The 72089-nt window shown below is 43.3% G+C and overlaps 1 protein-coding gene across 1 annotated transcript; it reads right to left on the bottom strand.

Moving 5' to 3' along the window:
- Positions 1-17725: 17725 nt before the first annotated feature.
- Positions 17726-43743, bottom strand: Lpl (lipoprotein lipase). The gene is made up of 10 exons (XM_050126917.1): positions 43443-43743; positions 34148-34308; positions 30438-30617; positions 29983-30094; positions 28805-29038; positions 27732-27974; positions 24973-25093; positions 23232-23414; positions 21775-21876; positions 17726-19813 (listed from the first exon to the last, which is right to left on the bottom strand). Coding segments are annotated over exons 1-10 (1422 nt in total). The 5' UTR covers positions 43528-43743; the 3' UTR covers positions 17726-19812.
- Between the last annotated feature and the right edge of the window lie 28346 nt (positions 43744-72089).

A 72089-nucleotide genomic window follows, 5' to 3' on the forward strand; every position in this document is an offset into this window, starting at 1 on the left:
ACAATTAAGAGCACTTTATATTTGCTCTTCTGTTTCTATTTTTGCTGTATGATTTTCTTCTTATTTGTTTGGAAATTGTTTTTTATGTACTGATTTTAGAGGTCTATGTTTCTTTTTTAATTTTTGATGTGGGTAAAAGTTTATATAGTATTTATACTTAATGGTCACATTTTTCATTTGGTATTTCTGATAAAATTTTAAAGAATGTGACTTTAAAAACACTTCAAGAAAATGGTTTTGGGTTTTATCAATTTTGTTGACAATCTGCTGTGGAAAGACGAGCCCAGCTATTGAACTTGACAGATAAATTGTGTCTGTTCATGTTAATTCTTCTCACAAAATATACCATATAACAGAAATGTTTCTTCTATCATGGTTGTAATAAAAATAAATAAATATAAAATAAAATAAAAAATCCCACCAAGACTCTCACTACATTTTCTCAAGTATGGATGAAACACTAAGGGCAAAGGAGTCCCATGGCCTCATCTGTTCGCTATAGTGTTACAACACACCCTTGGATTTGAAATCATTTAAGATAATTGATTCCACATCTCAGATAAAATGTTCTACATCATTGGTGTTTTAGTCATCCTGAAGACCTCTGAGAGTTTAATTTTTAATTCCCTAGTCCTTATTTGGATTACAAAGTGCTGAGTCTACAATGTCATATAAATACTGCAGAGAGCCTTTATCTGAGCTGCAGGATGCCTTTCCTCAGTGTGTGACACAGCCTCACATGATGTTAGGATGTGCAGAAGCTACAACAGTTTTTTAAAAAAATTATTAAGACATTGAAATAATACAATAGAAATGCCTCTCTTCCTTCTTTCTAACTTCTGTTTTCCATTGTTTTATCTTTTTTAACCCCAGTTCAGCAACCCACTTTTTCCAAATGGCTTTTCTGAGGGGAGACACAATATCTCAGTTCCTGTTTTTTCCTTCCTTTTTTTAGAACATATAGCAGAAATGCTTCCTAATGCTAATAATACTCATGGTTGCTACATTCTTGAGAAATTCACTCTAATGAATCAAGCAATGTATTTTTAAAACATATTACATTTCTTGTTCCCAGGAAGAATAAGTACACAGGTCAGTTTCAATTGCTCCCACTATGTGTAGAACATTGTGAAGTGAAAATTTCATTTCTGTATGTTGGTCAGAGTTCAAAAAGTACTTATCGTGATAGTCATTGTTCTTTTATATACTGGTTCATTGAACAGATAGTATTAAAAATGTAAACACATGTATTTTTATTTACTCTTTGAGACTATTTAAGATGTTTTATTTATGTATGTGTTCTTGGAGCACATGGGAGTTGCAGCAGGTGACATCAAGTATTCAGATGTCAACCTACCAAAGGAATGATTCTCTGATGGGAAAAATCCTTTCCAGGCAGGGCCTAGGGGATCATCGACTCTGGAAACTGTTGCTCTCTTTAATTACTATCTGTAGTTTTACATTTGCTAAAGCAACTATGGTGTCTTACAAATACCTGCACTGTAGTATGTAATTCCATATGTTATGTATGTGCAATCCCATGATTGTATTTCAATATATGGGCACATATATCTGTGGGTGGTCAGGAAGATGACTTTTCATTAAGATGTACTATTTTGATATATAGAAAATATACTAGGATATGCTTCATAACTAGATCTACTGCCCCATGGGTACTATAGGGACACTTGAAAGCCTACTTTGTTCCTATTATTCCAGCTACATGTAATTAGCTCATTTTTACCACAGAGCAAGTTCAAACTAGATTGAATCTTCTTTAAATGGATCATAGGTTAAAAACTTTGCAGATATGCACAAGATGAGAGTTGCAGATGTAAAACCAAGGTTATTAAAACAAAGCAACCTAAAAAATCATGCCAATTCTTTGCTTGCCAAGTCTGGCTGATAAAGACCTATGTCTTGCAGCTTGTCTCACTGGGCACCATGCCCTCAGCCTCTGGTCACAGTCTTACACCAGAAACCTGGAAACCTTGTGTTACCATGGTAAACAGCTCTGTCCTTATCACTTACCCAAAGAATGTGCTGTGACCAATGATATGTAATTCTTGTAACTTTCTTTCTTATTGCCTCAAGCCTCCTGTAGAAATATATTTAAGCTAGGTGAACAAAGAATCAAGAGAAAATTGAAACAAAGGAGAACTAGAAAGATTTAGAACAATAATGTGTGTGTGTGTTTGTGTGTGTGTGTGTGCATGCATGCCCATGTGCACACCATGGTACACTTGTAGATGTCAGAGGACAACATGTGGGAGTTAGTTGTCTCCTGCTACAATGAAGGTTCTAAGATTGGCAGCAAGTGCCTTTACCATCAAGTCGTCTTGCTGGCCTAAGTCTTTTTTTAAAAAAATAGTAAGTAGATGAGTGACAGAGTCACTGCCATAAAGGTGACTTGCTGCTCACCTGAGAAAGCGGGACAAAGACAAACATCCATCTCTGAAAGCAGAGTGGTGGCAACAAATAAAGGAATGAACAAAATGTGTGCCCTGGCAATGCTGAAGCATGCATGGGCAGACTATATATGGCGGTTCTGTTGAACTTAACCATACTGGGTTTCATGGTCTAAGTTGATCAAGAGGACTAATCAGATCTCTTCCTCAAGAGGGCACCAGATCTCATTACAGATGGTTGAGAGCCACCTTGTAGTTGCTGGGAATTGAACTCAGGAGCTTTGGAAGAGCTCTTAACTGCTGAGCCATTTCTCCAGCCGCCAACAACACCTGGCTGAAATAACAACGCAGTTTTATTCGTTTAGTTTTCTGGGAGCCTTCAGCATTTTAAAGTCTTTCATTAGTAATTTACATGAGGCCTAGGTCAGCAATTAAGTCTTGTTTTGGCATGTGTGGCGTTGTGTAAATTAACAAAAGACACCACTCTGGGCAGCTGAAGGCATTGCTGAAAGACATTTCCTTCTGAGTACATGACGCATGTGAAGACCTGCACTAGGCCAGCTCTCCTAGACTTCCCTGTGTCGGTGCAAAGCTGCAGGAGGTACTGAGACACTACCACCCTACGGCCACCTGATACAGAGGGTATCTGGTAACTATCTGTCAACTGGAGTTGATCCTGCTCTTCACTCAAGGTGCCCACTACCAATGGGTAGCCCATGTTCCAGAAGTGTAAAGGATTACTGACTGATTCTTCACTCAGGCCAGTGAATCTTACAAATGCCCGTTAGAGAAGAGATGTCTTAGTGGATGTAGCTGTCATGCAGCTGTAAGGACCGAGCTTGGATTTCCCAGCATTTATAGCGAAGTCAGTCAGGAATGGTGACATTTGACAGGCAAGAATCCCTGCCTCAATAAATACAGAACTTTGGGGAAGACATCTGATGTCAACTTTGGGTGCACACACACACATACACAAACACACCACACTCACTTTCACCTTCAAATGCAAATATGTATATATTACATATACACATTCATATGTATATACGTGCAAAAGAATAAAAACCTTTCTGTTAGTCATCTTTCTATCACAAAGGGCTCTAGAAAATCAGTATCCAGAGGAAAAGCTTTGTTTTGGGTCATGGCTTGATAAGGCTTAGTCCACACTCTTGCCTCTGCTGTTTCTGGGCTTGAGGTGAGGCAGTGTGGTCCATGGCAGGAAGTATATGATGAAACAGCATGGTATCTGGAGAGCTAAACAAGAACTTGTGTTTTTAACAAAATTCCTTTCCCTAAATATAATAAGCCATGAATCTATAATCGAATTAATTCATTCATGAGGCCAGAGAAGCTCTCAAAGCCCTCATCTCTGAGCATTGCTGCACTGTGAACAGTTCCAGGACAGTCAGGACTGTTACACAGAGAACCGTCTTTAAAAAAAGAGGGCCTTACTTTTCATTTTCTTCATGTGATGTACGTATAAGTACATGTCACATGAGTTTGGGTTCCTATAGAGACCAAAAGAGTATGTCAGATGGAGTAGTGGACTGTTCTGAGATACCCCACATGGGTTTTGAGAACCGAACTTGAGTCCTCTGAAAGGGCAGGAAGCAGTCTGAATCACTGAGCTGTCTCGTTAGTCCTCCAAAGCATGGGTATTTAAACCAGTAAGGATGATGACAGAACCAGAGCTGGACAGAGAGCAAGCAAGTTGCTAAAATGATATCAGAGAGAAAACACAATTGTAAAAACCTGCAGCAAGGAAAAATAGGAGCAGTGTTAGTTTGCTTCCTCTTGTTGTAACAAACAACCACCACCAAAAGCAACTTGGGAAAGAAAGGGTTTCCTCAGTTTACACATCGCAATTACAGCCCATCATTGAGGGAAGTCAGGATAGCAACCTACAGGCAGTTTCAGAAGCAGAGGCCATGGAGTAATGGAGCTTCTGACTTGCTCCCCATCACTTGCCCAGCCTGCCTTTTTATACAGCCCAAGACTATCTGCCTGGGGGCATCACAGCACACCATCAACTGGGCTCTTCCCATCAATCTCTAAGAAGAAAACACCCCACAGCTTGCACATAGGCCAATCTGACAGAGGTAATTCCTCAGAATTTTGAAGGCCTTTGTGGTCTCCTCTTCACAGACATGTCAAGGTTTGCATGACAAAAACTAAGCAGCCCCTTCACTGACATAAACTTTATTGAAGGGAGAAGGAAAAGCCTTGTGCTTTGAAGTGGCAAAATGGAATGAAAAAGGCCACTCTAAGGCCAAACAACATGATGAGAAATAACGAGCTTGTGGGAGAATTTCAGGAAAAAAGTGTGCTCAGGAAGTGGCCAAGTCTCAGAGCAAGAAGGCCAAGCTTGTGTTCAGACAAGAGGCTGAAGGGGGGTAGTGGTTGCTTTGGCTAAGGACAAACAAAATTTCAGAGAGAGAGCTGTGGAAGGATGAGGGGGTTGAAGGGTATACAGTGCTGCCTGATTAGGTAGCACACAAATTCTTTAGAAGACGGAGGTGGTTTGGGACTTACAGTCTCCTGATGAGCACCGTGGGATTAAAGTGTGATAATTTCTTAGACAAAATGCTGCATCAAAGCCACAAGCGTTAGGCGTCATATTTTCTCTGGGGGAGAGAAAGACTGTGAGTCCCCTTTTCTGTTTTGGAGACTTGGGCTCCAGGAGCTGGGGGATCTCTATAAGAAATAAATTCATCTCTATTATTTCTGGGCATAAATATTGTATAACTGTCTTCCTCTTGGTTTTGAGTCTAGTATATTATTGAGCTATAACTGACCCATAGCGAACTACATCTCTAACTTGTACATTTTTCTCTAACTTTTCAAAGAAACTGCTTTTCTCATCTGTGCGTGTGTATTTATGCGTGTTGTTGTTTGACACAATTTCTGAGATTTGAATAAATGTCCACTCATCCTGAATAGAAACCCACTACAGATCAAAGTAAGAATACCACCAAATTCCAACTTGCAAGACCAATGAATTTTATTGGAGTTATTTAAAGAAGTGCAGAGGAAAGGTTATAGGATTGAAAAGAACTCAAAGACGGTCACATGACCAAAGCCTATCCCAGCATGGGTGACAGTACACAAAAGCCAGAGACCTGGAGTGCTCTGCCCAATTTGCAGGCAGATCAACATGTTGGAGACTGTCCTTTCCAGATAGCCCAGTTGATCTGAACGTCTTCAAGGCAGTTTGGGTCTCACCTTTTTGCAAAAATCTTGACTGATCTGCTTCTTGGGAGTGTCTAGGCTGGTCTGAAACTTTTCTAGGCAGCGTCTCAGCAACTCAGGTTGTCTGGGAGTAGCTCTTAGCATTTTTGCCCTTTATATATGCTATATCTGGGAAGGGAGAGGCCTAATGAATTTGGTCAGTTTCAGGGATTTCCTGAAGCAACTGAGTTGTTACTTCCTACACATAACTAGTGTCCAGAAGAATGGAATATTTCACTTTCCTTAAGAGGGTTTTGTTGCTTCACCTCCCTTTTAATATGCTGTCTTAGCAAGCTTCGCTCCATACTGGGGAGTTTTATCCCTGAGGCAATTGCTACACAATAGTGTTACACACGTGTACGTGTGGTGCATTCTGTGTGTGTGTGTGTGTGTAAGGGTCTGCACACGTGCTCAGAGGAGGGTGTCAGGTGTCCTCCTCCAATCTATGCCTAGTTCTCCATTGAACCTTACCCCTTGAAGGTCAGCTCTCCTTCTAAGCCTGGAACTCAAATTTATTGGCTAGGCTGGCAGCCAGTAAACCCAGTGATCCCCCATTTCGAACCTTATAGCACTGGAGCGACAGGCGCACAGTGCCACACCCAGCTCTTTATGTGGGTCACGGGGACTTGAAGCAGGTCTTCAAGGCTGTGCAGCTCTCTCAACCGCTGAGTCCTGTCCCGAACCTCAGCTTTTACAGCCGAGTAAGCAGGTGATGGTGAAACCCTCAGTTCAGTCAAGATCATGAACATTTCCACAACTTTATGAGTCTTTCCTGCTTCTGTTTCTTTTTTCAATTCGTCCTCAGCCAGTCGCTAACCTGTGTCCTGCTCTATGGGTTAATTTGCAGTTACCAGAACTCTAAATACACAGGGGGACACAGTGTGTACTCTCTGTTTGGTTTCTTTTACACAGTGTGACTATTTGGAGGTGTGTTGGTGCTGTTGAGTGTTAACAAACCATTCCATTATATTTCAGAGTAATACAGACCAGTGTGTTTACATCATTGTTGAGTGATATGAGCTTATGTTGGGTCTGTAGCTGTTCCGGATACAGGTGCTCTGACCATTCACACAGCTTATGTGGGTACAAGCTCTCATTTCTCTTCACTAATGTTTGATACATGGGAATGGAGGACTCTACGGTTTGTAGGTGTTATATTAAACTCTTTGTGTGTTGTTCCACATCTTTGTCTCCAATAAGCGAGCATCCAGGTACTCAGCATTGTCATTAAGCTATTCCATGATCTATGGATCTCATTTGGGCTTCTTTAAAAACACATTAACAAGATGGACATGGTTAGATCAGGCATAGTGTGCTGTGAATTATTTTTAATTTGTGTTATTTGTATATTGTTTTTTCCCACTTTTCTGTTTTTTGAATTGTGTATATTTCATTCCTTCATTTTATCTTCCAGAACATTATTTGCTTTCTAAACTGTCTTTCACTTAAACTTTTTATCACAGTCTTTGCTCTAACAGTGCCAGACACTTTCTCCTGCTGCATAACGCCCCTTCGGTCATGGAAGGCTTCCATTTGTCTCCTCTTCTCTGGTTCACTGTTGGCTTTTATTCTGTTTCTCTCTCTCTCTCTCTCTCTCTCTCTCTCTCTCTCTCTCTCTCTCTCTCTCTCTCTCTTTCTCTTTTCCCGGGCTTTTGGGATGACTATTGTAGGCAGAGGTTCCAGTCGCCATCAGCCAAGTTTTCACTTCAACCTTCTCTTGAATTCTTTGCTTTGCACTTGTGATTCTTTTCAGTGACTTTGCCTTTCAGGAGCCGACAAGCCCCTTTCCCACCTTCCCTTTAGGCAGTCAACACGCCCCTTTCCCACCATGCCAACAAGCCACTCTTCCTGGAAAAGGATTTGGCAAAACTCTTTCAACTGTCAGATAGTTAAACTATTTACATCTGGATTTCAATTAGATATTTAATAATGAGAAAGATAATTATGCTTCTCTAACATAACATTTTACACTTGTGGCTAGTCAAAATGTCAGCCTGGTAAAAGTGTCCTTTGTCATGTGAGCACATTGCTGTACGATTTTGAAAATAGTATAGTTAATCTCTGAAACAATCAGAATCTGAGGTACAAAGATTTGACAGTCATTGGAGTGTGAACAGACTTTCTGTCACTGTGACAACGAGGACACTCTACACAGGCTTCGTGACTCAAATGGCCCAGGGAGGCCTCAGTGCAGCCTTGCGAGAAGACATTCCACCCTTGTGACCCATCAGCCAGGGCCCTGTGTGTAGCTATCACAGCACAGGAACAAGGAGGCTTTCTCTGCACAGCGATGAACTCAATGCCCATTCAGCTACCGCCTTTGACTAGTCTGTGTTCAAGTTCGCACCTACAGCTTGACCTGATTTCTCCTGTTTTGTTTGAGCTTTGAAGGTCAAAGTCAGGGTTAGTAGGAATCTTGGGAACAAGAAATAATGTATCAGTAAATGCTCAGACCCGAAAAGTCCCTTACACTGAAGTCACGTTGGGTTAGGGCTTCCTCTGTGTTCATTGCCATTCTCCTACCCCAGAACCAAGCAACATGGCCGTCTAGAATTCAAAGCCAGCATAGATATCAATAGCATTTCTCTTCTTAATTAAAAGAGTGTGTGTGTGATTGTGTGTGTGTGTGTGTGTGTGTGTGTGAGAGAGAGAGAGAGAGAGAGAGAGAGAGAGAGTCTGTGTGTGTGAGTCTGTGTTCACGTAGGACTCTGTGTCCCTGCCTATGAATTCATGTGCACTTCTGCTGTATGCATATGAAGTCAGGGGACAACTCTGGGTGTCAGTTTTCACTTTCATCCTCCAGGCTAGCTGGCCTGAGAGCTTCTAGGTATTCTCCATCTTACTGTACGAATGCTGGGACTTGGTACCCAAACAGGTCCTTATGCATGCCTCAGAGGCATTTTGTCTTGGAACCAGCACCCCAGCTCCTCATGGGTAGCATTTCTAGCAGCCTTCATGCTGTCTCACTTGTTTGCATGTCTGTGTGCCCCCTGTCCCCTTTTTGGCCATCTGACTCATAATATGACAATGTAGATTGTTACATTTCTCAATAGAACATCCCTCTTACCCACATATGTTCAGACAAATCCTGCATCTTCCACATGGTGAGGATTCAGGTCATGAAAGGAGTTTTCCAAAACAAATGAGAATCCGAAGAGAATCAACTTTTCATCTGAATCAATATAGGATTTTGTTTTTCAGCTCTATTTGTTAATTCTATTGTCAACGACCGTTCTTTCAGCTCTTGGTAGTTTCTTCCCCTCCCTCCCAACAATTCTCCTGTGCCCTTAGAAGAAAAAGCCAGCGTTTGCTTCTGTTTTCATCTCTGAAGGCTGTGTTGTGCATGAAGATGTAAGTCTCTTCTCTTTATCAGGAAGGATGCTGTTCTCCATAGTACTCAACAGGCTCCTTCCTAGGCTTATAGTAGTCTGAGGTCTGTGTTTCTTCCTCATGATAAAGAGGTTGATAGATTCATTCATCATAGATTAAAATGGAGTCCAGGGGAGCTCTACTGAGATGTCCCCAAGTTCAACACTAATGCAAGTATGTAAAGCTGTTTTGGCCACACCTCTGTTTTCCTGCCTATCTCTTTGCTTGTTTTGACAAGTTCCAAAAAGCAAAAGTCACACAGCTTGCATTTCAAGCTTGGGCATATAGCCTCTTCTATGGTGCTTTCTAGAAATAACTTTTATTCATAAATCTATGTTTGTGGGGCTTTCCCCTCAGCCTATTATCTCTTCTTATCTCTAATAAGAAGATTCTAAGAAAATCAAGCAGAGGAATTTTATTTCCTTAGATGTACTCTGCTGTGGGAAACATTTGCAAAGCCAAGTTCAACTATGTCTGGCCAGAATGAATTAGTATCCTAAAGCAGCCACATGAAGTTTGCATAGGGGCAGCGAGGACAGCCCATCACTGCCAATGCATTTTTTCTACCCAGCCTGCAGGTTTAGTGCTGATGAGATAAAAGTCCTCCTGAAGTGTGGGACATAAATAATTTGTAGGATGGGGCGGTTAATGAACAAAATAGATGCCTTGTCTAAAATTTTAGTGACTTAGTCATTGTTAAATGTCTTAAGAACTCAGGAGAGACTTTTTAAGACCATGCCCAGATTTAAGGCAAGAAGGAAGCAAAATCTGACAGGACTCGGGCGCAGCACTGTTGGAAAGCGTGTGCTTGATATGACCTTGGGGAAAGTCTGCATATGGTGTCACATACTTAGAATCTCAGTTTAGAGGATAAAAGACAGGAGGAACATGAGTTTGAGGACAGACAGCTTGGTAGAGCCCAAAACAAGAATACAAATTTAAAACACAAAATGAGCATTGTGATACTGTTGGACCCTAGAGTCCAATCACCGAGGAGGAGTCGCCCCAAGAGACTATCTCTCACACCAGAGTTGATGTAAAAGCATGAGGATTTTACTAATTCTCTTGTGACAGGGTCTTTCGGCATGTGAAAAATCAGAAAGACCCCGAATAGCTGGTACACACTACTTTTAAAGCAAAAAGCCACAGAAACAAGGGGAGAGTCTAGGGGTTGTTCTTTAACTATTATGATTGGCTTACTCAAAGGGCAATTACCAATAATTGGCTGGAGAGTGGTTGCCAGATCAGATGATGTAAGGAAACATCTGAGGGCCACTTTGCCCCTTTCCCAGGGACTGAGTCAAAACATCTGTGGGCATCTGTGGGTTATCTTGTCCCAATTCCAGGAATAGAGCTTTATTTGGAGAACGCTCACAGGACTCAGGGAGATGGAAAGTTCCCAACATCTCAGTACGTGCATATGTAGCTGTTAGGTCCTTGGTTCTCAGGGAGGGGGAGCACTACTGCTGAGAGGCCTCAAAATTGGCCTCAGAGTTGTCAGAAATGGCTTTAGAGTTATTTTAGAGTTCTACAATACCAGCAGTGGTGGCACACGCCTTTAATCCCAGCACTTTGGAGGCAGAAGCAGATGGATCTCTATGAATTCAAGGCCAGTCTGATCTACAGAGTGAGGTCCAGTACAGCCAGGGCTACACAGAGAAACCCTGTCTGAATGCCCCCCTCTCAAAAAAGAGCATTATGGAGGTGGCAGGTGTTTGTCTAGCATGTAGAAGGTCTCAAGTCTGAACAATAGCACCAAGGGGAAAATACAAAGTAAGGAATAAAGTGGAAAATAATATACTGCCAACAACACTTAAGGTCAGGGAGGTATAGTTATGGAATCAAACAGTAAAGGCTTCTGCGTCCTGGAAGGATCACTGGGCTAGAAACTGGTGCAGGACTCAGTCTCCTCCTTCAGAGTTTGTCTGGGAGCACAGAGGCCATCCTGTGGATTATGTGCTAATGAGCATCGCAAAGGAAACCCATCTGCCATGCAGAGAGCTTGAAGGCAATCTCTTTTCTCTGCTTCCTTCCTTGTACCACATCCTCCAGGCTTCTAGGGAGAGAGTTCAGTTGTCTTCCTCTAGAATGTCCCAGTGCTGAGTTACCTAGGCTAAATGAGACAGCTTATTTATCATACCAGTGTAATGACTGACCACGGGGAGGCATTCAGTAAGCTTGGCTACCCTAGCCCTGAGATGCAATACCAGGCAGCTTTTCTGTCCCTTCACCTAGAACTTGTTCGTTCCAGGAAGACTCCACCTTAAAGATTCCACTCTTTAGCCCCTGTGCCAAAGGACACTTGACTACAAGTCCTCAATGCTAGAAAACAAAACAAAAACAAACTGCTCACCAACTTGCAATTGTGCTACTGGAAGGGCAGGGGAAGGAGGCCAGCTAATAGTCATGGAATTCCCAAATCACAGAAATTTCATGAGATTCTGTGTGTGGAACCAATTTTCTGGAGGGGAATGCTATGGGAAAAAGGATTGTAATTCAGTTGGCTATTTTTAGCTCCAGATCTCATTTAAGAATGGTGTCATTGCACACAAACTCTACTACCAAAAACAGTAAGAATAACCAGAGTAAACAACCACTGGTCATTAATATCACTTAATATTAATGGTCTCAATTCACCTATAAAAAGGCACAGGCTAAGGGATTGGATACGAAAACAGGATCCAACATTCTGCTGTTTGCAAGAAACACATCTCATCCACAAAGACAGGCATCTACTCAGAGTAAAAGGTTGGGAAAAGGTCTTTCAAGCAAATGGTCCTAACAAAAAAGCAGGTGTGGCCATACTAATTTCCAACAAAACTGACTTCAAACTAAAATCAATCAGAAGAGATCGAGATGGACACTTTATACTCATAACAGGAACAATTCATCAGGATGACATCTCAATCCTGAATATCTATGCCCCTAATATAAAAGCACCCACTTATGTAAAAGAAATATTTCTAAAACTCAAGGCAGACATAAAACCACACACACTAATAGTAGGAGACTTCAACACACCTCTCTCTCCAATGGACAGGTCAATCAGACAGAAACCTAATAGAGAATTAAGAGAATTATTGGAGGTAATGAAGCAAATGGACTTAACAGACATCTACAGAACACTCCACCCAAATAGGAAAGAATATACCTTCTTCTCTGCAGCTCATGGAACCTTCTCAAAAATTGACCATATACTCGGAAACAAAGGAAACCTCCACAGATACAAAAGAATATCAGTGTCCACCTGTGTCTTATCAGATCACCACGGATTAAAGTTAGATGGCAACAACTATGCTACCCCCAGAAAGCCGACAAACTCATGGAAACTGAACAGTCAACTACTGAACCACACCTGGGTCAAGGAAGAAATTAAGAAAGAAATTAAAGTCTTCCTTGAATTTAATGAAAATAAAGAGACAACATACTCAAACCTATGGGACACGATGAAAGCAGTGCTAAGAGGAAAGTTCATAGCACTAAGTGCCCACTTAAAGAAAACAGAGAAAGCATACATTGGGGACTTAATGGCACACCTGAAAGCTTTAGAAAAAAAAGAAGCAGAGGTGCCCAGAAGGAGTAGAAGACTGGAAATAATCAAACTGAGGGCAGAAATCAACAAAATAGAAACACAGAAAACAGTCCAAAGAATCAATGAAACAAAAAGTTGGTTCTTGGAGAAAATCAACAAGATCGACAAACCCCTATCCAAACTAACTAAACAACAGAGAGAGAACACGCAAATAAATAAAATCAGAAATGAAAGGGGGGACATAACCACAGACACAGAGGAAATCCAGAGAATCATTAGATCTTACTATAAAAGCCTGTATGCCACAAAACTGGAAAATGCAAAAGAAATGGACATTTTTTTAGATAAGTACCATATACCAAAGCTAAACCAAGACCAGGTGAATGATCTAAATAGACCTGTTAGTCGCGAAGAACTAGAAACTGTTATCAAAAATCTCCCTTCCAAAAAAAGCCCAGGACCAGATGGGTTCAACGCAGAATTCTACCAGAACTTCCAAGAAGAGCTAATACCTATACTCCTTAACGTATTTCACAATATAGAAACAGAAAAGTCATTGCCAAATTCCTTTTATGAAGCTACAGTTACCCTGATACCAAAACCACACAAAGACCCAACCAAGAAAGAGAATTACAGGCCTATCTCACTCATGAATATCGACGCAAAAATTCTCAATAAAATACTGGCAAACCGAATTCAAGAACACATCAGAAAAATTATCCATTATGATCAAGTAGGCTTCATCCCAGAGATGCAGGGCTGGTTCAACATACGCAAATCTATCAATGTAATCCACCATATAAATAGACTGAAAGAAAAAAACCATATGATCATTTCATTAGATGCGGAAAAAGCATTCGACAAAATTCAACACCCCTTTATGATAAAGGTCTTGGAGAGAATAGGGATACAAGGGTCATACCTAAATATAATAAAAGCTATCTACAGCAAACCGACAGCTAACATTAAATTAAATGGAGAAAAACTCAAAGCCATCCCACTAAAATCAGGAACAAGACAAGGATGTCCACTCTCTCCATACCTCTTCAATATAGTGCTTGAAGTTCTAGCAATAGCAATAAGACAACATAAGGGGATCAAGGGGATTCGTATTGGAAAGGAAGAAGTTAAGCTTTCGTTATTTGCAGATGACATGATAGTATACATAAGCGACCCCAAAAATTCTACCAAAGAACTCCTACAGCTGATAAACACCTTTAGTAGCGTGGCTGGATACAAGATCAACTCCAAAAAATCAGTTGCCTTCCTATACACTAAGGATAAGGAAACAGAGAGGGAAATCACAGAAGCATCACCTTTCACGATAGCCACAAAGAGCATAAAATATCTTGGGGTAACCCTGACCAAGGAAGTGAAAGATCTATTTGACAAGAACTTCAAGTCTTTGAAGAAAGAAATAGAAGAGGACACCAGAAAATGGAAGGATCTCCCTTGCTCTTGGATTGGGAGGATCAACATAGTAAAAATGGCAATTCTACCAAAAGCAATCTATAGATTCAATGCAATCCCCATCAAAATCCCATCAAAATTCTTCACAGATCTGGAGAAGACAATAATCAACTTTATATGGAAAAACAAAAAACCCAGGATAGCCAAAACAATCTTATACAATAAAGGAACGTCTGGAGGCATTACCATCCCTGACTTCAAACTCTATTACAGAGCTACAGTATTGAAAACAGCTTGGTATTGGCATAAAAACAGAGAAGTCGACCAATGGAATCGAATAGAAGACCCTGACTTTAACCCACAAACATATGAACACCTGATTTTCGATAAAGGAGCTAAAAGTATACAATGGAAAAAAGAGAGCATCTTCAACAAATTGTGCTGGCAAAACTGGATGTCAATCTGTAGAAGAATGAAAATAGACCCATATCTATCACCATGCACAAAACTCAAGTCCAAGTGGGTGAAAGACCTCAATATCAGTCCAAACACACTGAACCTGATTGAAGAGAAAGTGGGAAGTACTCTACAACACGTGGGCACAGGAGACCACTTCCTACGTATAACCCCAGCAGCACAGACAGTAAGGGCCTCATTGAATAAATGGGACCTCCTGAGACTGAGAAGCTTCTGTAAAGCAAAGGACACTGTCGCTAAGACAGAAAGGCAACCCACTGACTGGGAGAAGATCTTCACCAACCCCACAACTGACAAAGGTCTGATCTCCAAAATATATAAAGAACTCAAGAAACTAGACCGTAAAAGGCTAATCAACCCAATTATAAAATGGGGCACTGAGTTGAACAGAGATCTCTCAACAGAAGAAGTTCAAATGGCCAAAAGACACCTAAGGTCATGCTCAACTTCCTTAGCGATCAGGGAAATGCAAATCAAGACAACTTTAAGATACCATCTTACACCTGTCAGAATGGCAAAAATCAAAAACACCAATGATAGCCTTTGCTGGAGAGGTTGTGGAGAAAGGGGTACACTCATCCATTGCTGGTGGGAATGCAAACTTGTGCAACCACTCTGGAAAGCAGTGTGGAGGTTTCTCAGGAAATTTGGGATCAACCTACCCATGGACCCAGCAATACCACTCTTGGGAATATACCCAAGAGAGGCCTTATCACACAACAAAAGTATATGCTCTACTATGTTTATAGCAGCATTGTTTGTAATAGCCAGAACCTGGAAACAACCTAGATGCCCTTCAATTGAAGAATGGATGAAGAAAGTATGGAATATATACATATTAGAGTACTACTCAGCAGTAAAAAACAAGGACTTCTTGAAGTTTGCAGGCAAATGGATGGAAATAGAAAACACCATCCTGAGTGAGGTAAGCCAGACCCAAAAAGAGGAACATGGGATGTACTCACTCATATTTGGTTTCTAGCCATAAATAAAGGACATTGAGCCTATAATTCGGGTTCTTAGAGAAGCTAAATAAGAAGGAGAACCCAAAGAAAATCATATAGGCTTCCTCCTGAATATTAACCTTCATCAGGCGATGAAAGGAGACAGAGACAGAGACCCACAATGGAGCACCGGACTGAAATCTCAAGGTCCAAATCAGAAGCAGAAGGAGAGAGAGCACAAGCAAGGAACTCAGGACCGCGAGGGGTGCACCCATACACTGAGACAAGGGGGATGTTCTATCGGGAACTCACCAAGGCCAACTGGCCTGGGTCTGAAAAAGCCCGGGTTAAAACCGGTCTAGCTGAACATAGTGGACAATGAGGACTACTGAGACTTCAAGAACAATGGCAATGGGTTTTTGATCCTACTGTACCTATTGGTTTCGTGGGAGCCTAGGCAGTTTCGTGGATGCTCACTTTACTAGACCTGGATGGAGGTGGGTGGCCCTTGGACTTCCCACAGGGCAGGGAACCCTGACTGCTCTTTGGGCTGACGAGGGAGGGGGATTTGATTTGGGGAAGGGGAGGGAAAGGGGAGGCGGCGGTGGGGAAGAGACAGAAATCTTTAATAAATAAACAAATAAAAAAAAAGAATGGTGTCATTGCTAGGCAGTGGTGGTGCATGCCTTTGATCCTAGCACTCAGGAGGCAGAGGAGTTCGAGGTCAGCCTGGTCTACAAAAGCTAATGCCAGGACAGGCTCCAAAGCCATAAACAATCCTATCCTGTGAAAAGTGTAGTAAAAACAACATTATGGTGATGTTCCATTGAGTAGCAATTCCCATAGAATTCAACATAGAACATTCCATCCTGGAGGGAAACTTGATATGGCTCAAGAATCTAAAGGCTTCTTAAGATTCAGGAAGTACAATCTCACAAGACTCAAGAGCACCCTGAAACTTAGCAGACTTGCAAGGCCTCTTCCTCTTAAAGCTACTATAAGTAGTAAGGACTGGCAAGGAAAGAGACCCTTCAATCTGAGAAGCTGTCTGTAAGTCATTCAGAGTCCTAGGGCTGCAGCTTTGATGAGGGATTATCTTTCCTGGAGTGGATTTTCAGTGATGTAGCTGCCTGTGAGCCATCCAAGCTCCAGTAAGCAAGCCCTCACCTACACTCCTGCACGGAACTGCACTAAACTCATTGGTTTAAGTTGGCTTTGTAGTTCACGGCTTTGGTCTGTGTTTAACTCCTATCTGGAACAGGCACACATTTGCCCACACCTTCTCAACAGAAGTCTATATATCACAACATGGGCTCTTCTGCTACTATCTACGCCCACCTCCTTGAGAATATCTCACTTTACTCTGTAATACATACAATATAGAACATATTCTATATGAACAAGAAAAGGAAGCGAGGAAAAGAAAGTGATGAAAATCAAACCCATGATGCTGACAGTTATTGCTTTTCAGAATACCAATGAAAGGCATAGAGATAAGTGTAATCTTCAAAGCATAACCTTCCCTGTTGCTTTTGAAATATGGACTTGTAAGTGTATAACTTACAAGGAATAAATTAACCAGATAAAGTGAATTATATATCTTATGTCGGCATAAAAATCTAGCCTCCAAACTGTCAGGTGAAAACATTTATTCCCAGTCTCTGTGTGCTAAGAATCAGGGAGCACTGGGCAGCATCAGGATCCCACCTGAGGTTGTAACTAAGCTGTTGGTCACCAGCTTCTGCCTAGGAAGCCTGACTGGTTGTGAAGAGCAATCTCACTCAGAGAGAGTTCGAAGATGCAGGTGCTTCCTTGTGGTCTTCTCTAGAGTGCTCCAGGACAGTCAACATGAAAGAGGGACCCCAGTGGAAGCCGGAGTTCTAAAACCCAGGTCACTCAGATCTTTAAGGCAGAGGCTATGCAGGTGTGTTAATACCAAGTGTCAGCAGCACTGGAGCAACTCTGGAAACTGATTCCTGCCCTGTCCGCACTGTTCTGTGTGTCTGCATGCATGCTTGGTCCACAGACGGCGAGTGCTGTCTAGAGCAGTGTGGGACTAACAGGGAGATCGGCGATGTGAGGAACTTCTTGGCATCCACAGTGTAGCCATAACTTACTGGGAAGTCTGGGCATGTGCGCTGTTGTAGAGGAGAGGAGCTGAGATAGATTGGATTCATTTGATTTTAGTAGATGACCGGCACACATCTAATGAGAAACTTGCATCATTTCTGTGCCTTAGCAAGTACTGTGGTTACTCAGTCGAAATTTCTTTACTGATTCTGCCCTAAAAAAAAAAAATAAATCTAATTGGCCTGGACTCTAGAAAGGCTAAAATGATACAAAATGAGGACTTAGTATCAAGATACAATGTTGTCAAGTTTATTAAAAGCAGATTCCATTTCTTCACAGAGCTGAGTTTCTTTTCCTCTTTTAGAAGCCTGATTCATTGTACTATTGCAGCAGAGTAAGTTAGCTCAGTGAGACAGCCCATCACTGATGGAGACGGACACAGTTAGCACCACAACTCTACACTGCAGGTACCCACAAGCTTTCCAGTGTTTACAAGCTCTCTTACACACCCACACACATATTTACAGCTAATAAATAAAATTTAAAGCCAAAGCATCGAGTTATATATGAATGTGTATATACACACGTACGCATATATTGTCTTTAGAAGCCAGAATGTTCAGTACTATGTACAGGTTGGCTGGATCTTTTAAATTTGTGAGCCCTTGATCCAAACCCAAATGTACAGAGTCAATGAGTTAGTAATAAAGGGGATGCCAGTGACAACTTGTACATCATTTTATTGTTACAATGCCTCCAAGCCTGATGAAATCAGTCACTTTTGTCCTATATTACATAGGTACAACCATCCTTCCTCTAGCAAGCGCTAACATTCCAACTTATCTGGAACTACTTCTCTGACGTTTTCCAGTACATCCCACGACTCTCTCCTTTGCAAATTACACTGAATGACCACTACATTTGTGGGGCTTTGCATGTGGGTAGGTGTTCAGACACCCACAGGTTCACAATTGTGTTCCCAGAAACAGCCTCTGGCATGGGACTCCTTTATCACTTTATACTAAAATACAGTAAAAACCTTCTGAAAATAAGAGATCTAGTTCATAAATAATTGTTTACTCACTCTTGATTCTGTGGCTACTGCAGGTAACAACTCCCTTCTTTGTACACAACAATTTATAAGCATTGATAAGCATACTTCCTAGTCATTTCACCTTTTATGTAGTAAAATGGTCCTGATCTAAAGTCTGTACTTTGCATGATGCAGAATTTGAACTTAATCCCATCTAAACTAGAAATGAACGTGATATGTTCGAGGTGTGGCGGAGGCATGGCTTAGGAGAGTCCCAGACTAAATGCTAACTATTGGCTATTGAATGTGTTCAAGTTGACGAAGACAAATAGGAAGAATTCTGATAATAAAATTATGGTATCAAGCCAGTGGCTCATGCTAACAATCCCAGACCTCAGGAAGCTAAGTTAGGTGGATCATTGCAAGTTCAAGGCAAGTCTGAACAACATAGCTGAGTTCTAGGTCAGGGCAGGCTACAGAGTGGGACAAATGAGACTTTTCCTCAAAAAAGCAAAAAAATAAAAGTAAAATCAGAGTAGGCATTATTTTCTTTCAGTTCAATTTATGTGTCACCTGGATTATAAACTCATTTTCAACATCTACCCAGAGAACATTGTTAAAATATAAGACAAACTTTTGAAAAATGGAGGGGTTAAGCCATAAAAATTTAAGTCTATTAAGAATTACTCAATCTAATTCTGTGTTTCTGTTGACTTGCACTTTGTCATGGTGAGACCAAGGCTCAGGACTTTGTGAGCTCTGGCCTCCACTTGTTTTTACTAAGTCACACATTGTTCATTAGGTTTTTTGGGGAGGAAGCCGGTGTGCTTCATCCCAATGGTAAAAGAACTAGTTACAAAGGACAGGTGTTTCAACTGCTAAAGAAATAGATTTGACTCATGCCACAAAAATATTATCTATATTAGACTTGGAGAAAACTCTGGAAAGGGTCTCAGTGTAAAGCCCCAGAATTCTATCAAAATAAGAAGCCCTCACTAATTTTTGACCATGACCAAACGTCATACAAAGGAGTCTTATTTATTGGGAACAAATGATTCCTTCTTAAGGGACAGAAGACGCCATGCTTCTCCTATCTGCTGTCCTCTGATGCTGGCAGACATGCTATCGGCCTCGAGACTCCTCACCTTGTATTAGTCATGTTTTACTATTTGAGCCTGTCTTCTAATTTAACTAACAAGATCGAGATGGAATTAATACTCAGGAAAACCCACGTTCAAACACCCAAACAAGGGGATCTTTTTCTTTTTTATAAAATTTACTTTGTTTACTTCAGTCTTCAAAGAACTCATGTGCTTTCTTCTCTTGCTGGTCTGTCCAGTTTCTGTGGAAAAAACAGAAGAAAGGCAATTTGTCATCTGCTTTGCCGCTTACAAACCTTTGGTCCACCCCACCACCGTCATGATGAAGAAGTTTCCAAGTAACACTCAGAGCAAAGTTTGTGAGCGGGAGATGAGGAATCTGGGGAAGCAGGGTGCCCGGAGCAGAGGGCACACTTGATGCATTTAAAGGTCGGCTCCTGTTTGAGCATCACCTTCAGAAGACTGTCACGTGTGGCTGAAGTCACAAAGCTTTCCTTGGACACCAAACATAATGAGAAGCTTGTCATTCTTCTCTTGGAATGCGAGCCTTCTGAAGAGTCAACAGGGGGTGGGGGACTGCGATCCTGTGCGGTGAAACCCTGAAGGCTACTGTTGGTCTCATTCATAATGCCCTCCTAAATATAAAGTGCATTGCACGAAATGGCTGCCTATGTATTTGTTGTTTGGGAAGCCTATGAGCTGACCAAAGATGTGTCATTAGACCTTCTTCGGTAGTTTCTTATAAATAGTTGGATCAGAATGTTTCATAAACAGTTGAGGGTATTTTATGGGGATTGGGTTTATATTTATAAGTGGGGATTTTGTTTTTATTTCACATATCTACTTATAAAGTTGCAGATTTCGGGGGGAAGGTAGGTGAGTATAAGTGCATTCATGCACATAGCTAAATTTTCCACTGGAGTCCCCATTTTTAGAGAGAAGGCAAGTGTGAAGGTCTGCGATCTGTAAGTGGCAAAGCACTTACGGCATGGTGGAAATTTCTGCCCTTAGTTGAGAGTCATTTTGCCAGCTTAATACTGGCAGCTATTCCCCTTGGCATTCAGATCCACATGGTCTCATTTTTCATTCATTGTCATAATTCTATGTTTGTGATATGAAAGCATACAGATGTCACATATGTATAGTGGGAAAGAATATAAGTCAAATTGTTAATCACATGTCAAATGTTACCGATAAGGCCTTATTGGTTGTACTTTATTGATGTCTGTTTTTCCTCATTTATCTATAGTGTGAACATATATAATTTATATGTAAGTAGACATTTTAAAGGAGGTGTTCCACATGGGTCCTTTAATATTCTTTTCCTGAAGAGGCAATTTTTACTTGGAGCCTTTGTCTATAATAATCTAGGAATCAGGATAAAGAAAAGCGAGTGCTTTTCCTCTGTCCCAGTGCCTCTGTGGCCAGCCTTTGTTGTTGCTTCCATGGCACTGCTTTGTGGCCCTATCTAATATTCTTCCTTTAATAAGCGGAACCCATTCGCACTTGGAGTCTGGCGGGGGTGTGAGGGGCGGGGTGAAAACAGCATATCCCGGGAACTTGGGAGAGGAGATGGAAGATCACATGCTCGGTCTCCACTTAGCACTGACGTGTTGGAAAGATTCTGCAGCAGCTGCCATGTGGATTAGCCCGAGAGGTCATAGAGGACAAGCCAGCAGTTGTTTTGAGATGGGAGAATGGTTTCCTGTATGCTGATTAAACTTTCTCTCCATCTTTGAGGTTTTGATATAGTTTAGCTCTCCCCTGTGATCCTATGTTCTGGAGTCTGTGGCAATGGGAGAGAGAATGTCACTAATGTGGCTACAGCTGATATGAGACACTCTCACCCCTGGATATATCGCAGGAGGAGTTGAACCCACTGTCACACGCTCCCTACTTCAGACAGCATCTACACAGCTAACAGACTTGCAGCAGTGAGACATGGAGAAGTGAAGACTTCTGGGTAATTCAAGAGGTGACATAAGATTTATCTTGTATACCTGGGATGAAGGTCAGCAAGGTAAGAAAGAAAAAAAGAATATTAAGGAGTTAAAAGAAATAAATAAAGCAAGTGACCCTAAGATAAAAAAGAAGGGCTAAGAGAGACCCCTAAAGACAGGGACCACAAGAACTTCCGGGCAAAGAGCTGGGCAGAGGCCACTTGGAGAGAAGGCTGAGAGAGCTGGGGGGTCAAGATGCTCACCAGCCAGACTTCTTCAGAGACTTGTCATGGCACTTCACAAACACCGCGGAGTCCTTTCCCTTCTGCAGCTGCGACACCTTCTCCCTCGCACAGAAGATGACCCTGTGGAAGAAAGAAGACAGAGCATGGAACAATTAGAACAATAAGAACAACCGCTCAAAATGGGTGACTGGTCAGGATCATTTAACTCTTTCATGATCCCATTAACTGTGGTGACATTTCTGAGAGTTAAGGGTGACACAGGGGTCATATCTCACTCAGGAGGTCTGACCGGGAGAGGAGTCACGGAAGCACCCCTGAGCATTGCGTCAGAGAATTAGGACGCAGTCTTCAGCTGCTTTGGGAACAAAGGCTCTGCAGAATTTTTCGTCTGTAGCGTGTCTTAACAGTTTTTGTAAACAACAACAACAAAAAGAAGAAATACCTTCTCAATTTTACTTTAAAGAGTTGCTTCTATCAATGGTATGCTTGCAAAATCCCTGAACATGTTTGTGAGGATTTCAATTGTATGGCAGCCTTTATGCAAATTATTTTATAGATATGTGTGGGGTGGACTGAGAATCCCGTTTCTTAAAGAGTTACTTTTAGCCCTTTGATGATACCATCTCTGAGATTTTTCCCCATGTTTTGTAACTATTTTGCCAGAAAATAGTGCTGGACGAATACTAAGATTGCCTGCTTCTGATCCCAGCTGTCATTCCAAATAACTTTGGTCAGCTCAGGGTTTACACGTTCCCTACTTGAAATACAGAAATGTTGCAGGCTAAACAACCCCAACCTGAAAAATTCCCAAATGTTCCAGAATCTGAGTTTTTGAATATTAAGCGGGACATTGCACACCTGACCTCATGTGGCACACTGGGGTCAGAACGCACAGCCACTGAAGATGTACAAACTACCTGCAGATTGTGTGCAAGACCAACGTGAAACACAAGTTGGCCCCCTCTCCAAGATATCTCATTATCTATAGGCAACTATTCCAAGATCTGAAAATAAAAACAACGCAAGTGCAGACCCTTCCAGTCCCAAGCATGGTCGATGCTCAGCCTGTCCTTCTTCCTCTGTGTGGCCATAAAAGACTGTTCCGGAAACATTTCTGGAATAATTAACTAGGTCCCACAGGACTGAAGCCGTTTCCTAAAGTTCCACCTGCGTGCTGAAGGCTCTGGGAAGGTTTCTTAATGACAGGTGGTTGTGCAACGTGTTCAGGGAAGCATCTCGCTCAACCACAGGGGGCTGGGCAGTGTGTGTGTGTGTGGGCATCCCACTCAATCACGGGGGGGGGCCTTGGCAGTGTGTGCGGGAAAGCATCCCACTCAATCACGGGGGGCTGGGCAATGTGTGAGGGGAAGCGTCCCACTCAATCACGGGGGCGGGGCTGGGCAGTGTGTGAGGGGAAGCGTCCCCTCAATCACGGGGGGCTGGGCAGTGTGTGAGGGAAGCGTCCCCTCAATTACTTTTTCTGCGTCTCCCCTGCTTTCACTCGGATCCGCTCGACCACAAAGCTGGGGCTGCTCCACCAGTCCTGCCAGCTGAAGTAGGAATCGCTCTTCCACTTCAGCTTCATCAGCAGCAGTTCTCCGATGTCCACCTCCGTATAAATCAAGAAGGAGTAGGTTTTATTGGTGGCGACCTCAGGCCTGAGTGAGAATTTCATAAGTTTGGTTACTTTCAAAAATCAGCCTTTTCTCCTCCCTAGATGTTATTGGCTTCATTGTCTGGGTGCTAGTTTAAAAATGGGGAACATGCCCAAGATGAATGTCAGCAGCATTTGGCCGATCGTAAGATCCCACACCGCTCTCCGGTGTTCCAGAATTCCTCCTAACACTGTAAACTATCTAGTACAGTTCTTAGGGGACATGCCTGTCAGCCAATTTTATTCCCACCTAGTTCTCTTTAATTATACATGTGCGAACGAATGTTCACGCAATTCCAAAGTGTATCTCCAGTTCTCCACTTGGCTTTCTCTATTTTCTTCATGTTTTACCTACTTTTCAAGAATTCTGATTTTTAGAGGCTATATTGATTTTACTGACATGAGGAGCCATAACTCACATGATCCTTGACTCAGGTTGAGGTACTAAGTGTTGCATGATAAACTTAAATGTTAGATAACCTTCTATTGAGTTTATCTTCAGGACGCATTGTAAAAGAACCCCTCCTAATCCTTGTAACTATAGCTATGAAAATGATGTTTTCTTGGCCTTCCTGGTATGGAAAGTTCTAGCAGCCAACAACACACCCACTGTATGTGTGTCCTACTCAGTCACTGTGCAGTTTAGAAGATGTGTTCATTTAGGAATTAGTAAAGGGTAGCTTCAAATTTTCCCTAATCAAAATAAGGGGTAATGCTTTGTCATGGGCTTTTTATCTATAACGTTGTCTATCATCTTATCTATCTATCTATCTATCTATCTATCTATCTATCTATCTATCTATCTATCATCTATATCTATCTATCTATCATCTATTTATCTATGTTGTAGAGTAGCTTCCTGTTACAATTGTTCACCCCTCCCTCCCTCTCCCTCCCACCCTCTTCCTGTCTATCTTTTTTGGGGATGCTGGGACCACACCACCTCCCAGGGAATGTAACTATTTTGTCATTGCTTATTTTTTTTTAACAAAAGAAATGAAGACCTGAAATGTTGAAGAAAACATGAAGTAGAGAGGAACTAAAAGTAAAAAGAGACTAGAAAACAGTATATGCCCATATGAAGTGGTGCAAGAGTTCCTTTTTAAATTCTAATTTCTGTTTTTTTTTTTCTTTTGGTATTTTGAGACAGAGTTTTTGTATAGTCCTGGCTGTCCTGAAACTCACTGTATGGAACAGACTTGCCTTAAACTTCACCGTGGTCCTCCCGCCTCTGCCTGAGTGTTGGAATTTCAAGGCATGGTCCACCACACATAGCTACATTCCAATTTCTCAAACCGGAGTTTCTTGTTTTTGTTTTTTGTTTGTCTTTTGAGACAGGGTTTTGCTGTAGCTTTTAGAGCCTGTCCTGGAACTAGCTCTTATAGACCAGGCTGGCCTCGAACTCACAGAGCTCCGTCTGCTTCTGCCTCCCAAGTGCTGGGATAAAAACGTGTGCCACCACCGCCCAGCAAAACTGTAGTTTGTTTTTGGGGGTGAGGGTGGTGCCCTTCTGTTTCCCAGATCAAAGGCTACAGACTGGAGGTGTCCCCGGAGCTACTCACAGAGTGAAGGGGATGTTCTCACTCTCGGCCACTGTGCCATACAGAGAAACCTCGAAGGCCTGGTTGTGCTGCTTGCTACTCTCAGTCCCGGAGAAGTGAATCTTGACTTGGTAATGGAAGACTGTACGGGAGGGGAGAATATTGGAAGAAGGGAAGGAACGTTAATCTTCATGGAAACATCATAGTCCCTAAGCAATCGAGACTTTGGAATTGTAGAGCGAATGTCTTCCGAGGCCCCCACAGGACAAACACACAGGTCTGTATGAGTGGCTTGGAAACACTTTCTATTGGAAGTGCAGACCTGATGCGCTTCCCAGGGTGGCTGTGTCTAATTGTATCTAATTGCCCACCTGGAGGGGACCACCAGGGATATCTAATTAATAGCCCAACACCTTCAGAAGGCTCTTTGTGACCTCTGCTTGCCTTGGTCATCTTATATTTCTACATCTGTACCAACCATATTTGGTATTTGCTGCTCTATTACTGCGTATGGCCTTGCGTCTTCCCGTTTTGTGGGTACACTGTATTCCCCCAACCCTGGTCTCATTTTGTTCCTCGGCTATCTATCTGCATTGGGAGGCATGTGACGCACACAATACAACACAAAGCCCTGAGGTCTGTCTTACAGAGCCAGGTCCCAAACTATCCTGGCTTAAGAAGTTCATTTGGAAGCAGAAACCTGAACCTCTGCATCTCTTCCTGGTTCTTCCCCGCTTATCCACCAAAACCCTGAGCCTGAAACATAGCTACTGTGAATATAATGGGGGTCACCCTAATGCTTGTCTCCTGCAGCCCGGGATTCTTAAGCATATTTTTATTATTATACTGCTGTCTGCAAAGTGCAATTTCTGTTAAGTTGGGTCAAAGAAATCTTATAGGCTATGGGATCCAACATCCTTAACTCTAGTGATTTAGAGTGTGGCAAAATTGAATTTTGATGTTACTTTGGATATTTATATTCCTGAAAAAACATTTCAATACATTTTGTTGTAGTTTCTTGTGACAACCTTTATTTAGTTTTGCTGTTTGTTTTAAGTATATTGTGTACGTGTGTGTGTGTGTGTGTGTGTATGCATATGTGTGTAAAGACAGGATCTCACATAAGCCCAACTGGCCTCAGACTCACTATGAAGTTGAAGATGACCTTGAATTCCTGATCCTCCTGCCTCTACCTCCCAAGAGCTGGGATTACAGACATGTACAACTATGCCAATCTTATACCTCATTTTATAATGAAAATAAGACAATTAAAAACAGAAAAACAAAACAATCAAACCCCAGGACTATTCAAAAGTAAAGACAAATCATCCTGGTCTAAGGCAATGCTCTAGGTCACAGCACGGGAGGCTGGAGGTGGGGAGTGCCATGTGTCTCTAGGAAGTCCAGACAGAGCGCTGGATGACCCTGTGTAAGGCTACCTCTGTTTTCAGAGGTACCTACATACCTACACCTGGTTCTAGAGTTGGAGAAAATGAGAGTTCTCTCATAGCCTATAAGATTTCTTTGAATAACACATGCTCCGACATCTGGGTCACCTTGCACAACTGCAACATACTGCTGAAGCAGACGCTTTATCTGAGGAAACTGTTCCTTAATAAGGGCCCTTACTTCAGGCTTCCACCCAGACTTTACCAAAGGCAATGTGTCCAAAATCAGTCCCTGTCACCAGATGCACCCCACAATACAACCCCTTGCTCTCTTCCCCTTGTATATCTTCAAGTCTCAAGAGGTCAGGCTTTAAGCCCAAGTTGGAAATGAGTTCATGGCGAGATGGACATATGCCTTGTCATGTTCTTGCTTTCCTAGTGTGTTGACTAGCTTTATGTCAACTTGACACAGCTATAGTCGTCTGAGAGGAGAGAATCTCAACTGAGAAAGTGTCTCCGTAAGATCAGATTGTAGGCGAACCTGTAGGGCATTTTCTTAATTAGTGACTGATGCAGAGTGCCCAGCCCATTGTGGGTTGTGTCCCTCCTTAGGGAGAGGTCCTGGATTCTATAAGAAAGCAAGATGAGAAAGCCATGAGGAACCAGCCATTAAGAAGCCCCTCCATGGCCTCTGCATCAGCTCCTGCCTTCGGGTTCTATCCCTGTTAGAGTTTTTGTCCTGACTTTCTTTGATGATGAACAGTGAGGTGGAAGGTGAAGCCTAACAAAGCCTTTCCTCCCCAACTTGCTTTGGTCACTGTGTTCATCACAGAAACGCTGATGCTTGAGATACTTGAATGTTGGTTGTTCTTGACTTTGTGTAAAGTGAATTTTAAACGTGACACACATTCTGTGAAGTTCTAGAGAGTAAATAATTTAGTCTTGGTGGGCTATGTGGGCTTTGTCACTATTCCTTGAGTCTGCCTTTGTGGCAGGAAGACAGTGTTAGATAAAATGTAAAGGAATGTGTCTGCCCATGTTCGAATAAAACTTTATTTACAAAAGCAAGTGATAGACTGAATTGGGCCAAAGGGCTAGATCTTATAATCCTAAAGTGATGGTTTCCAATTAGCTAGAAACCCAGTACTAATAGCTGGTCACAGCTACAGAGAAGGCTGGCTGCATACTCAAGGCTGAGCATCGGGGGTCTTTCCGATATGGGAATCAAGAGTTAGATAAATGGACTAGAGAAGATCCTTCTATATTAACAGAGGTACAAGTGAGGGTTTGAGACTTAGTAACATCACTTCATTAACTCTGTTAATAGAATCAACCCATGATAATTGAGACAGCACTGACCAACTTTCCTCCTTCCCACAGCTCCCAGCCTACCTTTGTAGGGCATCTGAGAACGAGTCTTCAGGTACATCTTGCTGCTCCTTTTGGCTCTGACCTTGTTGATCTCATAGCCTACATTGTTGCAGCGATTCTTTCTGCAACTCAGGCAGAGCCCTTTCTCAAAGGCTTCCTTGGAGTTGCACCTGTAAGCCTTGCTTGGGTTTTCTTCATTCAGCAGGGAGTCAATAAAGAGATGAATGGAGCGTTCATGGGAGCATTTCACCAGCTGGTCCACATCTGCACACAGAGACATAGAAAAGGGTCGTCAATAAAGACATGAGTGGAGCACTCATGGGAGCACCTCACCAGCTGGTCCACGTCTGCACACAGAGACATGGGAAAGAGTTGTCAATAAAGACATGAGTGGAGCACTCATGGGAGCATCTCACCAGCTGATCCACGTCTGCACACAGAGACACAGGTCGTTCTCCAGAGACCTTGCACCAGGTAGACTTGGTGTCAGGATCCCCCTTGGGATGTGTCCTCACCTCCCTCCATAACTGTCAGGTTGACTGTTAAAGGCTGACAACGAACCTTCACTCTTGCCATCTTACCTTTCTGAATGCTTATTATGCCAATAATAACCAACACCCAGGCAGAAGTTATTCCCTCCAGCTTAACACAACCATTGGAATTGTCTACCACATCGAAGTGGTTCCAAAAGCACAGTTCTAAAAACCACATCATAAAGGGCATAACTGTAAAATTAATAGCAGACAGAGGTCAGAGGACAAACTTGGTCCTTGCCTTTCACCTTGTTCAGGACAAAGTCTCTTGTTTGCCACTGAGTACCCAGGCTAGCTGTCCTGCAACCATCTGGCATTCTTCTGTCACTATAGGACATCCGGGATTACAAACAGGTACTATTGCATCTGACTTTTACGTGGATTCTGTGATCTAAATTCAGAGTCTCACACATGCTCAGCAAGTGCTTTACCCATTGAGCCATCCTCCCCTCCTCAAGTGTGTACACTGAAGCCCCACACTGTGGAGGCAGTGAACGGGACACAATGGCATTGAGACCTAAGCCTCAAACCTCACATTTACGTGATTTCCCATTTACTCACCCCCAAGGCCCCTCTCCGCAATCACACGAATGGCTTCCCCGAGGTTGCATCCTGGCTGGAAAGTGCCTCCATTGGGATAAATGTCAACATGGCCTACTGGCTTCTGGATCCCAATACTTCGGCCAGGTGACCCTCTGGTAAATGTATGTAAGACGTCTACGAAATCTGCATCATCAGGAGAAAGGCGACTGGGGGCCTCTGCATACTCAAAGTTAGGCCCAGCCGGATCCAAGCCTTGGTGGGAAAGAAGAGGCCCATAAATTTTAAAGTCTACCGCAAGTTCAGTCCTTACATCAGCATCCTGCTGTAAGGGAATCAGAAGGCTCTTGACTTCTTACCGCTCCTTGTCTTAGGAGTTGGCTCTTCCAGTGACTAATAGTCAAAAAAAAAAAAAAAATAGACATAGCTCTTCGAAAACGGAATCTTATTCAATCACTTCCTTGCTGTCTCACTCTCCCAGGCTAGCCTCGAACTCTTGATCCTCCTGCTGGAAGTTTCATAACGCTCTGATTACAGATGTACACTACTGTAGCCCACATATCTGAGCTCACCTACTTCCTACCTTTCTCCAGATGCTCCTGCTCCCAGATGGCTTTCAACACACAGTGTAGCTGGCAGTGGCTTTGAACTTCCTACCTCCCCATTCCAAGTGTTAGTATCACAGGCCTGCATCATCAGGTCTAACATGGATCTTTGAAACTGGCCAGTCCACAGTGATTTTTCACACCCAATGGCCTGCTTTCTTCTTGAAGGTTCTTCTGAGTCCCGGCAGACCTTTAATCGGTGATTACTTCTTTTCTCACGCTCTCTACATCAAGCCAATTATGGCCACTTCCTAGATGGCTGTCTTGTTCCTGATGCTCTCTAGAATCAGTCCTGCCAGTCTCCCTGGTACTGATGCGAGAGGGGATGGCATATATGCAGTCTCTTAGCTCAGCTGGAGCAGAGGAAGGTGATAGTTCTTTCTCAGAGGAATTGTGGGCCTCTGTAATGCTGCTATCCACTCCAATGCCATGGCCAGTGGATGGAAAGTTAGAACTGAGACACAAGAGATGATGAACATCGGGTACAAGCCCCAACTCCATGCATTTGGGTACCTAATGGAAGTGGCTCTAATCCTCTTTCAGAACGATGGTCATACTGGCTCTTGTGATAAATGAACAAAATATGCCTCTTACCAGTGATCCTGTTAACCTTCTTGTTGGTCAGACTTCCTGCCACCCCAGCGGCGTGGGCTCCAAGACTGTATCCCAAGAGATGGACATTGTCTAGTGGGTAGTTAAATTCTTCCTGGGGGAGAACAAATTAGAAAAGGCTTGATGTAGCAAATATTGGTTTTAAAGTATTGGCACTACTGTAAGTTAGTTTTGCTGATTTCATGTTCTAGTTAAAAGAGACAAATATCCTATGATATTGAGATTTCTTTAATGACAGGATTAGGGAAGGTCGGATCATTTATTGACTGTATAATCTAGTCATATTTACCACAGTGTAAAAATGCCCTTCTGAAAATTTGAAATGTTTCAGGAAACACCTCAGATCTTGGTGAAGGGGGGTGGTGGAATCAGCCAACTGTCTAGCTCTCTTCAAGTGTTTCTTCCGAAGCACAGAAGGCTCCCTTTCTCAGTCTTACCTCCATCCAGTTGATGAACCTGGCCACATCATTTCCCACCAGCTTGGTGTAGCCAGCAGACACTGGATAATGCTGCTGGGCCCGATACAGCCAGTCCACCACAATGACATTGGAGTCAGGTTCTCTCTTGTACAGGGCAGCCACAAGTTTGGGCACCCAACTCTCATACATTCCTGTCACCTAAAAAAAGATGGAATGTGATTTCTTCTAGACATAATTCACTGTAAATATGACACCATGAAATGAGAGATAAAAGCTTGCACGGAAGCCCCCTGACTCAGCGTGAAAACTCAAACTGCAAGGGGAACCCTGTTCCTACTCCTTCCCCTCCCAGGGCAACTGTGAGCACACCAGAAAGATGCTGGCCTCGGGAACAGCAGGCTGGGGATTAGCTGGCTTTAAAAAGTATGTTTTATCAATTACTGAGACATCCGCAACTTACCCTATTAAAAAAAAAAAAGGTCAGGGCCAATGTATTAAGACTTTACAACCAAATTACACACTTTCAGAAAAGAAATGTTGTTTAATTACTTTCAATTAAGCCAGGAAATGTTGCCCAGAAGAGCAGGCCCGTCTGGCACGTCTATAATTCTAGCAACTCTGCAGGGTGAAGCAAAGGTAAGTTCACGACCTGCCTCAGTCACAGAATGACTTCAAAGTCAGCACTAGGGACCTTAGTGAGGTCGTCTCAAAAACAAAAGTGGGAGGAGGGCAGGGCCATTGTACCAAGGCTAAGTTGCTTGGCTTGCATGTACAGAGCCCAAGGCTCAACATTCAAAACTGCAAAATAAGAAAGGTAGACTTTTTTAAGGGATGCAATGCACTGCTTTTCTTATAAAGAATGGTTTGCTAAGGAGGTTAGGGTCAGGTCGCACTGCAGCCAAAGGAAAGGCTATCAGTTATTCGTTGAACTTAGAATATTTTCCTGGAAGATTTATTTACTTATTATGTATACAGTGTTCTGCCTGCATGACGGAAGGGGGCCCCAGATCTCATTACAGATGGTTGTGAGCCACCATGTGGGTGCTGGGAATTGAACTTAGGACCCCTGGAAGAGCAACCAGTGCTCTTAACCTCTGAGTTGCCTTGAACTTAGAATATTATGATACATGTGTTTAAGGTACCTTAATGGAGACCTCCAAAAACCAGCAAAGAAATGGGAACCTTATAGACACAGACCTACTGTCTCCACTTGGAGTTTTACACTTATGATATGAGCTCTTTTAGACTCCATGTTTGTTTACGCACTTACTGGACTACACTATGAAGCCATGAAGCTCACCTCACTCCGTGCCCTAGACAAAGTGCACAACTTTTCACCCAGCTTCTGTGCCCTGTGTTGGGGCAAGGCCAGCCCTAGAGATACGGACTGTAGTTCTACCTCTCTTGTTTATCAGTTCTGTAAACTAACTTCGGCCTTTCTGGGACACCTGCACTGCGCGGCTGGCCCAGGAGGCCGCAAAGTTCCCCACACACTTCCACTGCAACCAGTCTGCTTGCAGTCTCCGAGCGGGCCTAGGGTGAGCGCTACAGCTATTTTAAGCACAGAGAGAAAATGAAGAAGACAAGGTGTAAAGGTGACATCAGCCCACCAGGAATCCAGTTAAGACTCTTTGAAGTGTCTCAAAGTCCAGGTTCAGAGGGTGTGTTAGCTACCTCTCTTCCTAACTGCTACACTGACTGCCTTTGCAGCTCCAAAGCAAGTCCATGAGAAAACAGTGGCCTTTCTCCAGAATGTAATGCTAACTCACTGACTGTCACCTTCCACACCGCACCAGAGAACCAGCAGGCACAAAGCTCCAGGGAGTATGTGGTTGTCCTCCTGTGACAGAGAAGGTCTTGACTTCCCAGAGTCTGTGCCCTTGAATGGCCTGGAAGCTTATCTCTGGTAAGCTGTTTGTCTGGGTTCTCTTGTACCTTTTTCTCTATCGGCATTTTCAAGTCAGGCTGTCTGGCAAAGGGCAGGTGACTGACTTACCTGTACTGCTGGGTGCTTCTAGTAACTCAGTAGCAACTAATCTAATCCTTTCTTTTTGGTTCAACATAAATGCAGATAGAAGAAACAAAAGAGGCTGAGCAAGCTGAGCACTCTCATCTACTCGGGAGAGGTCTCGTTTTTCTCGGTTTCTCTTCTTACGACAGACAAGTCTCCAAACCAGAGCCCACTCTGCTCCCGGCAGCAAGTGGTTTTTTGACTGAACCTAGTCTGTGTTTGCTTTGATAAGCCATGATCAGCTGGCTTTGTTATGATTCCAGACAAGGCAAGCCCATGTGATAGGGAGACGCAGGCTGTTTGGCCAGCAACCTAGCCTGAGCCTAAAACTCAGAACAATAGGATCCATGACCTGAAGAGCACCCGTGGGTTTAGCAAGGCAGCAGGGCCAGGGGCAGCAGCTGGCACTACGTCCAGAAGTTGCTTTAGTCATGACATCTTAGCAAGCGAGGGAAACTCTCCTCACCCTCCCGCAACTTCCTAGAGCTCCAAATTCTATCAGGGTGAGATTGGGATGCTTAAGACTTGAGAGGCACAGTTGCTTCCCATGCAGAAGCTGCTCACTGAGCTTAAACTTCTCGGAAATGATTAAGACTCATGCTGTGCACATCCAAAATGTCTCTAAACACCCCAAAGATCTTTGTCCTACTTACGGCTATGTTAGGGACTTAGACTTTCATCGTATGCTATAGACTGTACTATGTTCACTAGTGAATGGGTACATCTTAAAAAATACATCTGCATGAGTCCTGTTGCTGGCATGTTCATGGAGACAATGGTATTTGTCCTATGGTTTCAATGAAAAGATCACTTCAGTAGGTGGGAAGACATAGCCGGTAAACATCATTTTATATACATAATTTTTTTTACCTAATTTCCCTCACTGGAATTCAGTATCCAGCTATAGCATTCAAAAGTTGTATCTACCAAGAAGATGACCCATCTTTAACCATGCATATAGTATAAATTATTTTTAGTAAATAATGCAACCTGCTCATTAGAAATTGAAAATTGCCAAAGTAAATTAAAATATTTACATAAGACCAGCATCATGTAAAACAACTAGTTGGCCTATTTGGGAGGGACCATTTATGAATATTTTAAATAAGTAGCTTTAATCATAGCTTGTACCTTTTTTCCTGTCTTTTTTTAAGTGTGTGCCTGCATCTGCATGGGTGTGAGAGAGTCTGAGGGATTGGTTTCAGGAACCGTCCACTTTGCTTTTTGAGACGGGGCTCTCAATCTAGCACTCACCAAATAGCTAGGCTCACTTGCCAGTGAGCCCCAAGGATCTCTCTGTTTCTGCCTCCCTGAAATTGTACGAGTGTGACTCTGTGCCCTGCGTTTTGTTTACTGACTTTTTAAGTGGTGGAATAGAACTCAGGCCATGTGCTCGCAAGACAAATGCTTTATAGACGGAACTATCCTCCTAAGGCTTTTCTCCAGCCTTCTCCCATGACAACCTCCTGATAAACATCTTCTTCCCCACCTCCTCAGAGGATTCAAGGGCCCCAGCCAGGCACTGTGCTGAAGCAAAGGTGGGAGTCAGCCAGGGGAAAAGTTTATGAACCTGGCTGGGACTGTAGGGACGAACTTGAACCACGATTGCCTCAACTCACGCTCAGAACAAAGCTGTCAGAGAACAGACAGCTACAGGTCAGGGGCTTCCAAGAACTGGGATCTGCTTGACCCTAACCCCCTCTGCAACCACTCTTACCGTCCAGCCGTGGATCACCACGAAGGTCTTGCTGCTGTGGTTGAAGTGGCAGTTGGACACAGATTCTGCTACTCCAGGAATGAGGTGACAATTGTCCTCAGCTGTGTCTTCAGGGGTCCTTAGAGCGAATTTACTTTCGATGTCTGTAAAGTCTCCTCTGGCTACAGGAAAAGAAGTTAGAGAGATTACTCGTGGTTGGGTGTTATTTTGTTTTACTTGGGACTTAGAGGTTTTAGGTTCACAAACAGCCAATGACAACGATGCCCTTGATTTTTCTAGAGGATATTTTCAAAAAATGAATCCAGGTCTGTGCGAGCATGAAGACTTGAGTCCAGAATCCCTGGGGCTCATGTGGTGGGAATGGTGACCTGCTGTAGGAAGACCTGCAACTTGTAAGTACCCGCCTACAGGGTGTGGCCTCTTATACTATATACGCGGATGCAAAATCTGCATCCGTCCCTTTTTTCCTTCCTCCTTTCCGCCGGCTGCTCGTTTGGATTGCGGGATTCAGTCGGTCAAGCAGAGAATTCTGATTTGTGAGTTTACCCCTAAATAAATATCTCTTTCTCCATTCTGAGCTAGTGTGGGATTTCTTTTAAGTGTCCATTCACCGCTTCACCTGGCGGGTTCCCCGCGACAGTGACCTGTTGATGTCCAGCCTCACAAGGCAGAGGAGAGCAAGTGGCAGTAATAACCATATCAGTGAGCTCTGGGTTTGATTGTAAGACCCTGCCTCAAAGAATAAGGTGAAAGAATGGCCAAGAATAACACCCACCATCAACCTCAGGCCTCCATATTCACATGCACACATGTGCATTTGAACATATGCAAGCATCATACACTCAACACACACACACACACACACACACACACACGTAAATAATATTTTTAAAAGATGCTGGGCAATGTTGGCGCACGCTTTAATCCCAGCACTCGGAAGGCAGAAGCAGACAAATCTCTGTGCATTCAAGGCCAGCCTGGTTGGTCTACAAGAGCTAGTTCCAGGACAGACTCCAAAACTACAGAGCAACTCTGTCTCAAAAACCAATATATACATATATATGTAAATATATGTATATATTATATATTTAAAATAAAACGAGAATGTGGATTGCAAAAGAATGACTGATGCCTCAGTAGTGATGAAGAGGACAGAGATGACCTTAACTGTGAGTTAGGCACTTTGTGACTGCCAGCCTTTTCTTCAGTCCACATCCAGTTAGGGAGTATGTGGAGATGCGTTTAATTCACATGAGTGAGCTACTGTGTGGAAATTCCTTCTTTTCATCTTGTCTCAAGTGACTTGGCCAAGATGGGAAAGAGGGTAGACTAGCACCCAGGACTTCAAGTTCAAGGTCCATGATCGTGGAGGAACCTGTGCTTGCGTGGCACGGCTCTCATCAGGCTGTGAGCTATTCTCCTTTCTCTAAATATCTGGCGACAACACAGTCATAGCAGAACACTGAGACTCATTGGAACCTGCAACCCAGAACTATAGCAACACAACTGGAATCATTTGAAGAAGGGACTCCCCCCATCAGAATTTTAAAAGAACAAAAGTTGAGAGCCCAAGGAAACCTTTCCCTTCCTAATGGCAGCATGAGCTGTCTCAAGCCATTTCAAGAGCGTGGAACATTCAAAGACACCATGGCATGTGTGAGTCATGATCAATATGTTGTCTAGGGTAGCTTTCCTCTTCCTTTTGTCCTTAGAATCTTCCACACAAAGTCAAATCTTTTAAAATTACAGCACATCTTAGCTGGGTGGTGGCAGGGCACACCTTTAATCCTAGCACTTGGGACTTGGGAGGCAGAGTCAGGTGGATCTCTGAGTTCGAGGCTAGCTTATTTAACACTGTAATGTATAATTAAGAAATATAGGTTATTAGAGAGAATCATCTTTATAAATATTGTAACTGTAATTCTTGCTTGATAACTGTTTCATTATATATAATTTTACTATGTTAAAGCCTTCCTTTTTGTTTAAAAGAAAAGGGGAAATGGTGTAGAAGGTTCTGTCTTTGTGTTGATTTCATTGGTTAATAAAGAAACAGCTTTGGGCCTGTTGATAGGGCAGAACTTAGGTAGGCAGGGAAGACAGAGGTGAATGCTAAAAGAAGGGCAGAGTCGGAGATACACCATGGATCTGCCAGAGACAGATGCTGGGAATTTTACCTGGTAAGCTACTGCCACACGGCGATACACAGATTATAGAAATGGTTTAAATTAAGATGTAAGAATTAGCCAATAAGAAACTAGAGCTAATGGGCCAAGCAGTGATTTAATTAATACAGTTTCTGTGTGTTTATTTCAGGGCTAAGCTAGCCGGGCAGCCAGGACGAACAAGCAGCCCCTCCTTACAACAGTTTCAAAATGTCATTATTTTTTTCCACTGTGTAGTACTCCATTGTGTAAATGTACCATATTTTCCTTATCCATTCTTCAGAGGGGCATTTAGGTTTTTTCCAGGTTCTGGCTATGACAAACAATGCTGCTAGGAACATAGTTGAGCACATGTCCTTGTGGTATGACTTAGATTCCTTTGGGTATATACCCAAAAGTGGTATTATTGGGTCTTGAGGAAGATTGTTTCCTAATTTTCTGAGAAATCACCTTATTGATTTCCAAAGGGGCTGTACCAGTTTGCATTCCCAGCAGCAATGCAGAAATGTTCCCTTTTCCCCACAACCTCTCTAGCATAAATTGTCGTCAGTGTTTTTGATCTTGGCCATTCTTGCAAGTTTAAGATGGAATCTCAGAGTTGTTTTGATTTGCATTTCTCTGATGTCTAAGGATGTTGCTGTTCTCTTTTTACAACTAAACCTTTGAATCCTTTCATTTCAAGCTGACATTTCGGAAATCAAGGCCTGAAGGAAAGCAAGAAGGACGCACCAAGACTGACAGGACAGTCATTGAAATTGGGCTCGTCATGCGATTATCTGGGGGCGGGAAGCATTTCCCTTTCTAGACGTTATTATTCAATGCTGTGGTTAGCTGCTGAGTGATCCAACACCAGCAGTAACTCAAGCACACATATGCATACCCACAGCCAATCTCTACTGCCTAATGCACAGGAGATATTTCTTAACAATTGAATTGCTAGGGAGAAATGAGTTTCGCAACAGTTGTAAGACTTTATCCAACTAAGGAGCTTTGCTAAACCCCTGATCTTTAAAGCTCTTAGGAACTCACCGAGTCCATCCTGCTACCAAGAATATGTGCATCTTCCTCCCTATCCGGAAAACACTGCTAACCTTACCAGTTGGTGAAAAAGAATATTACATGTGTTTAACCTAATTGATCTGGTTCTGCCCAAGAAGTTGCTTTATTTTTAGAAAGCATTTTAGGAAGAAAGAAGTAAACTGGCCTCGCTTGATTCCGCCTCTCTCTACCTCAATATCTCTTCCTCCCCTTCAACAATCTGGCTTTGTCAATTTTATTCCACTGTGTTTATATCCAGTGTGTGCCACACACATGCATAGAGCAGCGCATGTGTACCCGTTAAAGAGAAAGAGTCAGTTCTCTCCTTCTTCCATGGGGGATTGGGGATCAAACTCAAGCGGTTGGCTTGGCCTATGGCCTTAGTCTGCTGCGCCGTCCTGATTATCAGTGCTTCTCAAGCAGGAGCCACTGAAGAGCCCAGAAGACAAGCTCCCTCAATGCCCATCTTTGCATTGCCACATCAGAAGAGGACTTGAACAGCTCCTCAAATGCCGCTCTCTGGGGTCTCCTTTACCTAGAAATGGGCAGTTTAGTGGCCCTTGTATTGCTTTGAAATGGCCATGGGTATTTTTGAAATTATTAAGGATGACTTTGTACATTTCCACAAGAAAAAAAAATCTGTTTAACGCCAAGATGCCTATCCAAGGCTCAGAGTGGATTCCCCGCAACCAGCATATCCATTGGACCCATTGCTGATTTAGAGAAAACAAACCATCAGGAACTCATACACCATCATGTAGATTGCTTGTGGGAACTTTCATTTTACTTTTAATGGAAGAATTGTGTGTGTGTGCGTGCGTGTCTCTCTCTGTGTGTGTGTGACATTTTCACATGAAGACGTTGCTGCTTTCTGAGCGCCACAATAGTATCAGTTCTGTGTTAGCTACAAAGTCACAAACAAATCTTTCTACTGCTTAGCCTATGCAGAAAACTTTTTTATATTGCTAGTGTATGCTGCTCTTGAACAGTGTCTCAGTATCCTAAAATTCAATGTGCTTCCCACCCTCTGTGGTCCCCGAAGCATCGGAGAAGAGCATGTGAGACAGGTAAGAAGACGGACTCCAGGTAAGAGGATGGACTCCAGGTAAGAGGATGGACTCCAGGTAAGAAAATGGACTCCAGGTAAGAAGATGGACTCCAGGCAAGAAGATGGACTCCCTGAGTGTTTATTACCCAGGTGCACCCTGGGCTGACAGCTGCAGTGGCAGATGAGCTGCAGCTAATCTGAGGTGACGGTTGCTAAGGAAACGGGGAAATGTGATCGGTGACTCTGCACTCATCCAACTCTGTTGCCTTCTACTAGGTTCCCTGGTAAATTAAGACCACTTTAGAGAAAGGAAGAGGAGAGGGGGGCAAAGGGGGAGGGGAGTGAGGAAGAAGAGAGAGAATGGGGGAGAGAGGCAGAGGCATGCAGCACACTAATGCTACCCTGACAATCAGGACCACACAGACATGTCTGAGTTAAACACCAGGGTGACGAGTGTGTGCAGGTAAATCACAAGCTTATGTGTTTCCATTACCATGTGATCTTTGCTCCTAAATTTCTAAGCTAATAGCTCAAATGAAGTCTAGAACAAAGAAGAGACATTTACCCTGATATGAATAATAATCACAGAGATAAAATTAGGATGCGTCAAAGAGCAACAGAGAAGGATAAGGTTCCGTGGAGAGCTCCGAGGAAGGGACCCGTGACACTGGAGACAGGAGAGAGCTAGCAGGGGAAGCAGCAAGTGCACAGAGTCAGAATGCACCCCGGCCTCGCCTCTCTCCTGAAGCATTGCATCTGTCAAACACCTGTTCTCAGACGGGCACAGCACTGTAGGGTGCGGGGTTGCAAGAAGAAAAAGAAAGAAAACAATTTCCGTGAATGGAGCGGTCGGTTTTGGTGCGGAAAAGACAAACCAACATTGCCACCTGGCCGCTCCCAGGAGTGTGCTTAGACACCTCAGTGCGGGCATCGTTTGTGGCTCAGCTATCAAATTAGAGTTTGTACCTTCTATAGACAGAAAAGAAGAATATTTTAAATTTAGTAATAAAAAGGACTACTACCTAAATGTCGTGTTGAATGCGTTCCAAAATTAGGACACAAATCCCATAATACCTAAAGGCAGGGTGACAAACGGCTGTGAGCAGTGAGTGTGGACACTGCTCAAGGAGACCCTGTGGCCTGCGGAAGGAACAACTGGGTGGAGGGTCCTCCTGTAGGTATCCAAATGAATATTTCTAACTGAAATTCAAAATTCTTGCAGAGTTAATATGAAATTACCTTTTCTTTGCTGATATAGACAACCGCGACAGTCGATGCTCGCTGTGCGAACAGTCTGACTGGATTACCATACTAACGTTTGGTCTGAGGGAAGGCCAAATGAAGAATGGCACTCCAAGCTGGTAATGGGAGCTCACACGTCTAACATCAGTATTCAGGAGGCAGAGGCAGGTGGATCTCAGTGAGTTTAGGGCTATTCTGGTCTACATGCTCAATGTCTGGCCAGTCAGGGTAACATAGGAAGACCCTGCCTCAAAACAAAAGCAAAGCCAAAAGAAGGCCATTGCATTCTCTTATTTAAACTATAAGCTCCACAGAGATAGATTCCCCCAGTCAAAGATTAGGCAGACCTCAGGGAACCCTGCAGAAGAAGGGGAGGAGGGACTGAAAGAGCCAGGGGGTCAAGGACACCACAATAAAACCCACAGAATCAACTAACCTGGACTCCTAGGGGCTCACAGAGACGGAACTGACAGCCAGGGAGCCTGCAGGGGACTGACCTAAGCCCTCTGCATATATGTGACAGTTGTATGGCTTGGTCTTCTTGTGGGACTCCCAACAGTGAGAGCGGAGGCTGCCTCTGACTTCTGTGCTGGCTTTTTGGGATAACCTTGTTCAGCCTTCAACTTTATGCTATGGTCTGGTTGATATCCATGGAAGGTCTGCCCTTCTCTGAATAGAATGGAAGAGGAGTTGATTGGGGGCACAAAGGGGAGGTGGGGGACAGACTGGGAGGAGAGGAAGGAGGAAAAACAGCGATCAGTTTGTAAAAATAAATAAACTCTTAGTTTCAGAGTAAGCTATAATCTATTATTTACTCCTTCAGAAACTGGAAAAGTTTGAACTATGCCAAGAGTGGGTGTGACAAGGACCTCCTGTGACAAATTCCTATCAGGTTACAAAGTCTACACAGAGAGAGACAGAGACAGATAGGGGCGGGGAGAATTATTAATGTATTCAAATGATGTTTCCTGACCTGCAGAATAATGATGCTTATATTGAATTCTTCTTCACCATATGTGACCCAGATCCAGCACCAACCACCATTCTGATGGCCAGAACATTTTCCCAGATAAAAGAATGTACCCAGCAGAGAGATGGTGGCACATGCTTTTAATCCCAGGATAAAGACGCGGATGCAGGTGGATCTCAATGGGTTCAAGGCCAGCCTGGCTTACAGAATGAGTTCCAGGACAGCCGGAGCTACACAGAGAAACTCTGCCTCAAAAACTAAACAAAACAAGCAAAAAATGCAGCGTTGGTGATAATGATGTGGAAACAGATGAAGAAGGAAAGGCCAACATCAAGTGTTGGACATTCTAACAGAACAGAAACAGCTGGCTGAGTATCATGGTCTCCTCTACAATGTAGCAACAGAGGGAAGCTGTGCTAAAAATACACTCGGTGAAAGAAACTGAACATCTTTCCATTGCGACTCTTCCCCCCAACTGACTCCCCCCACCTCTCAATGCAGCTATTAATCAACCACTCCCCTGTCAATCTCTCTCCCAGTGGCATTTGCTGCTCTGCCGTCGTTACCAGTTATTTAACTCTGATATTAGCCTGCAAGTGAGCACGCTGGAAGAGGACAGCAAGGAGCAGGATCCTCTCTGCATTCTCTCTTAGCTCCCTACTCTCCTGACTCGGGCCAGGAGAGGCTGCAGATCTCCAGGAAGAAGGCACTCCAGGGCAATGCCACACACACACACACACACACACACACACACACACACACACTGTTCTCAGGGGAGGGGGAAATCAAGAGCGAACAAGGAAGCTCTCAGAGCCCAAAGGGAAGTTGGGGTCACTCCAAACTGCGCCTTGCCTTTCTGGTCTTACCCCTAGGTGAATTCATTTGCTGGAGAAGGGGCTAGAGGAAGAAGCACACGATGAAGGGCAGGTAGAGGTAACAGAAAGATGATCAGAGAGAATAATTTTACATTTGCTTTGGCATAATATTCCCTAATACATTTTATTGCAGGAAAATCGGGGGTTGGCTAAGGTCCAAAATTATTGCACAATTACTTGGGTGTCCATTTAAATTAAAGTATAATGTAGGACCTCAGGCACTTTGAGCCTTGCCAGTTTTCCTGATTTTAGAACTCATGCAGCTCACCCCACAAGGGTGACACACTTAAGTAGCTGAGAAGCTGCGTCCAGACCTTCTAAGGAAACTTAGCAAAACTTGAAGGTGTGGAAGAGCCCGACAAAGTTTACAGTAAAAGCAGTCTTATACTGTGATGTGCTTTCTGGAATATGAATTGAAAGTTTGCTCCTATTTTCTTAAGCAGAATGGCAAACGATGCAGAAAGACAGCCTGCCACAGGAAAGGCACAATCTCAGGGCTCCCGAACACCGGAGATTCCTATCTTCCTTGCTGGTCTCCCATGATGGGTTCTCTTGTCTATGACAACTCAGCAAAGACATTTACAACTATACGCAGAAATCAAGTTCGCTTTCAGCTGCAGACCCAGACTCCACTAAGACTGGAATTAGGCTGCGGACGGACCTGCCACCTTCCAGCACCTCCAGGGGACACCACCCTCTGTGGCGAGTCCACCAGCAGCAACACAAGGAAACACCAACCTCCTTTTATGACTGGGTTCAGTTACATTTTGAGTCTCTGCTCTGTTAGCTCAATCAAGGTTCAAGTTACAAGGCTTCTCAGTTGTGGGCAGGTCTCGACTTCAAGGCCATAAAGAAACTAGCAACTGACCCTAATCTTTTTCTCTAGGCAAAGAGAAGCCTTGTAACTTGTCACCTGTAGGTGACTTCCTTTGTGACAGCAGTTGTGCCTGAGACGCTTAAATAAATAAATAAATAAATAAATAATATATCTTTAAAAAAATTTTAAAAACCCGCTTTCTCTCAGCTAGCAGAATGCCTCGCCTCCAAATAAATAATATATCTTTAAAAAAAATTTTAAAAACCCGCTTTCTCTCAGCTAGCAGAATGCCTCGCCTCGGGCGAGCCTTTCCTGGAGGGCTGAAGGATAGAGTGCTTAACAGGCCAGAAGCCCCAGAGTGCTGGTGATTGAGCCACGTTTACCGAAGGATCCGCCCTTTGCAGGGTTTTCTTGGGTTCTGAGCTAAGCGGAGCGCAAAAGCTTGGAGACCGGAGCGCTCCCCGGCGCAGAAATGCGTGCAGGACGCTGGGTCCTGGGACTCCGCACCAAATGTTTCTGTGCACCACTGCACACTCCCACTCCCTGCTCTAGCCCTGCGCTGAGAGAGACAATGCCCTGTGCAGCCGGGATGCAGACAACGCGTCCTCCCACTCCTACCCCTAATGAAACCACACTCGGCTCACTCTTCCCGCCTCCGGAGGAGTCTGACTCATGGTCCCAGCCAAGTTAGAGCCACCTTGGCCCGCGTGCCTTGCATTCAACACTCCCACTTCCTATGGAGGGAGGTTTCAGCTTGTCGCTACTCTGCACCGCTCGACCCCCACGCCTTCCCAGTCGCATCGGTCACAACCCTGACTCTTCCCTGCCATGGTCCGAGGCAGGAGAGAGCAAGGGACAGAGTGGGAATGAGAGAGAGAGAGAGAGAGAGAGAGAGAGAGAGAGAGAGAGAGAGAGAGAGAGAGAGAGAGAGAGAGAAGCGGGAACCCGGAGTCGCCACAGCGTGATCAGAGGCTGACTCTCCTGAATTCCACTCCAGGCACCCTTCCCGGGACTCCCTTTCCCTGCTGCGCCCGGGAGCCCCAGTGCGCGCCACTTCCAACTTTCTCCTTCCCATCTTCAGATGGAGAGGAAGCAGTCCCGGCCGGGTCTGCAGGTGGAGGCGTGTTGGCGTGCAAAACGTACCGTCTGCTGCAGCCACCCCTGCGGGGAAGGTCAGACTCTGAAGCCACACTCCCAGGGCCACCAGGAGCAGGGCTTTGCTCTCCATCTCCAGGCGCGTCCTTCTGCTTTGCTGCGGGAATTGCGCGGCGCGGGCAGGCGGACGAGAGAGGATCGGCGTAGCAAGGGGGTGAGCGAGAGGCGCAAGAGGGCTGAAGCGCAGTAGAGCGCCGCAGGGCAAGTCAACCTTTAAAGGGAGAGGGCAGGGCAGCTGGAAGGGGCAGAATTCCTCTGAGAAGGAGGAGGAATCTAGTCTGACACCGTTTCCACTCCACTGCTGCTTAAGTGACTGGAAATATGCAAATAAGCCTCATCACCTATTGGCTATAAAATCATAAGTTGGGGGGGAGGACTCTAAATTCACTTCCAAATATTTGAGCAAACTGTAGCGAGGCTCGGCGGTGCCAGCGAGAAGAAGGGGAAAGGGCAAGAAGGAAAGCTTGCTTGTGATTTAAGTTCCTTTGCTTACCCTTGAGGAACCCGCTCCCCAGGGACCCCTGTAGAGACACGGAGAAGGGGTTTACACTGATTTACGTTAAGTATTCAAGGATCAGTTTTCCGAGGGGAGGAAGCTATCTTAAAAGATAGCTGCCCAACACTTTGATCCCTTCCCCCCTTTTGATGGATCGTCTTTGTTAAAATTTGGAGTTCCTTTCCACCGTACCCTCTGCCCCCTTAGCCCGCACCACAGGGACCTTGTGACGTACACTGCTCGGCGCCTGCTGCTTTCACAGTCTGGTTTTTTAACGTTGGCAATACGGGTTTCCTTCTGTGGTAGAACAGGCCCACTTGCGTTAACTAGTTTCTAATTTTTGCCTTATGAAAATTGTACTCGATTTTCTAATTCAGCAAGAAACGCAAGAGTAACATCTTCAGAGGCAAAAGGTCATGGTCAAATATTGTAAGCTATACTGTATTCTCAGCGGAAGAAGCCATTCCAAAAGACACGCATTGCACCATTCCAAACCTACCTAAAGACAGGAAATACATCAGTGATGGCCCAGGGTCAAGGGATAGGGAGCGCTGTGTGTGTGTGTGTGTGTGTGTGTGTGTGTGTGTGTGTGTGACAGAAATAGTCTGAATTCCATTATGATTACCACTGTACGACTTTTTAGATGCATTGACATCGAGTTGTACTCTGCATAGGTGCACACTGAGCTTTTACGAAGTGCAACAGGACATGTATGCAGAATGAGAAGACAAAATCACATGGTACACTATGTCTGTCTGCCCCAAAACTTGGAATACATGTATCTTTTTAAATGAAAAGGATGCTGACTAGAAAGAAAACAAACATTGAACTCCCCACCTTAATGATGAGAAGCCACCTCAAAAAGTCAGAACCTCCAACAGGCTTCTTGATCTCGACTCTCTGTAACACACACACACACACACACACACACACACACCCCTTAAGTCTTAATAGAAGCCCACTTTTCAAGTTTTCCCAAAACTGTAAAATAAAAGCTAAACATGCAGTAGATGAGCTTTGTCCCCATTTCTCAGTATCGTCTTGCATTGCAATCCCCAAACAGTGTGTCGTCCACAGCCATTGCCAGCTCCAAAGCTTCCAGGGAATCTTGAAAGTTGACAAGAGCAAAACCCCATTGAACAACTTTGGAAATGGCAGAAGATATGCCAGGGCGCATAACTAGAATGTGGCCAACCTCCAAGAGAAGTATATAGAAAGCTCTGGTTTTAAAACGTGGCATTGGGAGCAAAAGACACAGAAACAGAAGTGCAGAAACCCCTACCGCTTTATTCAGAATCCCCACACACCCCAGCTTCAAATATGAATGTGATTTGATAGGACTCCAAACCGAACTCCCCTTTGCTGGTAACTTTCAGAGAACTGTAAGATTTTATAAGATTAATAAAGGGGTGCCTGATGCTTATAATGTATTTCCAAAATGATCTCTCTGGCTAACCAACCACAAAAAGCACTCAAGAGTTGGATATTGCATATATATATATATATATATATATATATATATATATGGATATTACATAGAGTTGAATATTACATATATGGGTATTATGTATATATATATAGTTGTTGATAGATGTATATAGTTGTTGATACACACACACACACACACACACATATAGTTGTTGATAAGTGTGAACCTGGTTTATACTGGCCTGTATTGTCACTTTGCCTAACCCAGCACAGGAATTTCCAGGAAGAACTAACACAGAATTCAGCCTGGTAGAAGAAAGCAGACAGCCTGGCTCCTCTCCAGGGGACAAGTGGTGGGCAGGTGGGTGTGGCGGCCACATTCCGTCATGATTGGTTGTGCTGGCCTTGGTCAGGTGCCCCAGTTCTCCCTGCAGAGGCTCACATGAGCTCCGGGACAGGATCCCGTGTGCATTCATTGAGTCTGATGCCCAAACCTCCACAAGGTTATTTGGCCATGCAGAGCTTGAGGCTTGGCTTTTTCTAAAATTGACTTTTGCTTTGTCATAGACTAAAAGAGGTGTCTAAAGTTGAGCATTTTAAAATGTTAACAAAGTAATATCTGTAGGGTAGGGCACTTGGGCATCTGCTATAGTCAAAAGCGCTGTGAGTAAAAACCAAAATCACATATGTACGGCTGACAAGACATTGAAGTTCCAGATTTCAAGAGCCACTGTCTATCTGTCTGTCTGTCTGTCATGGTTTTGACTGATGGCATGCTATTTGAACACTGGGAAATTTTCATCCTCTTACGCATTTAATGATTTTAGTTGTAACAGAGCTGAATAATTTTTCCATACTACAGAGGGGAGAAAATGAAACTCCCCGAAGATTGAAGATTAAATAACAATATCCTGAGGTCACAGAGTGCACTTGCTCTCTCTACTGTGGCAGTCCCAGGAGATAAAGGTAAAGTGTTTGCTATGTTGAATGTTAATATTTTAATTGCAAACCTTCAAGGGAAGCACACTTCTTGTACATGAATACTTTAGGTCGGATTTTATTCTGTGTCTTCGCTGTTAAAACTGAAATGTGATGTAAAGTCTAAAAAGGTTAGAAGAACGTCGGCGCTGGGCTGGAGCTGATAGCGCACCATGCACTTCCTATGGGGAAAGCAGGGCTAATAGAGAAAATGTAAAAGTACAAACAACTCATAAATGTGACAATATTTTAGGGCCGGAGTGTTGACCTAGTGCTTACGAGCACTGGTTGCTCTTCCAGAGGTCCTGAGCTGGATTCCCAGAACCCACGCGGTGGCCCACAACCATCCACAACTGCAGTTCCAGGAGATCCGATGTCCTCTTCTGACTTACATAAATGCAGACAAAACACCCATATACGTTTTAAAAATGTTTTAAGTCAATGTAAAATAAGTCCAAATGAAAAACAGCAGCAGCAAATGAAGATGTTTTCCTTCCTGCCCTCACCTAGCCATATCCCAGGGTTAAACTGTAGCTAGTGAGGGACGGGGCTTCAAGCTGGTCTCAGCTGCCATGGTGACCAGTGTAGTGCAGACGGAGGGACAGTGCGAAGACCCGCAGCTATGAACCTACGAGTGATGACGGAGCTCATTTCTGGGCACCCAGGAGGTAGGTGGAGGCTCTGGCCACAGATCCTATCTTAACATCTCTCTCCATGGTGCGGTGCTGAAGAATCCCAAAGCATGTATTTCAGAGATATTAAACGCAGTTTCTTCTTCCAGGCTGAGTGTCAAGACTGAAAGATGCCCAAGGTACAATGAGTGTATTTAGCCAGATTCCTACAAGCCTAGCCCCACTACATGGTTGTGTTTGATCGGGGCTGCTGACTGCAGTGGGATGTGGGTTTGCTTCAGATTGTGAAGTTATGGTGTAAAACGATCTGGACACATCTTAAGGATCTTCTTGCATTGTGGATAGTCACGCAATCTCTACTTCCTAAAGCAATAAACAGCCAACAGTCATAGCAAATGTCTAGACGTAAACACACACATGCATAATAAAAGAGGATTTTCAGGACCCAGTTTGTCTGAATAAAGAAGGAAAAAAGTCAATTTCTAAAAAGCAAACAAAGCCTCCCGCAAAGCCAGTGTATCGCAATGGTGCTGCTAACCCAGGCTGTGTGGTGTGTGGGGGTGGGGTGGGGGAAAACTCCAGGTAGAGAGGAATAAGCCTTTCCAAAGAGACAGTTTATAAGAATTGAAAAGGATGTCCCACTAGCGACAGTTTCTAGCCCATGTTCATTTATAATCAGATTCCTTCCTTTTCCTAAAAACGTCCGTATAGGAAGCTCACTTAATAACATGAATACACAAAGTCACAAATGCTTCCCACAGTGCTGTCACAGTTAGACCCCACCCAAAACCCTGGTCAGCCCATTTTGGCCTCACACAGCAAAGAAGGTGTTTGTGGCGCCCCCTGCTGACTGGATGTTTGCACTACCACATCTCAAAAATACATTTAGAACACATTTGACTTGATTATTCTACATCTTCAATTTGGCATACGAATGGATTTTACTATAGAGAGTTAATGCAAATTATCATTTATTTCAGTTTTTCTCCATCCCTGCTGCTTCCCCCGTCTTCCTTGCCCCCTTGCCTCTTATCGGTCTCTTCCCCCCTCAAATGGTGCTCCCTTCCGCTTTCATATCTCACATATTCTATTACCCTCTCTTTTCCTCCTTCCCCTCTTTCTTAAGATCTCTTCCTCCCCTCTAATGATCTCCTTATAAGTTAATGGTGCACGTGCACGCACACGCATGCACACACACAGACGTATATTTAAAGATACAGTCTGCATATGAAACAAACCACAGTGTTTGTCTTTCTAAGCCTGGCTTATTTTGTCTAGCATAGTGATCTCCAGTTCCATCTATTTTCCTAAAAATATCATAAGTTCATTGTTTTGAACTGAGATATCTCTTTCTCTCTCTCACACACACAACACACACACACATTAAATTTCCTTGCAAATTTTACAGAAAGTAAAACAAAACACAGTATGTAGAATGCCAACTGAAGACTCCTTAGGAACGTGGGGGTTTATTGGCACAATTCAAGGTGTAAACTCTTATACACGTGAAGGGCAAGGGGAACACATTTAAATGTGTTAAAACAAACAAACAAACAAACAAGGCTTTTGCTCTGTGATTAAAATTTACACATTATCATATCAGAAATGAAATTTAAAAGATTGCTTGAAGTAACTTAAGCCTTCACAGAAATTTTTTAGCAAACAGGTAAAAGTCGCCTCCAGTATCTTAAAACACTATCATCCCAAAGTTTAATTCTTGGGACTCTTACAGTTCATGAGGCTGTCAGACTACAGTGCTCTGTCAGCACTGTAACAGTGAGCACCCGAGATTCTGTGGCATGGCTCCATCCTACACTATGATGCCCAGGACGGCCACTGTACCTGTGGGCTGTGTCTCCTGTGATGCCCAGGATGGTCACTGTACCTGTGGGCTGTCTACAACAGAGTCAACTCCAGCTATCTGAAAACATAGACAGTCAAATTTCCAGATGGGATATATCTTATCAACCTTATATATTTAGAAGACTTGAGGGTGCTCTTAAAATTCTTAAGATAGGGCTCGGGCGATGGCTTAGTGGGTGAGGTGCCTGCTGTACAGGCATAAGGGCCTGAGTTCAGTCCTCCAGCACCACATGGAGATATAAAAGTCTGCATGCGATGGTACAGACCTATAGCTCCAGGACTGCACAGAAGGAAGGAACAGGGTGACCTGGGAGCTGCTGGCCAGCCATTCTAGATGAAACTGGACTCCATATTCAGTGAGAGACACCAGGAAGGTAAAGAACAAAAGGGGAAAATGGCTGTTCTATGTGAGCCCTTTACTGCACAGCCCTGGGCAAGTGCATCTGCACACATGCACATGTGTGCACAGAAGATTTATATTATACTTAGTGTTACAAGAAAGTAATAAAGTGAAATATATAACCATAATAATTCAGTATTTGGCTTAACAAAACTTGCTTCTCTCCACATCTATATCTTGCGGCACAATGGTGATGTTTCCCACAGGGTGAGCAGAATCCAGTGTTCTCACGTGCAGTTGAAGGAGGAGTTAAGCATGGAAGATGGACGTCATTGGTGGGTTTGAAGAGCTGTGGCAATGACACATAGATCTCACGAAAAGACTAGTGCAGGGTCACGAAATCCACCCAGTCTTTTCCTCTTTGCTTAATATACACATTGATTTGTTAATTGCAGATACATCAGAGCCAGGAGTGGAGGCACATGTCTTTAATCCCAGCACTCAGGAGGCAGAGACAGGTGGATCTCTGAGAGTTTGAGGCCAGCCTGGGCTACAGAGCAAATTCTAGGGCAGGCTCCAAGCTACAGAGAAACCCTATCTTGGGGAAAAAAAAGATGCATCAAAGAGACTGGATGAAGTGAAGGCATCAACTGTCACCATGAAGACAATCTAGGTAACTACAGCACACTTCTCGTCAGCCGTCACGTCATCACCATACATCTGGTGACAGATCTGCACTGTGTCACTCAGTTGAAGAAAGACTGTGCCAGGCCTTGAAACAATGAATGTAGAGTCATTGACCATGAGGCCCATGTTAAATAGTTAGCCTTCCTATGTCATCACAAGACTATATATTCTGCTAATAATGTTCAACAATAAGAGGCTATAACCGAGGATGCAATTACTCTCATGGGCATTTCAACGGACAATAAACATGCTAGTGTTATGTTCCCAGTGGGAAAAAAATGGATAAATTAAGTAGGCATGGGAAGGAACGGTACCTTCTGTGTGTCAGAATCTATTATCTAGCTCCAAACTAAGAGCTCTTCAGCTACCACAGCAGAAAGCATCCTGCACTGTCCAGCAGCCGCAGCATGAGGACACTCTGTTGGTCTGCTCTTAAAGCTTGAGATCTTCTTGCTGCAGTCAAGTTACCACCATAGCCCACAGCTCCTGTACACGAGCTCTAGCATTGTTGATGGAGCGCTTGTGTTCCCGCTGTGAGTTTGTAAGTGGTGAGGAGGGAACTATGCCTGGTGAGGTTCTTCTCATAGCGCTGAAGGGCATGCGGAACATTAGAAGTCCCTAGTCAATGTGAGAGTCAGTGCCACTGAGGAAAGTGTGACAAATCACCAACTCATTTGCTTTGGAGCTCTCTTTCTTCTTTCTTCTAATTTATGTTCCCATTTGAAAAGTGATGTTTTGTTGGGTATGAGGCTGTAGCTTACTTGGCAGGGTGCTTACCCAGTGAGTATAAAGCCTTGAGAATCATCCTCAGCACCACATGAACCAAGTATGGTGACATATACCTATAATTCCAGCACTCAAAAGGCAAAGGTAGGAGAATCAAATCAGGAGTTCGAGATCCTCCTCAGCTACTTGGTCAGTTTGAGATCAGCTTGAACTACCTGACAATTTGTCTCAACGAAAGAAAAAGTATGTTTTTTACTAACGCCAGAATTTCAAGCAATACAAAAGCAAGTAGAACCAAATGGAAGTCTGTTTGACCTGAGATTTCCAAAACCTACTAATTCCCTTTTGTTTCCTTTCATAAATTCCATGCAAATAAATATATCCATAAATATGAATATAAATGTGTGTGTAAACATCTATTATCACAAACATAAATTACTTTCTACAGTAATGTCAAACCACTGTAAGCCTTGTAATTTTTCTCCCTTTGTAATATATCTTAAAGGCAAACTCATTGCACAAAGTCCCTGTTTCCTTTTTGCAGCCTCATAATGTTTCCTCATATGACTGTGAAATCATTTATTTAACCAGACACATATTAATAATTCTCCAGGTCTTTTTTGGTAATTTAAGCCTTGCCAGAAGGAGCAGAGAGAAATTTTCTTAAATTATTGAACCAAAATATGAATATTTATTATTTGATAAGCAAAGCCATGAGACAACAAAATTTACATTTCCACCTACAGTGAAGGAGAATCCAAGTGCAGAGATTCTAGCCATTACTGGGTGTTATTGAAGCTTTTAATATTTTCTAATCTGGCAGGTAAAAAGTGGTCTCTTGTTGTTAGATGACATCAGTAATAACAGGCCAGTCTTTGAGCAGCCGTTACTGTGTGTCAGACACTGTTCTGAGAGCACTGTATGTAGGAACTAATGGTACACAGCAGCTCTACACATTGAGATTTCTCACACACAGGGCAGCTGTTTAGTGTATGATTATGCGACTGTGGAGATGGCTCAGGGGACAAAGTGCTTGTCGTGCAGCTGTGATGGCTGGAGCTTAGGGCTCCCGAGAACACACACATTCGGGTTGCCAGTAATTCCGTGGCTGGAAGGCTCCCTGGGACAAGGTGGTTAACCAGACTACCCTGTAGTTGTGAGTTCTGGGTGGGATCAAGAGATGATGCCTCAGAGAATCTGGTGGAGACTGATCCAGGGAGAGTCCCAGTGTCAGGCCTGGGCCTCCATAATCATGCACAGACAGTGTACCCACACATGTGTGAGCATGTGTACCCACACACAGATCCCCCTCAGTCATGCATACACAGTGCACCCACACATGTGTGAGCATGTGCACCTGCACACAGATCCCCCTCAGTCATGCACAGACAGTGCACCCACACATGTGTGAGCATGTACACCCACACACAGATTCCCCCAGTCATGCATACACAGTGCACCCACACATGTGTGAGCATGTGTACCCACACACAGATCCCCCTCAGTCATGCATACACAGTGCACCCACACATGTGTGAGCATGTGCACCTGCACACAGATCCCCCTCAGTCATGCACAGACAGTGCACCCACACATGTGTGAGCATGTACACCCACACACAGATTCCCCCAGTCATGCATACACAGTGCACCCACACATGTGTGAGCATGTGTACCCACACACAGATCCCCCTCAGTCATGCACAGATAGTGCACCCACACATGTGTGAGCATGTGTACACACACACAGATCCCCCTCAGTCATGCACAGACAGTGCACCCACACATGTGTGAGCATGTGCACCCACACACAGATCCTCTTCAGTCATGCACAGACAGTGCATTCACACATGTGTGAACATGTGTACCCACACACAGATCCCCATCCCATACACACAGAAACAGATATTAAACTATATAATTATGGAACTGTGGGTGATGGGACACACTTATAATCCCAGCTACTCAGGATCTCAAGAGCAGTCTGGAAACTTAGCAAGACCCTGTCTCAATAATATAAATAAATTGTTGATCATGGTAATTAAATGACCTTTAGTGTATTCGTAGAGATGTGTGTGCTGGCCAGTTTTATGTCAACTTGACACAAACTATAATCATTTGAGAAGAGGGAGCCTCAATTGAAAAAAATATTTCAATAAGATTAGGCTATAAACAAGCCTTTAGGTCATTTTCTTAATTATTGATTGATGGAGGAGGGCCCACTGTGGGTGGATCCATCCCTGGGCAGGTGGTCCTGGGTTCTATAAGAAAGCAGGCAGAGCAAGTCACGGGGAGCAAGCCAGTAAGCAGCACCCATCCAGGTTCCTGCCCTGTTTTGAGTTCCCGTCCTGACTTCCATCAATGAGGAACAGTAATGTGATACATAAGCCAAACAAACCCTTTCCTCCCTAAGTTTCTTTTGATCATGGTGTTTCATCATAGCAATAGTAACCCTAACTAAGACAGTGTGCAATTGGCCTTGGCCTTAGAATGAATAATTTAGTCAACTCCAAGGAAGCACCATACCCATCAGCTGCCAACCACTTACGACAGAAGCCTTAGCCAACTCTGCCCAGAGATCTGTCTGTGCTAGTCATCTATAAACATAAGATTATATCTATACAGATGTGGGGTATACAGATGTGGGGTTTCTAACTGACTTATTTTCCTTTGCCAAATATTTCCAAGGTGCGCCCACACTGAAACATGCTTCACTTCTTCTGTCCTATTGTAGTATATCCTATAGCACCCCATCATCATAAAAAATTACTGCATTTATTGACTCATTTGTGAGGTAGGGATATCTAGTTTTGTGGGCTGTCTAAATAATGCTGGTTCTCACGTACAGTGTGAGCAATGTAGAGGCAGCTCAAATGTCCACACAGCAAGGAGGCCATTAGTGAATTTAAGTGAGTGACGACTGCCAAGTCCCTCCCCATGGAATTTACTGAAGTTCCTTCTGAGAGTGTTATCAGCCCTCATTTATGACTTCTGCCCTTGTATGTCATTTCCTGTTTATCTACTTCATAACATCGCAGCCTCCCAAAGTAGAGACTCCCCCAGTCTCCAGGTATTTATCACCACAGAACTGGCACAAGGGATGGGACTGGGAAAAAGGTAGCTGACTTCTTTCATTTAGCAAACAATCAAATAAAATTAAGTGTTTTTTTCCTTTTTTGAGACAGGGTTTCTCTAGTTTTTGGAATCTGTCCTAGAATTCACTCTGTAGATCAGGCTGGCCTCAAACTCACAGAGATCCAACTATCTGTGCCTCCCAAGTGCTGGGATTAATGATGTGTGTCACCACCTCCCAGTTAAAGATTAAGCATTTAAGATGTGAAAAAAGGCATAGGCCACAATGTAGTTAACTCATCTTTAAAATAATTTCATGTTACAGTTTCCTTGGAAAGACAGTTAAAATAAAAGGCCAGAATTAAAAAATAAACAAAACCCACTGCTGATGGAGGAAGGTCATTGGTTAATAAAGAAACTGCCTTGGCCCATTTGATAGGCCAGCCCTTAGGTGGGTGGAGTAGACAGAACAGAATGCTGGGAGGAAGAGGGAAGTGAGACAATCGCCATACCTCTCCTCTCTGGGCCAGATGCGATGAAGCTCTGGCCCAAGATGGATGCATGTCAGACATGCTGGATCTTTCCCGGTAAGCCCCCACTTTGTGGTGCTACACAGATTATTAGAAATGGGTTAAGCAAGATGTGAGAATTAGCCAAGAAGAGGCTAGATATAATGGGCCAGGCAGTGTTTATATGAATACAGTTTGTGTGTTGTTATTTCAGGTGTAAAGCTAACCATGCGGGAGCTGGGCAAGATGAAAACCCGGCCTACCTACAGCTCACTACACACTGCAGCCTTAAAGAAGCTTAGGTATAAATGAAAATGGCCATGTGTTCCTATTCATTATTGAAGTCAGTGTAAATAGGTTCTTACATTGTCATAGGCATGTGTGATTATACCAGCAATACTGTTTAACATCTAAAAGTTTCAATTGGCACATATTAGCTGAAGAAGGATGCTTAAAAGAAATCCCACACTAGGTCAGAGTTGAGTATAATAGAGGGTTATTTATTCAGGGCTAGACTCACAGATCACAATCCTCTGCTGGAACGAGGAACAACAACCAAATTCCACAGCTGGAAAAGAGGTCAGACTCACACTTTACATCATCATATATAGAATAAAAACATTTACATTTTGGGTGGGCAACTTAAAGGCTACTGGGGTTAGGAATTCCTACAGCACCTCCCCATTTTGTTTAAATAAGAAAGTTCTAAGCTTAATACAAAGCTATATGCAATAAGAACAAATATCAGGTATAAAAACTAGAATTACAACCAGCGTATACAATATCAAGCAAGAAACATGTAATAAATGTTTCAATAATTATCCTATCCTAAGGAGTATAAGTCTTGTATAATAAATACAAGTCAAGAGAGCAAAGTAACTATAACTATCTAGTCTTCAACCGCATTGAAGACCTGAGAAAGGAAATAATATTACTTGAGGAAACAGAAAGTGCAATCAAACAACTTCCAAAATGTGCAACAAATGACAGAGACAACTGGCTACCTGGGCAATCACCCAAAGTCTCACTTGCAATGTTGGAGTAACCAACTTTGGCTAAGGCCTAGAGTAACTGACAGACCATTTTCGGAGGCAGGAAATTTTTCAAAACCATCTTACCCTGTCTTGGCAAGATTCAACAGTCTTTTTTTCTTGTATCCTGCTTGTCTTGTCTGAACACTGTGTATTTTGTCAGTGGTCGAGGCATGGGCAGTTCCTTGCCCAAAGGCCAGTTTTGCCAAGAAGAAAACAAGCTCCAAGTGGAGTGTCTTTAGTGCTCAACATTCTCTCAGAAATAGATCATTGTGGCCAGGAGCAATCATGTCTCACATCAATGGAACCCTAAATTATTTAAATGCTATATTCTACAGCTCTTTGAAGTGGTTGAAGATTACCTATCAATGCAGAATACAATCTCTATGTATCTAAAGAACATGATTAGTCTAACTATAAGTATGACAAACATGAATGACTATTGACCTATGAATATTAATACCTATATAACTTAAAGACTAAGACTTCATATTAGAATATTAAACCATCTTTAAACAACTGTTCAACAAATGAAAACAATGATATCAAAATGTATAAGTATTTTTATCAGAGGTAGAAATGTATAATGCAATATGATAAATATATCCTAAAATTCTATCACTATAAAAATGTCTAGGGCAGAGGTAGAAGCATGTATGTATACAATATAACAAAATAACTTTGCCAAGCTATACAAATACTGTAGACAAAATAGGAACATATTCGATATAATTTTTGTATCAATATACAAGAATCTATACCAATGTAAATTGCCTATAAAGAATAACTCACAAGTATTCATTCTATTACTCACTATTATTGTTAGTGTGAATAAGTTCACACTAATCTATTATCCCATCCAATTTCCTTTCTTTTTTTTTTCAAAGAGATGCCTGATCCTACATAATTTTTCCCCAACCCCTAACCCTATAACAATTATAATCAACCCCTAAATAATGTCCCTAACCCTGAGGACAAAGTTTGTTGGGAGAGGGGACGTCATCCTCTAGAATTACTTCCAGCTGTCATAGGGGTGATGTTCTTTCTATGGTGATGGAGGAAGGTCATTGAGCAATAAAGAAACTGCTTGGCTGGCCCTGATAGGTTAGAACATAGGTGGGAGGAGAAAACAGAATAGGATGCTGGGCGGAAGAGGAAGTGAGGTCAGACTCTGCTCTGCTCCCGGAGAGACCCGACAGCTCTGCTCTCTGGAGCAGAGACACCAGGCTCTGCTCTCCAAGGCAGCTCCGACCCAGGATGGACGGAGGCTAGAATCTTCCCGGTAAGCGCGCCTTGGGGTGCTTACACACATTATTAGAAATGGGTTAGAACAATATGTAAGAGCTAGCCAATAAGAAACTGAAACTAGCCAGGCCAAGTGGTGTTTAAATGAATACAGTTTGTGTGTTGTTATTTCGGGCATAAGCTAGCAGGCGGCCGGGGTGCTGGGGACGCAGCCCCGCCGCTCTTATTTCAACACTATGGGATCCTGTGAAAGTAAAATGATGGTTAAGTTAGAAGATTACTGTCTGGTATAATTGCAAATAGTCTTTGAGTATTTGGTAGGGTTTTTCTGAGGTTCCTATGTGGAGTTCTGGCCAGAACATTGTAAAAAAAAAAAAGTACACCATTTCAGCTAACCAAGTTCGAATCATCTTGAGCATCTGGTACCCAAAACAGGTCTTATAGTAGCGCTATCAGCATCGTGATATCATATCAACCAGGTGGAGTTGTGGTTGGGGCCCCATTTTCTTCCTGGAAACTTCAAAGATTACCGCAGGAAAATTCATTGTTCATTGTGGAAAACTTAAATATTATTTATATAGAAGTATACAAACATATATATTCAATGAAATATACGATAGAGACAAAAATAGATATAAAGAAAAATAAAATTTTTTCTAAATTCTTTCTTCTTTCTGTCCTATACCAGATGGCTCTTGACATGATACAAAATCTCTGAATATTTCTTTTAAAAACATGTTTCAATGTAGAAAAGGACAGAACTGTTGTCCAATTCCAAAGCCAGCTCTATATGTTCATATAAATATATGTATATATTTATTTATTTGAATATATATGTTTGGATCACCTGTCCTTACAGGTAATAATCCTTTTTTTTTTTGTTGGATGATTTTTATTGGATAGTTATTTTTCCTTCTGTCAGTATCCAAACATCTACAGTCTCTTGAATTTTTGAAGATTTGTATTCTCCTGTAAAGACAAGAGCAGAACCCTGTCCCAATTCTATATGGTTTCCTTACCACCTGTATGATTGTCACCATTGTGGATAAGCTGTCATTTCTCTTTATCAAGAGATTTCTCTTTTTCAAAGTGAATCCTTATTAATGTCAATGGTATCCATAGGTTTTCTTCTCCTGTGGAAACAAAAGCAAAACCCCTTCCCCAATGTAGCATATCTCCTGGCTTCCATTGTGAGGTCAACACATCCTTGAAATACACCAGCTGATTTAATTCAGAAGACTTTTCTATTATCCAATGTTCCTCTGTCGCTGTGGTTCCTTTCTCATTAGCGTTAAGAAAATTCAAGGTTAATAAAGCATTATGTAATCTATTTCTTGGGGGTATTAATTTACATCCCTTTCTGTTTGTTTAACATATTTTTTATATTTTGATTTGATCCTTTTATAACTGCTTGACTTGTAGGATTGTGTGGTATACCTGTAACATGCTTTATATTATAATAAGTAAAAGAAGTTTTGTTTTCTTAGATATATATGCTGAACTATTATCTGTCTTTATTCATGCAAGTATACTCATGATGGCCATAACTTCTAATATAAATGTGTGATTACTGAATCAGCCTTTTCTGAGCTCAAAGTAGTTGCCCATTGAAAACTTGAACAAGTGTCAATGGTGTGGTGTACATATTTTAATTTTGCAAATTCTGAAAAGCAGAACACATTCATCTGCCAGATTTCATTCCTTTGAGTACCCTTTGGGTTGCTCCCTGCAGGTAGTGGAGTTTGGTTATAAAAGAGCAAGTAGGACACTTCTTTATATTCTCCTTAGCTTGTTACCATGTAATAGAAAACTCTTTATTTAAATCTTTGCTATTGACATGATGTTTCTTATGGAATTCTGAGGCCTTCAACACATTTCCAATCAGTAATTGATCAATTTCTGCATTACCTTGTGCTAGAGGACCTGGCAGACCTGTATGAGATCGGATGTATGTTATCTATATGGGACAAAGCCTATTCCTGATTATATGTTGAACCTTGTAGGTAAAATACACGCCTGCCATGTTTGGCTGTAATCAATATAGCCTACCTGTTGCTCCTGTATAACCTGCTCTATCTGTGAGAGAGCCTGTCTGGCAGTGTCTGAAAGCTGCCTGCTGGAATTTGGATCACTGTCTCCTTTAAGGATTTCACTTAGAGGCTCAAGGTCTCCTGTGGAAAACCTTAGATAAGGCGTCAGCCATTGTATATTTCCTAAAAACCTTTGAAATTCATTAAGAGTTTTTAAATCATTCTTCCTAATTTCTATCTTCTGAGGCTTAATTTCTTTGGGGTATAACATATGACCTAAATATTGAAAAGGTGGGTGCCTCTGTACTTTCTCTGGAGCAATAACTAACCCTGCATGGTTTAGGCTCTGTTGTAATAATCCATATGTCTCTAGCAGAATACAATCCATATAATGGATAATATAAACCTGTGGAAATTGATCTCTAACCCTTTGTATAGCTTGAGTTATGAACTTTTGGTATAAGGTGGCACTGTCTGTCATGCCCTGAGGAAAGACATTCCATTGATATCTCTTCATTGGCTCTCTGAAATCAACTCAGGGAATACTAAAAGCAAATCTTTGGCAATCTTGTGGTGCCAAAGGGATGGTATAAAAACAATCTTTTAAGTCTAAAGCAATTTTATGTGTGCCCTTTGGTATTGCCATAGAAGAAGGCAGCCCTGGCTACAATGCTCCCATTGGCTGCATGGTTGCATTAACCTCCCTTAAATCCTGAATTAATCTCCACTCTCCTGATTTCTTTTTAATAACAAAACTGGAGAGTTCCATGGTGAATTAGGTGGTGAAATGTGCCCACTATCCAGCTGTTCCTGCACTAACTGCTGGGCAGTTGTAATTTTTCTTGTCTTAGAGGCTACTGATGTACCCATACAGGTTTATCACTTTTCCATATTATTGGGTCTGCATGGAGTGCAGGTCTTTCAGTGACCTCTCCTAAAAATACCTTAATCCTGCTCTAGGAGGTCTACTGTCTGATATGACAGGATCAATCTTTTCCTTAATATTCTTGCCTAGATCCTGATTTAATAATAATTCTTGTTGAAACATCTGATTAGTAACAGCTGTGCTGGGGAAATATAAATATATTCCCATTCTGGATGTAATATCTCGGTCCCATAAATTCACGGGTAAATAAGGAATAATATATGGTTTAAAAGGTCCTTCATGGGGCTGGAGAGATGGCTCAGTGGTTAAGAGCATTTCCTGCTTTTCCAACGGTCAGGAGTTCAATTCCCAGCAACCACATGGTGGCTCAGAACCATCTGTAATGGGGTTGGGTGCCCTCTTCTGGCCTGCAGGCATACACACAGACAGAATATTATATACATAATAAATAAATAAATATTTAAAAAAAATAAAAGGTCCTTCATGGCCTTGCTCATCTTTCCAATGCAGTTCATTACTACTCTGTTCAGGATTTCTAGTCTGACCATTTCCTTATAGTTGTGCAGTAGTCTCCGGTTTTGGCCACTTAGAAAGCCACTGGCTGGCAGTTATAACTGAAATATCTGTGCTAGTATCTAGAAGGCCAGAAAACTTTTTTCTATTTATAAACAAAGTGAGTTCTGTTCTCTGAGGACCTTTCCTCTCTTCTTTCTTACTCTGATTATTAGTTTGCACCACGGGAAGTATAATTAATTGTGCCAGCCTCTGACCTGCTTTTACTACAGAAACCCCACTTGGTGAGTGAGTCATCACCTTGATCTCTCCCTCAAGATCAGCATCTATGACTCCAGGAGCCACTAAGATCCTTTGCATAGTCGAGCTACTTCTCCCTAAGAGTACTCCTACAGTGCCTTTTGGTAAAGGCCCATAGATCCCTGTGGGGAGAGCTTGCATTCCCATTTCAGGTGTCAGAACTGTGTATATGGCTGAACCGAGGTCAAGCCCTGCACTACCTGGGGTTGCTCTGAAAAGGTGCTGTATAGATTTCCTTGTGGGGGAACAGATTGCTAGATTGCCCCATAATTTTGTCTTGGGGCCTGAGGCTGGACCCTGAGTCCATTTCCCCAAAGGAGATTTCCGAAGTCATCTCTTTTTGATCTGCACTCGCTAGTCCAATGCTTTCCTCTCCTGCGTCTCCTACACAATCCTGGTTCTCTTCTAGTCCTAGGGCTTACTCTCTTATCAGGGCATTATCTGACCTGCTGCCATATAAGACTGCACCCAAAACAGCCTCTAGGAATTTCTGTAGTTTGCATTCTCCCTGGGGCTAGGTCTCTCTCCTTGTCTTTCCCTGTAAGGCAGCAGCTAAGGCCATTTCTTGTGTATATGATTGACCAATATCCGAGCAAATTCGGATATAGTGTGCAATGTTACCTTGCTTTTTAAAAGGTCTTATAGCTGCCTTGCAGACAGCATTGGCGTTCTCAAAGGATAACTTTTTAATTATTATCTGTCCTGCTTCTGAGTCTCCAATCAACCTATTAGATGTCAGCGTTAGTCTGGAAACAAAGTCCTGAAATAACTCATCTGGTCCCTGTCTTATACTAGATAACTCCTCAGTCTGTTCATTTGATGATGGAAGCTTACTCCAGGACTTCTTGGCCGCTGTACTGATCTGGACATATGCTGCTCTATCATATTCTAACTACTGATTTGTTCCTGTATAGGCTCCTTTGCCTGCCAGCATCTCATATGAAATAGGAATCTGCTGAGCTCTGTTTCTCTCAGTTGTGCCCTGACATTGTTCTGTAAATTTGGTTTTCCACAATAGATAATCTCCTCCTGACAGGCAAGCCTTGGCTATCTGCTTCCAATCTGCTTTCGCCGCTATTTTTTCTCACGGTGTCTGGGTAAAGGACGCTGTGGTACCGTATTGAGCACAAGCAGTTTTTAATTCTTTGAGTAACGTAAATGGTATGTACTCTGAGCAGATTTCCTTGCGCATCTCTCTGCTCCATTACCGGGAGCAATTGAAATCCTTGCACCTCTTCCCCTCTGCTAGCGGCTTCTCTGACACAAGCAGAGGAGATTCACTGCTGTCGTTATGCTTCTGTTTCACTTTTGGTGTACTCCGAACTGTGATTTAAACCCACTATTACAGTAGGAAGAGTATTGCTCTTCTGACAAGAGTCCTGTATCTGCATAGTTCCTAATCTGCGATAGTGAGGTTACCATCCTTCTCAAGCCTTTTCTTTCTTTCTGAACCCTGTCCTCGTGTCTCTGTCTCTCAACGCTGCTGTTTGCTAGTGAGAGAGATGAAGACTCCATTTCATAATCTAAATCATTGGTCTCTGACCTCTTGTAACTGCTCTGTTCTGAAAGCCTATCTAGAAACTCCTCAGGTGGTGTGCATGGAACTATCTCCTGCTGGTCAGGATCTGAGTCCAACCTTTCCTGTATTAGCATCGAGAAATAAGGCGTATCTTCAGGGATGCTTTATGGTCCATAATTACAATAATGTTGTTGAATCCTCATTCCCACTTCTTTCCATACTGCAACATCTAAGGTCCTCTGCTCGGGAAACCGAGGGCATATCTCCTCTATAAATTCTAAAAATTCTTGTATCTGATGCTGCTGTACTCTCTCTCCTCGGTCTTATATCTCCAAAAAACTGTATAGTCATTTGATTGCTTTTTCCTTGTTTCATATTTCTATATTTACAAATTTTACTCCCAATATTACTGCCCCGCTTTATTATCTGAGCGCTTGCTACTCATGTATCCATGTGTGGTGAAATTTATTCTCGCATGTTGCGCACGTTCTCCTCCGTACTTCTGATTTTTTCCTCCGGCATTTCTCAGGGTTCAGCGGTCAGTCCCACATTGCAGGTGCACTATGTCGGTGTCTGACTATTTTTATCTCTCTGGACTGGCATGGAGAGGCGGGAATAATTGAGACACAGTTCACACAGCAATATCGGAAGGGAGTCTCAGGCTACGTTTATTATTCAAAACACCTTTTGTCCCCCAAGGTAAACTAAGGTGGAAGTTTATTAACATTCTGTTTCCGGGGTTGCAGGACTGCAGTCACATCTGCAGCTCGGTCACTAGCTTGGAATCAACACCTCTTCTCAGGCGATCTACATAATTACAAAAGAGAAGGAGCAACAGATCCCAAGCTTTTGTTAGGGTAGCGACAGCCTGGCTGGCAGGGTACGTGACTGCTCTGGATACCAACCAAGGCCCAAGAACTTGGCTGTCACACCGTGTAGAAACATGGGCCTACACCGTACACGGAGCAAGAAGCCCAGAACTCAGGAGCGAGGAGTACAAACCAGAAGTTGCGCAAGTGCCACACAGCAGGGGACCTGGTAGTCAGGGCAGAGGGCCTGCGCAGGCTTGGGAAATTTCCTAGTCGCCACACGCAGTTAGCTCCGCTACAAACAAAACAAAAACAAAAAAACAACAATAACAAAAACAAAAAAACAAACAACAAAAAATCCACTTAGTAAGTAAAAGCAAGCTGAGTGGGTGGGGTGGAGGGTGGGGGGAGACTTTCTGGGTTGTGGACTGCTTAGGCCTTTAAGCCAATCAACCCGGTGGGTGTGGAGTCTGGATCCACGTGGGTACTAGATGAAGAAGACCGCTTAAAAGAAATCCCACACTAGCTCAGAATTGAGTATAACAGAGGGTTATTTATTTAGGGGTAACTTACACATCACAATCCTTTGCTGGAACGGGAAACAGCAACTGAATCCCGCAGCCGGAAAAGAGGCCCGATGCATGCTTTACTTTGACATAAATAGTATAAGAGGCCACGCCCAAATGGGCGGGTAACTTAAAGGCTACTGGCGGTAGGAATTCCTACAGCAATCAGCTATACATATAATAGGTTTTATTACGACATTTTTGTACACATATATACAACATCTGATATACTCCCACAGACATCATTCACTTCTCTTTTAATCGGTGTTTTAGTGTAGTATTATTAATAATTATCCTTTTATAAGTGTTCAATGAATTTGTGTCATCCTCAGTAAAGCCAAAGCATTCATTGTCTCGTCAAAATTTATTTCCATATTCTACAGAACCAACAACTCACATATTGCAATGGTTTGATGATAATGCAGAGCATTGTCTGTGATCGGGCTTCATAGTGGTGATGACCTGGGCTTCAAGCTCGGGGCTGAGCTCTGCCCACCGTGGATTCCCAGCCACCCGGAAACACAAGCACACAGGTGCATCTTCAGGGTCATTCCTGAAGACCCTGCTTTCTGACTCGGCACATCCTCACCACATTTCCTCTCAGAAGACAGGAGGAGGACTGGCCCACGCCCGGGCTTCTATGCAGCCATGCACGCTCTCCTCGAGACCTGTTCTTTGGACCATTTCATGCTACACAAGTTCAACCCAGTTGACTTATTACTCAACAGCAATGTAAGAGGGGCAGACTCTGCCAGGACCTTCAGCCTACATGATTAAGGGTTTTCTCTAGGGGCCTTGAGCCCCATTTGTTAGCTTAACAGGACAGGGGAAAATAAGCAGCCTCGTAGCTCAGCTGGAACGAGGGGGCCTCCTCCATTTCAGACTCTGGCTCCGGAAGCTTCTGTGAAGGAAAGTTCAAGTGGAACACATCTTAGGTTAGCACGCCGCCGTGGGGAAGCCTGAGAACAGGAGGCGAGGTTCCACAGTGAACGGAGATCATGGAAGTTGGAGTTTTGGGCCCTGGCTCCTCAGATCAGGCTGACATCAGCAGAGGCGGATATTCTAGGATAGAATGTTCTCTCAGAACGCTATGCCCTTATCTGCAATGCGCTGGAGCTGGCTGGTAGAAGTTGGCTGCTAACTCTGTGGTTATTTTGCAAGCCAGGAGGACAGTATTAGTAGCCACTGTGGGAGTATTTACACCATGCAAAACAACTAGCGTTCTGAACAAAGGCTTTTGGCCCCTGTGGGGAGCTGGCTAGCTAAGTATTTGCTATGAAAACCACTTATAAAAACATACATACAAACTTGTAGTTCTCAACCAGACGCGTTTGAGTACCCAAGTGCGTTTGGGTCCAGACGTAATCGGCTGTCAAGCTGAAGGAAGAGGCATGCGGTGATGTGAATGCTACCTGTCCCTGCAGGCCAGGTGTTTGAACACTCAGCCCCCAGCTAATAGTGCTGTTTGAGAGCTCGTGGAGCGTCACTGGAGGAAGGGAACCACTATCTTAGGTAGGGTTTCTATTGCTGTGAAGAGACACCATGACCACCATAACTTTTATAAAGGAGAACATTTAGCTGGGGACTGGCTCAGACTTCAGAGGTTTAGTCCACTGTCACCATGGAGGGGAGCAGGGAGGCATGCAGGCAGACGTGGTGCTAGAGAAGTACCAGTGAGTTCTGCATCCGGTTCTGAGATCTCACGGGACTCAACAGTGCAGCGGGCTGGGCTCACACAGCAAAGAACAGGAACTCTCCAGCTCAGCTCCCAGCCTCACAGCTCCCCAGGCCAAGGCTGAGAAAGTTAGTTTAAATGTGTCTTGCTGGGCCTTCAGACTAACAAGTGGGGGGGGGGGGGGACTAAGTGAGATGTCTCTGCAGCATCTCTCTCTTTCCCTTGAAAAGTCTCAGAAGACTACTTTGCAGCCATTGCTAAAGCTCAGATCATTGAAAGGCCCCCTGGTAGGTCTGTCCTTCGTACCTCAGCTTTCTGTCACTCAATACCATTCAGATTTGCAGCCCTGCCTAGCACTTTGTGCAGTGCGCTGCCCCCTCTCTCTGTCAGTAACTAACTCTCGTTCACCAATCTGTATGCATTTTAAATTTCCCTCGCTCTGTCTGCCTCTGCTCCGTTGCTCTCTCTCTGTCTCTCTCTGTCTCTGCCTCTGTCTCTCTCTGTGTATGTGTGTCCCCGCGCGCGCCATGTGTGTGGAGGTACCACCTTCAGAGCTCAGAAGAGGGCTCACATTTTCTAGAGCTTAAGTTATGGGCCGTTATGAGCTACCTAGTCCTCTGTGAGATCTGTATGGACTCTTAACTGCTAAGCCATCTCTCCCCACCCCTTTTAAAACAGCTTTATTGACATATGGACACACCGTTTCTAGGCAACCATTAATGTCCTTTCTGTCTCTATAGCTTTGTCTATTCTGAACATTATGTATAAACGGAAACTTATGTATATTTTGTTTTGTGATCGACTCCTTTCAGTTAGTATGTTTCAGAATTCAGTCTGCGGAACCATGTGTCAATTCTTTGTCCCTTTTTATTGTCAAACAATATTCCATTACTAGGCTCTGCTACTTTTTATTTATTTATTTATCGGCTGATAAGCAGGTGGACTCCCCTCCCCCTTCTAAAGCTCCTATGGGGAACGCTGCTGGTGTTCCTGCACACTGGCTTTTATATTGATTCGTGGGTTTTTCTTAGTGTTATAAGGTAAGCCTAAGTCGAATCTCTTGAGGAATCACAGACTCTTTTCCAAAATGACTATCATGTAACGCCCCCTCCATCCTGTTTGAGAGTTCTCACTCCGCCACATCATCACCAACACTTGCTATCACCTGTCCATTTGATTATAGACTTCCTAACTAATGAAAAGTGAAATATCATTATAGTTTTGATTTACATTTACTTGAAAACTGACCTTAAGTTGCTTCAGTATTAACTGTTAGAAACATACCTTTCTGGGGCCAGTAAGATGTCTCGGTGGGTAAGGGCACCTGCTGCCCAAATCTAATGACCTGAGTTCAGTCCCTGAAATCCACAGTGGAAGGAGAGAACCAACTCTCAAAACTTTCCTTACCTCCACACATAAGCCATGACATGCATTCATCCACATCTCCACACACAGGACATTTACACACACGCTCACACATATATACACACATATGACACAGACACATTCACATATCACATACAATAAATAAAATAAAGACATACGATCTTTGGTCACTGAGTGACTTTGATGCCCCTGTTGAAATTCAACTGACCCTATGTCTTAAGTCTCTTCTCTCCCTGTCTTCCTTCCTTCCTTTTTTTTTTTTTTTTTTACTTTTTTTCAATTCTGAACAGTATTTAGTTATTTATTCTGTAATACTTATGCCTGTGTGTTATTGCATATATAACTCAGGAAAGTAGAAAGATGACGTAACTCTCTACACCCTCAGACTGGACTATGAGCAGCAGCTGTGTGCATTTTCTTCCTGGCCTTTTGCTGTCTTGCTCATCTGGACTTCAAACTCTGCCATCTCTGCGTGAACCATCTCACCTCGCCACACACTGTTTTCTGTCAAGTTTCCAAAGAGTGTGTTTCCTTTGGTTATGTATAATTTCTCTATTTTGCACTCTGTTAACTCGTGGCATGTGCATGTGCACATACAGATGTGTGTGTGCTCGCACACGTGTGTGTGTGCACATGTGTGTGTAATGTGTAGTGTGATTCATGCACACCACAGTACATGTGTGAAAGTCAGAAGACAGCTTGTGGGTTTCTGTTCTCTCCTTCTCTATGGGTCCCAGGGATTGACTTGGGTCATCAGGGCTGGTGGCAGGTCCCTTTACATGCTGAGCCACCTCACTCACCGGCTGGTACCCTTTCTTGTTTCCCTCTCCCCTTCGTGACTTCTTTTTCACTTGGGTTTAGTTAGATGCTTGCTTCAGTACGGGCAGGAACAAAGACAACTCCAAGTGGTAACACCACACCACACGAGAAAATTGCCTTTCTACAATCACTAACTGCTAGCAGACTCTCAAAAAGAGTGGGGTGCCATGGACACTCCTCCACCCCTGGTGGAGTGGTGAAGGCTTATTCTGTGCAGACGTGTGTAGCCACTGTGTGCACAAGACAGACAGAGTGTTGTGTGGCACTCGTTCACATCCTCTGACTTCTGCATTCCCCGTTCCTCAATGCTCCCAGGCCTCTAAGGCACTGACCCCCAGAAGGTTTTGTGCTGGAGACTTTTGCTCTCCTTTGAAGTGCTAGAAGCTTTGAGACAATGGTATCAGGTGGTCGGATCGTTAGCAGGACTGTCCTTGGCAGAGATGAACTGTTAACCTCATGACAACATGCCTTCTTCAGCATTCACTCCCTTCACCTGCTAGAAGGGCTTCACCAAAGGCCTTGGAGATAAGATTCCTGATACTGGCCTTCACTTTCTGATACTGTGAGCTAAGTAAAACCCCCCTTCTCTTTTGGTATAGCTGTAGGAAATGGACTACCCCAGAAAACTTACATCAACAGTGGGTGTTTGCTCTAGCAAGGCCCTAAAATGTGGACTCACATTTATCAGATTTATTCCTAGGTAAAAAGCAGACAGGAGAATTGAGAGCTGGATTTTAAATGGCCTTGATAGTGGCACATGGAGTCTGACAGATGCCTCTAGCAGAGCCTGGAGAGGGTAAGAGCACTGGCTGCTCTTCCAGAGGCTCTGAGTTCAATTCCCAGCAGCCACATGGTGGCTCACAACCATCTGTAATGAGATCTGGTAGCTTCTTCTGGTGTGCAGGCATACATGCAGATAGAACACTGTGAAATAAATAAACAAACAAACAAACAAATCTTTAAAAGAAGATCAAGACTAGGAATTGAAATTGGATGGAAAAAACAACCATGTGAAGTGATTTATTAAAAAGTTACAATCAAATATTTATTTTAAATAAAGGAGCATAGACAACAGCTGAGTTTTGCGTGTACTCATGAACGATGAAGTTTCAAAGGACCTAGGGGGAGAACTCTCTTCCATCAAAGACTTCAGACAGCTGCTCAGTTGCTTTTAAATGTGTGCAGGAGGACTTGGGAGCAATGGCATGAGGCAGAGCGAAAGTGACAAAGAGCACAGCAAGCAGGTAGTGGGAGCACCAACCTTTAATCCCACTCGAGAGACAGAGGCAGGTGGATCACTACGAGATCAAGGCAAGCCTGGTTTACAGAGTGAGTTCTAGGACAGCCGGGGCCACACAGAGACACCCTGTCTCAGAAAGAAACAAACAACAAACAGATAACAACAACAACAACAGCAAAAATATATAGAAAATTCACAGCCTATCCAAAAAAAAAAGGCCACAACAAGCAGATACTGAAGAGAAAAGATTACGGTCGGCAATTGGTTTCTAAAGAGGTTAGCCATGAGAAGAGAATCTAAGTCCTGAACACAAGGAAACTGAAAAAGAAAGATGCCCAGATGTCACCACAGGAATCTGCGGGGCAGCCTCGTCCATGGCAGACCAAGGGTCAAGTGTTTCAGGGGCTGGTCTCTGTGCTGTCCATGGGATCGCTGCATGCTCCCTCTTGTCCAGCAAGGCACTGAGAGGCTACTCCGGGGTGGACGATGGTACTGCTCCAAAGGATGTAATCAGTAAGCTTTGGCATCTCTGTGTGCTGATTCTGCAGGCAGACAGCATGCAAGAGTTATAGGGTCATAGTGGCTTGCACTGAGATTTCAAAAGAGAGTCTGCGGGGCCTGAGAGAGGTCTACTTGAGGGGCACCGTGGTTCTTCACAGGGATGCCAACTGAAGCTGAGAGAGTGCCACTGCTAGTCTTGAAACTCAGGAAGGTAGAGCCACCAGCTGTATACCATGTCAGTCTGTGAACGCCATCGCTGTACCACTGAGAAAGCTGCCACAGACCGTGGCCAACAGTTACGGGGGCTTCCTGAGGCCTTGGACCCCTCCAACCTTCATAAGCATGCTGGAAGTTGAGCTTAGCTGCGTCTGCTGCTGGACTTCAGTCTGATTTTTTTTTCTGAGTACTCCTCTCCCTTTTGAAATAGGAACATTTGTCCTAGTCTTGTCTCACCTTTGAATTACAGAACTAGAAAGAAGAGGAAAGAAAAAGGTCTCTCTCATGCCATAGCCCAGGACGTCTTAAAACTCACCACGGTGTGGCCCAGACTAGCCTGGGATTCGCGGCAATCCTCTTGCCTCTGCTCCCAAGCGCTGGGATTTGCAGGCATGAGCCCCCGACCCTGCTCCAGACTTTGTCTTTGATATTTTGTCTCACAGATCAAAGGGGTTTGCCTCGGGTTCGAACGCAGACTTTGGACCTGAGTGTTGAGACTTCTTCATTCAGTCAGGATTTTGAAGGTGGGAGTAAATGCCTCTCGTGTGTGCCATGGATGTGGACACGGGGCTAGTGGAAGGTGCTTTGAAAATTTGGGGATGCTGGTTTTAGAAATGATTGACGTGTTCTCCCCGAGCCCTGGAAATTTCCTGAAGAATAAAGAGCTCTAGAAAGACTGGCCTAACGCAGGCCTCCACCTTCCTGTCCTCTTCCTTCTAGAGAACTTTTCTTTGGTTGGAACCCGCTATTTAATCTGTCTTTTTACTGACATTTTTTCTAATAACTGTTTGAATAGGCATGGCTCAGTCCTTTTATCACTCTTATGAATTCTTATTATAGAAATGACACAGGCTTTTAGGTTATTTTTTCTTTTTTGATTCTGACACTGTTAAATGTGTTTCCTATTTTAACAGGTTCTATTGCTGCTGCCACTACTGCTGTGAGTTACTGTTTTCTACACATTTGGTCACGCGCTCTTACCGACAAAGATAATCTTACTTCTTCCTGCCTACTTGAGAGCCATGGTTTTTTCTTGCCTTATCACGCTGACTGGTCTTTCCAGGATGCTATTGAACAGGACTAGTGAAAGCAGGAATTAATTGTTCAGATTCTCTGCTTTAGTTACAGTGTTAGCTGTTGACTTTATACACAGCCTGTGTTCTGCTGAGGGGAGTTTCTCTCAAACCTACTTTCTTTAGAGATTTTTTTTTAAAATCTTGAGTGTTGTTGCATTTTGTTCCTGTTTTGCACCTGTGGGGATGAGCATCCATTCTGCTAAGGTGTCATGTTTATGGACTTGTAAATCTTGGACACCCTGACGACCAGTCCCAGTCCACCGTGGTTTATAACACTTTCAAGGTGCCGCTGGGCTCCTGTTTCAGGCTTTTCTTGTTTCTGCATCTGTATGTATTAGTGATACTGACTGTTGGTTTGCTTGTGATGAATCCCTGCTACACCATGAATGCACAGGTCTTTCCTGATCACATCCTGGCTTGTGTCTGGCTTGTTTGCTTCCATCTAGCCATTGGCTAACCGGGAAATCACTTTCCCCTGTTTACCTCTGCCTTCCTCCTGCCCCCAAAACAAATACACAGAGTTCCAAGTCATTTGGAGGTTGAGGTGACTCAACCAGAGCATCACATTCCAGCCTTTTCTCTTTATTATCTCTTTAAAGTGCTTTCCTATTGTGTCCTTTACAAACCTTTCCCTGTGCCACCTCCACCTGGGAACAATTGGGACAGATATGTTTGCAATTTCTCTTTATGCAGACTGGCCCTTCAGAAGAACACAAGCCACCACAGTAGTTGGCATTTTCATTCCACTCCCTAAAAACCCGCTAGTGCCTGAGAGTGGCGTTGCTCTCACTGGGAGCGCTCAGCTCTCTACTGTCCTTTTTCTCTGTGTTTCCTCCCGTTAGTTCCTAGTTCCCTTAGATAATTTCACTCTGCTTTCATGTCATATCTACGTGACTTTGTGTATCCATCTGCAAGCTAGGAACCACATGAGAAAAAGCTTATAGTATTCCCTTACTGTAATCGTCTCCCTCCTCTTCCTCCTCCTGTCATGGCTGCACCCAGAGCAGACACCGGGGAAGACTGGTGTCGATGTTTATGTATTCAGTGTCTGACTCTCAAAAGCTGTTACTGACCATCAACTAGTGGTTAGAAATTTACTTAAATTTTGGGTTAACTCTGCTTAGCAAAATATTGAAAGGGGCTAAAAAATAAAAAAAAAATGACTATAATTGATTTTCCAGCTATTTGTTTGACTAAATGAAGACAGAAGTAAATTTCATCCCTGAGTGGATGTAAGGCTTGGTGAGGCAAGTGCCACTTGACCGCGAGAAATGTTAGACAGGAATTCATTTCCCTGGTGTGGTTGTGTGCACTAGACCCAGCTTCTGTACCTTTGTCGCTCTGTCCCTACTCCCAGTCCTGTGCTTCCAACCTCAGCACGTAACCTTGCTGATTGGCCAGAATGTTCTAGAAATGGCTCATGCTACTGCTCATTATGTGGCCACTGACAAGGAGAGACCACCTTACCTGTGCTTTTGCTTGGACAAGACCCGAGGGCAACTGAAAGTCCCAGTAGGCATGTGGGGACTGAAGTGAGCCCACTAGTCAATGAGATGGGGACATGGGGAGGAAGTAGGAAGGCATTGCTCACTCCTCCTGCCCCATAAATGAATGGGACGAATTTCAGGTGCTCCCCAAAGCAGTGGTTGTCTACTCTCAGGAGACATCCTTCACGCCGAAGCAACCAGCTCATTCCATCACAGTGACCAGTTCACTTTTTGCACACACTTCCCATTTTTATTTCCCAGGGACTGTCCAGTCACTTAGCATCAAAGTAACAGCACACAAGTTTGTGTCTTACATATTATTTTCTGGGGCAAAGTCTTCAGGGAATTTATTGACCCATCTCTGCAGGGATAGACATTATTTTGACATTCATTCAGCAGAGTAGACACAAAAGAATTTCATTTCTAGGTTTCCCACTTCCTAAATGTCATCTATTGCAGAAGTAATAAAACAACAACAAAATAAATAAATAAATAAATAAATAAACAAACATGAGACTTGAATAGTGTTTCTGGTGCATTTCTACTACAGAGATGATTAAATAGTAATGTTTGTGATGAGATATTAAATCTTATTCCTGCCTTACA

Source organism: Alexandromys fortis, unplaced genomic scaffold (genome assembly GCF_014885135.2).
Source record: "Alexandromys fortis isolate MF-2015 unplaced genomic scaffold, M_Fortis_MF-2015_v1.1 scaffold_261, whole genome shotgun sequence".
Classification (NCBI taxonomy): Eukaryota; Metazoa; Chordata; class Mammalia; order Rodentia; family Cricetidae; genus Alexandromys; species Alexandromys fortis.

Bases quoted from the DNA above. Each gene is read 5' to 3' on its own strand.
- Lpl (XM_050126917.1), bottom strand. From the start codon at position 43,527: ATGGAGAGCAAAGCCCTGCTCCTGGTGGCCCTGGGAGTGTGGCTTCAG. The intron at 29,039-29,982 runs GTAAGAGGCATA...TTTCCCACCAAG, and splicing joins GAAGGTTAACAGGATCACTG to GCTTGGATCCGGCTGGGCCT. The intron at 27,975-28,804 runs GTGAGTAAATGG...CTCTGTGTGCAG, and splicing joins TGCGGAGAGGGGCCTTGGGG to ATGTGGACCAGCTGGTGAAA.